The 69,766-nt window shown below is 48.6% G+C and overlaps 7 protein-coding genes across 7 annotated transcripts in view; 1 reads left to right on the forward strand and 6 right to left on the reverse strand.

Annotated features, from left to right (window-relative positions):
• Positions 1–4,430: 4,430 nt before the first annotated feature.
• LOC120680784 (UDP-glycosyltransferase 79-like) lies at positions 4,431–7,025 on the reverse strand. Its single transcript, XM_039962311.1, has 3 exons — positions 6,276–7,025; positions 5,739–6,123; positions 4,431–5,135 (listed from the first exon to the last, which is right to left on the reverse strand). Exons 1-3 carry the CDS (start codon positions 6,999–7,001, stop codon positions 4,798–4,800), a joined length of 1,449 nt encoding a protein of 482 aa, XP_039818245.1. The 5' UTR covers positions 7,002–7,025; the 3' UTR covers positions 4,431–4,797.
• A 14,435-nt stretch (positions 7,026–21,460) lies between these two features.
• LOC120680783 (UDP-glycosyltransferase 79-like) lies at positions 21,461–23,568 on the reverse strand. The gene is made up of 3 exons (XM_039962310.1): positions 22,808–23,568; positions 22,271–22,655; positions 21,461–22,107 (listed from the first exon to the last, which is right to left on the reverse strand). Exons 1-3 carry the CDS (start codon positions 23,534–23,536, stop codon positions 21,770–21,772), a joined length of 1,452 nt encoding a protein of 483 aa, XP_039818244.1. The 5' UTR covers positions 23,537–23,568; the 3' UTR covers positions 21,461–21,769.
• A 1,217-nt stretch (positions 23,569–24,785) lies between these two features.
• On the forward strand, positions 24,786–26,965 carry LOC120680785 (UDP-glucosyltransferase UGT13248-like). Its single transcript, XM_039962312.1, has 3 exons — positions 24,786–25,523; positions 25,738–26,122; positions 26,449–26,965. The coding sequence occupies exons 1-3, from the start codon at positions 24,819–24,821 to the stop codon at positions 26,793–26,795; spliced, it is 1,437 nt and encodes a 478-aa protein (XP_039818246.1). The 5' UTR covers positions 24,786–24,818; the 3' UTR covers positions 26,796–26,965.
• Positions 26,966–33,221: 6,256 nt separating this feature from the next.
• LOC120683839 (senescence-specific cysteine protease SAG39-like) lies at positions 33,222–34,347 on the reverse strand. Its single transcript, XM_039965934.1, has 2 exons — positions 33,915–34,347; positions 33,222–33,808 (listed from the first exon to the last, which is right to left on the reverse strand). Exons 1-2 carry the CDS (start codon positions 34,345–34,347, stop codon positions 33,222–33,224), a joined length of 1,020 nt encoding a protein of 339 aa, XP_039821868.1.
• Positions 34,348–36,001: 1,654 nt separating this feature from the next.
• LOC120680965 (senescence-specific cysteine protease SAG39-like) lies at positions 36,002–37,203 on the reverse strand. The gene is made up of 2 exons (XM_039962528.1): positions 36,750–37,203; positions 36,002–36,594 (listed from the first exon to the last, which is right to left on the reverse strand). Exons 1-2 carry the CDS (start codon positions 37,201–37,203, stop codon positions 36,002–36,004), a joined length of 1,047 nt encoding a protein of 348 aa, XP_039818462.1.
• Positions 37,204–66,880: 29,677 nt separating this feature from the next.
• LOC120680966 (glycine-rich RNA-binding protein 8-like) lies at positions 66,881–67,336 on the reverse strand. Its single transcript, XM_039962529.1, has one exon. The coding sequence runs from the start codon at positions 67,334–67,336 to the stop codon at positions 66,881–66,883; it is 456 nt and encodes a 151-aa protein (XP_039818463.1).
• Positions 67,337–67,360: 24 nt separating this feature from the next.
• Positions 67,361–69,766, reverse strand: part of LOC120680967 — a 2,434-nt gene continuing 28 nt past the window's right edge. Inside the window, exons 1-3 of the mRNA XM_039962530.1 lie at positions 68,664–69,766; positions 68,367–68,512; positions 67,361–67,586 (exon numbers count right to left, since the gene is read on the reverse strand). The exon at positions 68,664–69,766 is cut by the window's right edge and continues 28 nt beyond it. Of these exons, the coding sequence (XP_039818464.1) occupies positions 67,361–67,586; positions 68,367–68,512; positions 68,664–69,719 (1,428 nt within the window). The 5' untranslated portion in view covers positions 69,720–69,766. The remainder of the gene's footprint in view (positions 67,587–68,366; positions 68,513–68,663) is intronic.

The following is a 69,766-nucleotide window of genomic DNA, read 5'->3' on the forward strand; positions in this document are numbered from 1 at the left end:
CATTCCTAGGGTTTTCTTGATGGTGACTGTGTACACATAAAATAGTATCTAGGAAAATGAACTTCATCAAGAAAGTGGAGTACGATAGGGAGAGAACTTACTCCTCAGAAAAGAATTTCGGATATTCTTGACGTAATCGATCTTCACGCTCCCAAATGGCGTCATCTTCGGAGTGGTTGCTCCATTGTACTTTTACAAATTTCACCATGCTACGCTTCACTTTTCTTTCATCGCGATCAAGAATGGCTATTGGGTGTTCCTCGTAGGTAAGGCCCGGTTGAAGATCAAGTGACTCAAGGTCGACGGCGTCAGCTGGAACGCGATGACATTTCTTCAACTGAGAGACGTGAAAAACATTATGCACGGCGGAGAGTGAATGAGGGAGTTCCAACTGATAGGCCACTGCTCCAACTTTCTTGGTGATTCGAAAAGGTCTGACATAACGTGGCACTAACTTTCCTCTAACTTGAAAATGGCGAGTGCCCTTAAATGGGGAAACCTTGAGATAGACATAATCACCAATCTTGAGATGTAGTTCTCGGCGACGGCGATCCGCATAACTCTTTTGACGAGATTGAGCAATGCGAAGATTCTCACGGATAATTCTGACTTGATCCTCAGCATCTTTTACCAAATCTGGACCAAAGAAAGGTCTTTCTCCGGATTCGGACCAGTTGATCGGAGTTCTACACCGTCTCCCATAGAGAGCTTCGAATGGAGACATTTTGATACTTGCTTGATAACTATTGTTATAAGAGAATTCTGTGAACGGCAAGCAAGTAACCCATTTCTTCTCATATATAAGAGCATAGGCTCGCAGCTTGTCTTCTAAGACTTGATTGACTCTCTCGGCTTGACCGTCGGTTTGAGGATGATAAGCAGTACTGTAGGTGAGATCAGTTCCCATGGCTTCATGAAGATTTCTCCAAAAGTGAGCAACAAACTGGGGACCACGATCAGAGACAATTTTCTTAGGAACACCATGAAGACATACAATCCGAGTGAGATACAACTCCGCATATTGCTTAATTTGATAAGTGGTCTTAACTGGAAGGAAATGAGCCGACTTTGTCAAACGATCCACAATTACCCAGATAGAATCATATCCTTGAGAAGACCTGGGTAACCCAGTGATGAAATCCATTCCAATTTCTTCCCACTTCCATGATGGAATAGGTAAAGGCTGAAGGGTACCGGCAGGTTTGAGATGTTCAGCTTTAACTCTTTGACAAACATCGCACTCGGCGACATATCGAGCGATTTCTCGCTTCATACGAGTCCACCAAAACCTTTGCTTGAGATCTTGATACATTTTGGTACTGCCCGGATGAATGGAGAATTGAGAACTATGGGCTTCATCCAGGATAATTCGCCTGAGGCTATGATCCTTAGGCACCACAATACGCTTCCCAAAGAATAGAACTCCTTGATCATCCATAGAAAAACATCTAACTTTGCCCTCCTTCATTAACTCCCGAATTCGAGCCATACCCTTATTCTTCTTTTGGACTTCCTTAATTTGATCATAAAGATCAGATCTGACTGTAAGAGTAGCAAGATAGCCTTCTTTGACCATAGAAATTCTGAGTTTCCGAAGATTATCACAGAGAGTATGCACAGGAGGAGCTATGGTCAAGCAGTTGCATTGAGCCTTTCGGCTTAGTGCATCGGCGACGACATTCGCCTTACCGGGATGATAATGCACTTCAAGATCATAATCCTTGATCAATTCAAGCCATCGACGTTGCCTCATATTGAGATCAGATTGAGTGAAAATATACTTGAGGCTCTTGTGATCAGTATAGATGTTGCAATGATTGCCAAGCAGATAATGACGCCATATCTTTAGAGCATGGACAATAGCCGCAAGCTCTAAATCATGGGTAGGATAATTTTCTTCATGTCTCTTGAGTTGACGAGAAGTATAGGCCACCACTCGGCCTTCTTGCATAAGAACACAGCCAAGACCGATGCGAGAAGCATCGCAATAAACATCGAAACTCTTGGAAGTATCTGGCTGAGCAAGAACTGGAGCAGTAGTGAGGCGATCCTTAAGGGTTTGAAAGGCTTCTTCACAGGCTGGGGACCACTCAAACTTGACCCCATTCTTCAGTAACTCGGTCATAGGCTTCGCGAGGACCACGCCGCCGAATGCTAACCGGAGCTCCAGGTGCGAGAACGATGAAGCATCGGAGCTCAGTCGCCGTCGCTAGGCACCCCTCCCCGTTTCGGTACTCCGGCGCCTCCGCAAACGTCGGCAGTGCCCCGCCCGGCCCACGAGACCGTGACGGTCAAAGAAGACCGCCACAACACCGGGCCACACCACCTCACCGCCCATGGACGTCGGCGACACGGGTGCTCCTGTGCGTGCCCACAAGATCCACCGCACTACTGCTCCATGGATCCGTTCGAGCTCGAGCCAGCGGCGGTGTCGCAGAGGAGGCGTTCAAGGCGGGTGGCGAGTAGGCCACAGCTCAAGACTGGCGCACGCGGATGAGGCCGCAGCTCGGGGCCGGTGCCGAGCTGGGTTGAGCTCGGGGCCGGAGCCGGCGAGCTAGGCGGTGGCACTGCTGGTGCCGAGGGGAGGAGGAGGCCATGTGCGACAGGGAGCGATCTTCGTGCATGGGAGAAGTAGGGGAGCTCCAGCGAAGCCGCAGTGGGGCGCGGTGGGAGGAGCAGACCGCCGTGCACGGGAGAGGAGCTGCGGGGGAGTAGGGGCCTCCCTAGGCACCCGTGGGAGATGGGGCTCGAAGGGGAAATTTGAGTGCCTCTCTACTCTAGGGATCCGAGCAGGGACCTTGCTGAAGTGAGGTTTTTGGCTCTCGGTCCCTACTTCAAAAGTAGAGATCCAAGTAGGGAACCTGCTGGAGTTGCTCTTATAAGCACTTGCCATTGGCCTAAGGAGGGCTGAAATCATTTCACGCAAGGCTCCGGAGCTGGACCTTCTTGGTTTTACGTGTTTTACGGTGGTTCGGTTCGATGGGGTTAAAAACCGACCGCGACACGAATCACCGAACCAGCTAAAAGCCAAAACTGATACGAACACCGATAGTAGTACTAGAAAATGGGCCATCAGTACCAGTTGAAAACCGGATTTAGTCTCGGTTCTTCAATCGATACAGATCGATCTATAACATCTAGTAAATGATCCATTACTAAAATCTTTCTTTAGTAACGGTTGGAAATATCAGCTGGTACGAAAGGGCTGCCACGTTAAAGTACTGTCGTGCCATAGTCCAATACGAATGTTGCAGACATTAGTACCTGACTCCCTCGAGAACCAATGATACCCAGTTATGGATCGACCTGATACTAATAATAACTTAGTATTAGTGCCACGACCCAGTAACAATAACCCTCTCTTGGGGGCTGGCTGGTATATTTGCCCTGGATCAAAGACCGGTTCTCTAGTAGTGTGAACACCTAAAAACTATGATTTTGGTTCGGTTCGTTTTGGTTTGATTTCCAATTTTTGTTATAAAAATGCCCAGCCCATGTGAGGTCCATCGAGATAATCAAGGCTTACGTCCATCGAGATAACCAGGGTTGCAACGGTGGTCAGATGGATGATGCCTTCAAGTTCATCATCAAGAACAGTGGTCTTACCACTGAGTCTAGCTACCTTTACACTGCGCAAGATGGCAAATGCGCAACTATGCAAGGGCGGATCCAGCAGTGCTGCAACCATCAAGCTGCGAACGAGGAGGCTGCTCTTATGAAGACTGTAGCCAACTAGCCTGTGTCAGTGGCGGTAGATGGAGGAGACATGACGTTTGAGTTCTACTCTGGTGGTGTGATGACCGCGCAGCCCTGGCCTGGAGGCATTGCAGCTATTGGTTATAGATCGAAAGGTCAGTGACGACACCATGTATTGGTTGATCAAGAATGCATGGGTTCTTGAGAATGGAGAAGGACATCTCCGATAAGAGGGGAATGTGTGGCCTTGCCATTCAGCCGTCCTACTCTACATAATAGGCAGCTTGAAATGCCTCATCACTTTCATACTCATACACACAGTTTGAATAAGTGGAGGTTTGTTATCGTCATAGTTCTTTCAGATGTGTGTCGGTTGTGTCACATGAATATACTTGTACATTTTGTAGATGAATACCTTGTAAATGTCTTGGGTCTGAAAAAAAAAGATTTATAATTTGACAGTATATATAGTGGAGCTTCAAAATTGTAATATTTCTACACCTTGTGTCCCTTTCAATTTATGCATGGCACTGACAGAAGCTGGAAGCAGATTGCTTGTTGCAATTATGTTGACTCGTTGCAGCTGGATTGTCTAATATATTTTGATTGTAGAGCCTACAAGCAGTTGGATTCCAAGGGATGGATCCTGTGGTTTCCCCAGTGGAAGGAGCATGCATCCTGTTCATCTGACTTCTCAGAACAAAACATACATTTTTTATCAGTAACAAAACATATAAAGAAACGGCAGTTTCTTAATTAAAATTATTGTATGCTCCTAATTTTACAAGGTTAAATGGATAAGCTACATGTCATAAGATCTAGGAGCTCCTTGTCCTTGTAGAGCACAGAAGCATATTCACGTTTAAATACAATACAGGTGCTAGTAGTAATAGCACTTACAATGCCGAATGATTACTCATAACAAAATGGCATACAAACCATGTAACTGTCTTTACAATGGTTGCTGAGTGCTGACTGCTGACACAACAAAAATAACAAATATGTGTTTGTCTCCCACAACATTTTGGAAGACAATGCCACAACGATTTAAGACTGGCTATGCTCGCAAACATATTCTGTATCACTGGATGTTTTTATCGTTTAACATGATGAATACTTTGCAGCAAATTCGGCTATATTCTTGTCTGAGCTCCCTCCTTCCTGCATTGCCTTCTTGGCTTTCTGCATCCACTTAGCGGCATTCCTCCTAAACTCATCCTTCCTATCCCCATCCATCACTTCATTGATGCACCGTTCAACCTCATCCCTTTTCACCAAGCCTTTCTCGTCCTTGCACACTCGCAAGCCCATACCCCACATGCTCTCCATGTATTTTGATATGGTTGCCTGGTCTGCCCAATGGGGCATTGCGACCATTGGTATGCCATTAGCTATTGCCTCAAGTGTTGAGTTCCATCCGCAGTGTGTGAAGAAACATCCTTCACATTCAGAATAAGTGAATTAATCATTGGTAAAAAGATGAACATAACTAATTTTTAGTTGCTAGTTGTTAGAGTGTGTAGCGGAATCTCGTCTGGTCCGCAACACCCACAAGCCGGCGTCCTACCAAGCCTCAGATCCATCGGAGCCCAACCAACCAAGACCTCGGATCTAACTCAACCCAAAAGACTGACATGAAGGGTGAGGACTGACCCACCATCAATTTTCGATGTGGGACTAAATCTAACAATATCCCCCATCACACATCAGGCCCAACTCTTCCATCACATACAACCCATCTGATTTCCCGAAAGACATTATGCAGGCCCCGAGTCCAACCACACACAACTCATGCGACCTTCCGGAGACGTTCGCGCGCTCCCTCGTCACCATGTGACCCTGAAGATATTCTAGATTTTCCAACCTTCGGCTTTGATACCACTTGTTAGAGTACGCAGCGAAATCTGGCCCGGCCTGCTACACCCAGGAGTCGACGTAAATCTAACACTAGTCAATTCAGTACATTTTTAGTTGGTGGTCAGTTCAGTTCACTAATTGTTTTTTTTTTGCTTAATAAGAATGTTGAGGGTTTAATTTTGTACCTGCAGCCTTGTGTGCCAGGACCTCAAGTTGGGGGCACCACGAAACAATAAGGCCATGTTCCTTGCACTTTTCACGGAGTTGATCTGACAACTTGTGTTCTTCATTTGACCTCACAACCCAAAGAAACGGTTTGCCAGAATTGCAGAGTCCATTGCCAAGCTCCTCCAACTGTGTTTCGTCGTATTCAGATACAGTCCCATAGGATACAAGGACAACGGAGCAAGGAGCCTGCTTGTCAAGCCAAGCCATACACGAGACAGTGGTGGTGAATAGGTCGAAGCCGTATGTCTTGTTTGACGGAAGACGCTCATCATCCAGAAAGAATGATGGCAAGCATGGTCCGATCGCCTTTGCGCGCCATGTTCGCTCCATGTAATCTGCCTCCTGCTCATGAGTTAACAAAGAAAGCATGTCAATAATCTCGTGAATTGTGAAGTCCATTGCAAGGCAGAGCATGTGCAGTCAGTAGCCGATTTTTTTGTTTTTGTGTGTCTTGAGCAAAACAACAAACAGGTGGCCAGCAAGACCACGCTCACCTTTGGTTCGATGTCGCGGAACGAGTTGACGAGCACGTCGTCGGCGTCCTCCAGCTCCTCGAACTGCCGCAGCAAAGTCTGAGTGATCGCGGGGCACCAGTCCGGTTTCGCGGCGAACGGCGGCACGTCGTCGGGCCCAAGCTCGACGCCGAGCAGGCCCCGCCTGGACAGCTCGGCGCCATCCGTGACCGGCAGCGCGAGCCGCCCCGCCCACAGCTCGCCGTAGATGAGGTCCACGGAGCACGGCTGCGACAGGAACGCCGCAGCCGCGACGCCCGCCGCCTGCGCCACCCGCCGCGCCCACGGGAGGTGCGGGTCGTAGACCAGCACGCGGACGGGCCGGCCCTCGGCGGCCTCGGAGCGGAGCAGCTCCGCCAGCGTCTCCGAACCGACGGCCTCGAGGCGGCGGCAGTACTCGGCGAGGTCGGGGCACGCGGCCATGCCGCCGTCATTGAAGCCGTCGGAAATGGCGGCGACGCGGAAGGGGCTGGGCGGGGGCCGAGCCGTGGTGGAGAGGACGTAGCGGGTGGTGACCAGCGTGGGGCGGAGGCCGTGGTACGCGAGGCGGCGGCCGAGCTGGAGCATCGGGTTGGTGTGACCCTGTGCGCCCGGTACCGGCAGGAGCAGCACGTGCGCGCCGCGGCGGGTGTGGGTCTCCTCGTTGGAGGCGGCAGCGGAGGAGGAGGAGGAGGAAGGCGAGGTGGTGCTGGCGCTCGGGATCCCCATGGCGCATGGCCTCGGTTGGTTGTCTTCCTGTATGCGGCGGGGCGTTCGGGTCTTTGGGAGGCTAAATAGGGATGGCGGCTGGCCAGTGGAGTGGCGCGCAAGGTTCTTGTGCGTGGAGCCGTGGACTGATTGGGAAGCTCCTTTGCCTTGCGGGCTTCCTCCACTTCGTTGTTGCTTCCTCCGTCAAACTTGGGGGGCCTTGGTCAACAAGCAACACAACACATACCTGCAACGGTAGGCGCCGCCCCCTAGCCCTCGTTTGTTTTTTTAAGTTTAAGTCACATCGTATGTTTAAATACTAATTAGAGTACTAAATATAGATTTATTATAAAACTAATTTCATAAGTCGTGACTTAATTACGAGACAAATCTATTAAGCCTAATAAAGTCATAATCTGACCACTAATTGCTAAAGTAACCATTCGCTAGTCGTACATTAATTATACTTAATAGATTCATTGAGAGTCCTAATTGCAATTTATGCAATTAGTTTTATATTAAATTGACATCTGAATACTTGAATTGACACACTACTACAGAACAGGTCTTTGTTCCAGGCCATTTGTCCCGACAGCATTTGGGTCCGGGACAATAGATGGCTTTTGTCCCGGGTCCAACGGCTAGCCGGGCCAGCGGGGGGGGGGGGGGGGGCAGGGGCCTTTTGTCCCGGTTGGAGGCACCAACCGGGACAAAAGGGTGGCCTTTTATCCCGGTTGGTGTCTCCAACCGGGACAAAACTCCTTGGCCCCCTTATCCCCTTCCCTCTCCCCCCGCCTGAGCCATTCAGCTCACTTGTTCTTGCTGTTCTTAGCTCGGGAGAGAGGAGTTCTTGCTTATTTCTTCACCACATTTGTGAAGATCTTTGATTCCCCGTCCATCCATCGGCGCTAAAAGTTTGGGTTTGTTTTTCTCTTCTTCCTTGGCTTGTATAGCTTATTTCATGTTTTAGAAATAGAGAAAATATGTAGCTAGCTCATTTCTTGGACATTTAGATAGCATACGTAGGTGTGATTTTCTTTTAGATTTAGATGAGTATGTGGATAGTAGAAATTTTTAGAATGAGTGTAGACACTTTATTTGATGTACTTGTATATATGACTATATTGTGGATAGTTGATTTTTGTATTCATGAATGAATTAATGAAATGAGTATATTAGAATTTTTTGTATTATGAATGGATTATTTTGACACTCTAGTGATGTATTTATTCAGGCTCACATTGAAACCATCTAGAAGCTAAAAAAATCTTTATTTCGAAACAAGTATACGTTGTTAATTTCCATCCAACGGTGATGGCACTACCTTTCGGGGATACACGATGCGCTATAAGGACGTCGCGAATCGGTTGGTCACATCACCAGCACTTCCGATTGATAAGAAGACAGCATTTGACGCAGTCAGTATGGCCGTTGTTGTACTGAGAGCATATCAACGATCACGCTGCCTGTGCCAAGTGCTGTGCCTATTAATCATAAATGTTGGTGCTGCGACTGGCCGATTGGTGACATCCTTGTGCCGCACCGTGTCCCCCCGAAAGGCAGTGTCATCACCGCAGGGTTGAGATTACTGACATATACATTTTCAGAAATAACAAATATGATTTCAAAAAAGTTAAATATTTCGTTGACCCAATCACTTGAATGAAAATTAATTATTTTTGTTGCGTGTATCAAGTTTATATAGAGATAAGAAATTTTGTTCCATAATTTTTGGAATCATAATTTTATTAACTGAATTAACAAATAAAAGCCTATTTTAAAAGAAACAAAAATAAACATAAGATTTGGTGGGAATGAGGGAAAACGGGCGCCTTTTGTCCCGGGTGGTAGATCCACCCGGGACTAAAGGTGGGTCGCGGGCTGGGAATTTTTCCGGCCCGCCCAAAAACACCTTTTGTCCCGGGTCGTGGCTTCACCCGGGACAAAAGGGGGGGCCTATATATCCCTTCTTCCTCCGTCTTCCTCCAACACTTGGGCATTTCTGATCTGCGCTGCGCCGCCGTCGTCTCCCATCGCGCCTCCTGCTTCGCCGCCGTCCCCGAGCGCCACCCGAGCTCCGCCGCCACCACGCCCCGGCCGCCTTGGACGACGACCCCGCCAGGCCGCTCACCGGTGCGCCGCCGTCCCCGCCGCCGTGCCATCTTCGCTGCCCCGGCCTCCACTCCGCGCGCGCCCTCGTCTTCGCCGCCCCAGGCGGTCTCCACTGCACGCCGCCGCGCCGCCACCCTCTCCGCTGCGCGCCACCACGTCGCCAGCTCCCCGCCTCGTCGTCCAGGGCCGCTGTCCTAGGTTTCCCCGCCCTGTGTGAGTGTGGCCGCCGGCATTTTCTTTTTTCTTTTCAAATTTTATGTTTATGTAATTCTGTTTTATATTAACTAGAATTCAATTATACATATAGATATTTTTAGAATTATATTATGGATATAGTGTTTTCTTTATTTATAGAGATATAGTGAGAATTAGAGAGAATTTATAGAGAAATAGAGAAGGAAATAGAGAATTAGAGAGAATTTCTTTTATGATGTATTTATTATTTAATTATGTCATTCAAAGACTTTAATTATCATATATTTATTATTTAATTATGTCATTCAAAGACTTTAATTTATCATGTATTTATTATTTAATTATGTCATTCGAAGCCTTTAATTTATCATGTATTTATTATTTAATTATATCATTCGAAGCCTTTAATTTATCATGTATTTATTATTTAATTATGGCATTTATATTACTTCTCGAGCTCGCGAACTCGCGCTAACACACAATCGTTTCCGATAGTTTCCGATCGTCACCGATCCCGACCGAATCGTTTCCCATAGTTTCCGATTGTTACCGATACCGACCGAATTGTTTCCGATAGTTTCCGATCGTTACCGATACCGACCGAATCATTTCCGATAGTTTCCGATCGTTACCGATACCGACCGAATCGTTACCGATCTAAATATGTGGATTATTTAGAGAAGTTTTTTAAGGGTCTAATTTGTATTCATATTTTAGTTACGATGGACCCGCGACACACAGACGCGGAAGACGAACAGTTCCTGTTGAATATGATTGGCGAAGGTCGAGGAGATGTCCCTGAACAAGCTGATGATGGCAGCAATACCGACATATATTTGAATATGTCCGGGGATGGAATTGAGCCACCATCTATTCTAGATGACGCTGGTGCTGAACAAAGTGCTAATGTACATATCACAACTATACTTATTTGTAGTGACAATCATATTTTCATCTGAATCTATATGAATACTATGAATGTTTTTTATAGCCGTCTGGATCATCGTCGCAGCAGAAAAAGACGAAGTGAGGCCTAACAAAAAAACTAGAAGGGCGGTTCATTATAACGGAAGTTGGTCCAGATGGCGAACCGATCGCTCCAGAAGCTGCCGCCAAAAAATTCATAAGACAATCCGGATGTATTGTCAGGGACCACATCCCGATCAGCTTCAGGCTCTGGAAAGCTTCCAATCCAAGCGAGGAACGGGATGCGGTACCCGAAAGAGAAAAAGAATGGTGCTGGCGGGAGCTTAAGAAAAACTTCACGGTTCCAGCTGAATCCGAAGAGATATGCAAGCGCTGGACCCTGAGTAAGATGGCCGAACAACTGCAATCATTCAAGAAAATTTTGACGAAGAAATATATCAAGACCGGGACCACACCCGTATTTATCGGCGAGCTCGAAAAGCTCAGGGGTCACTGGGATGCATTTGTGGAATACAAGTCTTCAGAGCTTGGGCTTCAGAAGGTGCAGAAGGCCAAAGACAACACCTCGAAGAAAGTGTATCATCACACTCTAGGCCAAAGAGGCTACAATCTTGCAATACCCAAATGGGAGAAGATGGAGCAGGATCTGCTTGACAGAGGCATCCAACCTGCGACCATGAACTGACCTGAAAGGTCAAGGACCTGGTTTTATGGTCACAGGGGAAGCTTGGACCCATTGACTGGTGACTACATCTATGGGCCAAACATCCAGCGAGCAGCCCAGAGACTACAGGAGACCATACAAGCAGTGGCCGAGGGAACATTCCAGCCGGATAGAGAGAGGGACGAGCTGACTTACGCCCTTGGGAATCCAGAGCATCCGGGCCGCACAAGAGGCAAAGGCGTGGTTCCGTGGAAGTATGGGTTCAGGGATTACATTGAATCATATAGAAGCTGGCAAAGAAGAAAGAATGATGAGCGGGAGCACTTGCGAAGGCTAGAGGAACGGCTCATGTCACACGATCAAAGACTGGAGGAAGGGATTCAACGCCAAGTGGCCATAGCAATGAGCCAACAACAGCAAGCGCAAACGGTGCCTCCAGAGCCTAATGTCGCAGCCGATCATCTGTCTCAGCGGAAAAGCAGCTGCGCTTCCACAGACATCGCCGTCGTCGAGCCAACGGGGATCCAGGCCGCAGTTGAAGCGACGGCCCCGGAGCGATTTCCAGTGGATGAGATCACCCAGCGGACACCTTGTGACCTGCAGACTGCCATTAAGAACTTAATGTTCACTGTTGCGTACGGTACCGCCATGCCAACCCAACCAGGCGACGTGTACCACGGGTAGCAAATTCCGCCAGGATACACAAGAGTTGGCATGGAGCAGGTGTGCCAGGGTTGGGAGACGCTCGAGCTTGATATTCCTGGAGGCGATGGGGAGAGGACACTAGCAGAAGCCATTCATGGCTACATGCTATGGGATAAGCGCTACATTGTCCTAAAGTCGGATGATCAAACACCAAGACCGGCATCTTAGCATGCCTCTCCAAGGCCGGCATCTCTGCAAAACTCCCCTAGGGCAGCACTGTCTCGGCAAGGTTCATCGGCACATTCTCCATCACCATCATCTCATGCGCCGATGAACACTCAAGCGTCACCGTCGCCTCCATGGTCACCCCCTCTGCCGCCGGCAAAGAAGCAGAAACAGCCACCGGCAAAGAAGGTAGCTACACCGGCTAAGGAGCCTCCAAAGAAGAAGGAAAAGGAGAAGAAAACCAAGGAGGCTCCTATTAAACCCTGGGACATGAGCCTTGAAGAATGCGATCGGATAACTCAAGAAAGAGTTAAAGAGCACTTCAAGCCGAAGCCGAAGCCGGAGCCCGAGAAAGTGATAAATCCGATAGATTTGAAATTTTTTAAGGGAATGTGCGAAGCAAATAAGAGAAAATTCATTCCGAGAGATCCCCCTTCAGACTACGAACCCATAATAATCAAAACTACTGAGAAAAAGAAGAGACAATCAAAGTCGTCGTCGTCCGACATTCCACCGCTCGGAGCCCAAAAGAAACAATCAATAGAGCCTCTCGTAGTGGGACAGACGACGCAACAACAAGACTTTGTTACATTTTTGAAAGAATCAAACCTGACGGCGGCTCAGATTGAAGGGGGAGAAGATATTCCAAAGGCCAATGTGGTCGTCAAATGGACGTATGAGCTGGGCAAATCTCTTGTACCCCCCGAAGTAGTGTCCGTGCTTCCAACGCAAATGTATAAGCTGGGAGGAAATTTACCAACTATTCCATCAGGAGGACCTCGACATCTCTATGGTCGGCTTGTGGGTTCTGTAAGTATTTTACTCTCCTTACGTATTGTTTTGCATGATCTCAACATACTAATCCCTTGATTTATTTGGTATCATGTAGAATAGAGATACAAACTTGCAGGAGAAAGGGATACTCTCACCTCGGCTTCATCGACCCAATTACTTGTAATTGGAGGATCCTACGCGACACTTCCGATGAGCTATTTCAAAACTTGTTCAAGTACATAAGCGTTCATCACAACAAGCAAATGATATTGTTTCGTTACAACTTTGCGTGAGTGGTTCCTTCCGTCTAACTCTTTCTATTCTGTAATCGAATTGTTTAAACCTTAACTACCAAAAACTGCCTCCGTATAATCTTGCAGTGAACACAGGGTCCTAATTGTCATAATTCCCAAAAAGAGCCTACTCGTGGTTATGGACTCATTGAGGAGAAATCCAGAACAATACGAAAATCTTCTTAACATGATGAAAAAGTAATTCTACCACTACTCCATCGATGACCGATAATTTGAATCACTTTGTTACTTGACTATAATTGTTCTAATCATGCACATGATTTGAAAACAATTCGTTAAAAATCATTCAGGCAAATTTGACAAGGAATTGAAGATCTAGACAGATTTTGCGGTACGCACTTGGATGATTTGTTGCGCGATTCTTTAGTTTTATTATATATTCATATAAATACCTGATAATTTCTTCTCTCTTAAAGTGTATGAGGCAGAAACAAGGCACTAATTTATGCGCATACTATGTATGCGAGAATATCCATGGTCTAGTAGGTCCTCCAAGGGCCTGGACAGATTGGGAGGAGAAAGTAAGTAAAAAATTTGTTAATATTTGAACTCGTATTTTAATTAGTCGAAATTAATTATCCCCTTTTTCCATAGGTCGAGGAGATGCGCGATAAACTCATACCGGAGGAAAAGATTATGGCGATTCAAGAACAATTGTCCGGATTTATTGTTTAGCAAGTCCTCGATCCAAAAGGCGAATTCTATTATGATGGACTATCTAATATTGACAATCGCAGCAAATATGATAATATACGCGTATATATGTAATTAAGAACGAATATACCTATGTAAATATATATGTGTGTGTATGTATTAAATTTCTATTTATGAGTATGTATGTATTATATATAAGCACTCCAATAATATATGTGTGTGTATATATATATATATATTAGTGGAGATCATACACACTGAATTCCAATACATAAGTTTAATTGAAATGCAAAAGTATAATTGAAATAGAAAAAGAATTGAGAAAAGAAAAACAGGAAAAAAAAGGGACCTTTTGTCCCGGTTGGTAACACCAACCGGGACAAAAGGGTGCGCCAGCCACGTGGCGCTGGCAGCACCTTTTGTCCCGGTTGCCAGACCCGGGACAAAAGGACCCCCCTTTTGTCCCGGCCTGGCGTTCCCGGTTGGGAAACCTGGACAACAAGGGTTTCCTAACCGGGACAAATTAGCGTTTCTGTAGTAGTGACATCTGAACAGTCGATGTGACAGTAATTTAAAAAACTAAACGAGGCCTTAGCTTGTTTATTTTGGCGGTGTGAAGTTCTATGTGTTATTGTGTTTGGAACTTTGGAAGATGCATTTTTGCCGTTTGAATCTGAATTGGAAGCAGCCGATGGGTTAAGAGGAAATATTTGAGGTGATGTTCCCGACGAGCACTGTGGTATCCAGCGGCCATATAAAGTTTACGTCTTCTAACCTAGGCTGCTCAAATTAAAATATTATTCCAAAATTCTGAATGTTATTTTTTCTCCCTCAAATGTACCTGCGGATTCAATCTAGCATTCCACGATTTGTTTCTAATAAAATGGTTATAGAAAATGTGATCTAAAGATTTTGCAGTCTCAATTATTTACTTTTTTATTAGTCTTTTACTGTTTCATTGCCAAATTAAAATTAGAACTTGATGGTGTAATATCATCTATTCATCTTAAAAACTCGTTTTTTTTTTCAACTGTTCAGACCATTCATAAACTGATTAATGTTGTTACGCAATGCTACCATTGCACAACCTAGTAACATAGTTGTGGTGTTGTTGACGTTAAAATTTTGCAACAGTAATTTTGGAAACACGATAGAAGCCAAGGAGAAGTCCCAGGGAAAACTGGTGGCCCATTTGGGTCAAAGCTGTCAGAAGAAGACCTGACATAGAAGGGATAAGATAATTTTTAATGACATATAAGTGATGGATTATATTTTCGAATAATTGATGCACGCATGGTTAAGGTCCAGTTAAGGATGGCTTGGGCAGTAGTGCGAATAGGCTAGGAGATGATGTCTGCGGAGAATCTCGGAGGAGTCCAATTCCCTTGTAACGAGTTTAAGTACCGGACAGCTGACTGGTATCCATTGGTCGGTACAAAATTACACGCTACTTAGTGCTGGTCAAAATGTCTAATACCAAATTAAAGGGGTCATTTAGTACCGTACCGGGAGTCTTGCACACGCACTACTACAAAAATGCTTTGTAGCAACGTCTCAAATTTTTTTAGGGGCGGATCAAAATGTAACCCGTTGCTACAAATAGACCAGAGTTACTGTAGCTACCGACCCGCTCCTAAAAATATATTTTTAGGGACGAATCACCCCCTCGACCGCTCTTAAAAATAGGTCAATTTTCAGAGACGGACGGGGGCGTCACCCTCCCCTACAAATATTATTTGTAGGGGCGGGTGACGCCCTCACCCACTCCTAAAAAAGTTGAATTCAGAGAGCGGGCATTTTGGTGTTGGCTGCGACCTTATCTTTTTTAGTCTCCCACCCCCACCTTATCTTCTTGTGTCTCCCACCTTCAGCCTCTCACTTCTATCTCTCACCCTCTCACCCATCCCCTCTCTCTTGTCCCTTCAGGCCGGCAAGCAGGGGTGCGTGCTTGCGGCGGCGACCGGCGGCGTGGCGTGGGGACGCGACCCACGGCGGCGCGTGGCTACGGCGGCGTGGAGACAAGGCGCGAGGTGTGGCGTCGTGCCAGACGGCAGCGTGAGGTGGGGCCACGCGGAGCCGGCGCCGTGGGGCCAAGGCGCGAGTCGCGGCGAGGAGCCGGACTGCGGCGCAAGGCGGGGTCGGCGGCGCGAGGCGCAGCGCCATGGGAGCCTGCTGGGCAGAGGCCGTGTGGGAGGCCAAGTAGGAGCACGGCCTAGCTCAGATCTGCGGCGGCTGCGGGGGATTCAAGGCGGGCGGCGGCGAGATCCCAGGCGGCGGAGCGGGCCTCGCGCGGGTGCCGGCGGGCCGCGGCCCCCGGCGGGCGCGCGGGGCCTCCCCCTGCGGCCCCGCCAAGCGCGGCGGCCGTGGGGTAGATGGCGGCGGGGCGAACAGCATCACAGCCCGACGGCGCTCCTCCTGGCCACCGCACGATGCCGCCAAGGTGGTGAACGACGGAGCTCGCGAGCGGCAGGAGGCGGGGTTGGAGAGCGGGCAGAGCCAGCGGTCGTCGCTGTTTGGCGGAGAAGCCGAGCTGGATCCGGGCGCAGCGGCCGGTAGGTCGGCTTTTTTTTGTTTTTTGAATTCCATTTCTAGGGGCGGTCACCCGCCCCTATAGATCCATTTCTAGGGGCAGTCAAGATGCCCGTCCTTGCAAACAGCTATTTTTAGCTGCGAAAAACAGGGGCGGCACCGGGCGGAGCTAGGCGGCGGCGGCTTGTGGCAGCACGCGGTGGTGGCGCCGTTCCAGCCGCGGCGGAGCAGAACGGCCGCGGGGCTGGGCGGCGCGGCGATCAGGGAGGCCAAGCGGCCTTGGGGCGCGTGGCGGTGGCGTGCGGGCCCGCGCAGGGTGGCCCCGCGACGTGCGTGCGGTGGCGCTTCGGCGCCGGTGGTGCCGGATTCGAGCGGGGAAAAGGACGAGGAGGATGAGGGACTCGTGGGGAAGCTCACCACGTGGTCCAATCGGGCGGAGGAAGGTCGGAGAGGGGTCGTCGGTGTGAGGGGGGTGGAGCTCCGGCGAGGGCTGCGGGGGCCGGCGATGGCGGGCTCGATTCCGGCCAGGAAGCGGCTCAATCGAGCTCGTGGAGGGGCGGTGGAGCTTCGGGGCAAGGCAAGGGAGGTCGGGGTGTAGCGAATCGAGGCAAAACGGCGAGGGGGTGGCTGGCGCAAGGCCCGGTGACAGCTCTGCTTGAGCTCGGCTCGACCCGAGCGCGAGGAAGGAGAAGGGGAGGGGAAAATGGATGAGGCCTCACGAGCGGATAAGAATGGTGCAGCGCGGAGGGCGAGGTTCGCCGACGGCCGACGCGTGGAGTCGCCGACGGTGTGCGCGGTCGCCGGTATGGGTGCCGGGGCGACACAGTGGAAGCACAGGACGAAACAGTGGCGAGTTTGAATGATTTTAACTCGATTTTGACCGGATAAAACTCAAAATTCCATATTGAAACCTGAAATTTGGCCAAAATAAAAATTGTAGAGGAAGAAAAGATCTACAACTTTGGTTTTGGCCAAAACTTGATTTGAGACCCAGATTAGAGAAAAAAATGGGGTTGAACTCATCTAAACTAAAGTATACTATGCAAACTTGATTAGCGCTAATGACATTGCTTAGGCCCATAATTAGCAAATTAAGCCTAATCTTGATTCTGAGGTGTTACAGGTACGCTACACTCTTTTTACCTGAAACTCCACATATCAGCCTTAGAGTAGGAAGAAGATGGTCAAAATACGACCATGGTGAGGATCATACACCTTGAGCGACTTGAGAGTACCATTGGGGAATCTTAAACCACTTTTTGAAAACTTGAAAATTATTCCGAGATGGGAACCTGAACAGGAAGTAGGAAATATTCCGGTAAAGTTTGTTCAGTCTCTCAACCGCCCAAGATGAGGGATGAAATGCCAATAAGCCCCATCTCTAGAAACCAAGGTATGAGCCAACTTATTCAAAGTACATATGGGTTAGAGTAATATGTTGTGCATAAGGTTTCTGCAAGATATGAGCATTTATGCAACTCCTGATCCACCGAGCCTCAGCTCTAGCTTTGCTCAAGGACAAGCCAAAGTTTAAGCTTGGGGGGGTGTTGACGGCCATTATTTACCATTTTGACCATCAACTTCTCGGGAATAACTTGAGCCTTGCACCATGTTCCATACCTATTTTACCTATTTCTAACAAACTCCACAAGTTTTGGTGGTTTGAGAGGTTTTGCAGGATTATGCTCAGAATAAGCAAGAAACAACACTAAATAGAGCATCTATAAGGATGGTGAAACATGGATATAAGATGACACCATTATAAACATTATCAAATGCCAAATTTTACATTGACATGTTGAAGAGCTCGTCGAGATGATCAAATTGGACACTTGGTTCACCCAATTTGGAATACGGACGCAAAAGTTATGCAAATTACAAGTTCCGGACTTGGGTTGTGCAGAGGCTGCAGGCCGGCCGGCCTCACCTAGGCCGGCCCGGCACCTTTACCAAACACATCTTGCCTTGCCACAAGACCATTAGGGACCCTCCAATGGACCCCTATGCACTGGATATACAAGCAAATACAAAAGATATGACCGAAAGGCATATCACAGAAGATATTGAAGCCAAGCAACCTCCACCGCCATCTAGAGAAGATCAGGAGCGTCCACGAGAAGGTCGGTGCCAAACGGAGAGAATCCCAGGCTGGCCGGCCAAGGGGAGGATGGCTGGCTCCACTTTGCAGCGTCTCGAGCTCATCTTTGCGTGGAAGCTACGTCAACCGACACTCTTGCGTACAACCGACGCCTCGGCCAAATACCGACCTCTAGCTAGTATAAATAGAGAGCCACACCCTCACTCTCAACACACACCAAGGAGTTCTCTTCTCTCATTCTTAGTTTCTAGAGTAGGTTAGGTAGTTGGGAGTTAGAGTCGAGTCGAGCTTGTCTCGGGATTCCGTAGTCGTAATCGGAAGTCGGTATAAGCTCTTGTATCTTTCCTTTGACATTTATCAATATAGTTATCTTCTTTATCTTTTCGAGTCAATTTTACTTTCCGCATTTATTTATCTTCTCAATTTATCTTACTTGTGTGCGGAAGTAAGTTCCTCTAGCTTAGGCTTTGTATCTTTCTTGTTTATCGGGATCTTACCTTACGGGTTTTCTCGCCCGAACTAGGGAACTCAAGTTAGGTCCCTATGTTGAGGGGATTTCTCTTGCCTGCAACAAGAGAAATCCTAACACCGATAACGAACGTGGTGTCCGAGCTTAGTGTTAGCTAGAAAGTGTGTTCCACCCTACAGTACCGTTGTGGTAGGCGGCAGGTGGTGACAGCCCTGTTCGTCCCTTGTAGTCCACCACGTTCGGGTGTTTTCATAGTAGTAGTTGCAGGTTGTCGTTGGACTGTCTCATCCCTTTCTGTAGTCCTTTTTCTTCCAGCCGCCGAAGTAAGCTCTAGGTTCCCGATAACTAATTATAAGCAGGGTTTAGTTTAGAGAGGCTAGCTCGATAGTTTAGAAGTGTTTCAGGAGTCTTTCTCGCTCGTTGCCCTCCCAGCTACTTACCTCTCTAAGGATTAGAGTCTCCTGTGTCAGACGATCATTGTTGGCCATTATCTTATCTTATCTATCAGGCTTACCCCCACTAAATTAGTCGGTTGATATCTCTAGTAAAGTTTGTCATTCAATTCTTCGATACTCTTTATCCATAGTGCTTCCCTGAGGAAAATTATGATACCCTAGAATACTCCAAGGTGAAGTGCTACAATGGTGATTCTGTGCGCTTGCGGAATCTATATTCTATTGAGCCTAAGAAACACCAACACTTATCCTTCCCATACCAGTGTGTGTGTCCTTGGACGAGCCTGAACCCGTAGATAGTATACTCACATTCCCCAATGGATACGATACCCTGAAATACTCTTGGGTGAAAGCTACAGCGGTATCCGTGCACTTGCGGATTTTATTCGTGACGTTACAAGGTACCAACATATGGCCCGGTACTAATATGCAGACATTAGTACCAGTACTGACTCCCCGAGGACTAATGGTGAGGTCATGGTTCGACTTGGTACAAATAACTGAACATCAGTACCGGGTCGGGCGAAGTGCAATAGCCCTCTATTTAGATCGGCCGTTGCAGCCCTCTACAACAATGGGCGGTATATTTGCCTTGGATCAAAGGCTAGTTCTCTAGTAGTGCGAACACCAAAAAAAACCAAGATTTTAGTTCGGTTTTAGTTTTGTTCGATTTGATTTGTGGGTTTTCGGTGTAAAAGTGCCCACCCCTATTGACATCCATCGAGATGACCAGGGTTGCAATAGTGGTGAGATGGATGATATGCCTTCAACTTCAAATTCATCATGAAGAACAGTGGTCTTACAACTGAGTTTAGCTACCTTTACACTGCGCAAGATGGCAAATGCAAGGGCGGATCCAACATCACGGCAACCATCAAGCAGTATGACGACTTGCCAGTGAACAAGGAGGCGGCTCTTATGAAGGCTCTAGCCAACCAGCCTGTGTCAGTGGCGGTAGATGGAGGACACATGACATTTGAGTTCTACTCAGGTGGTGTGATGATCGGCTCTTGCGGCACAGGCCTGGACCGTGGCATTGTAGCTATTGGTTACACTACTCCAGCGCCCCCATCACCGCTGGTTAAAAATGGGTATCACCACTATTTTGGGGGTGTTGGATTTAAGTCGTGGTGATAGAGGGGCCATCCGTGCCAGTTCATAAACCGTTGGTTATGAGTGTGCCAACCATTCGTGATGAGTGCTCATCACTGCGAGTGCCAGTTTATAGCTAGAACCGTCGGTGATGGGAATATCAACACCACTGTTTAAGATACGAACCGACGGTGATGAGCATTCATCACTAACGGTTTGAATCGGCAGTGAAGACCTTTTTCCCATAAAAATATATTCATATAATAATATTGCACCATTTGTACAACATATATAATATGTAATTATATCAGCAGAATTCAATCATATGAGCTCATACATCGATATATCAAGATTAAAATAAAGAGTCTATACATCCAGATTAAAATAAAGAGTCCATACATAGAGATTAAAACAAAGAGTCCATACACCAAATATATTACAATGTTCGATAAGAACGATACGATCTATGCATTACACCTATAGATTATGCTTAGCTCCTGGCTTCACAACGGTCACTACGGCCAGCAACTTTGAAACCGGCGGTCCGGTTCATTTTGAATTGGCGGTGATAGCCCGTTTGCAATTACTAGTTCTCTAGTAGTGTTAATGTGTTATAGAAAGGATAGTGACAACACCAAGTATTGGCTGATGAAGAATTCTTGGGGTACAACCTGGGGTGAGAATGCATGGATTGTTGAGAATGGAAAAAGACATCTTGAAATTTTCAAAAACAAAAAGAGAAGGACATCTTGATCCGCTAAGAGGGGAATGTGTGACCTTTCCATTAAGCCGTTCCACTATATCGAATAGGCAGCTTCGAATGCCTACAAGGGATCCATGGCGCTGACAGAAGGAAGCGGGAGGCAGTTTGCTTGATGCAAATATGTTGACTTGTTGCTGCTGGATTGTCTAGTATATATATTGATTGTAAATCTAGCCTACAAGTTGTTGGATTCCAAGGGTTTGGCTACTAAGCTATTTCTTTGGAAAGCTCCTACTAAGATTAGAAATTCCCCGATAAAGCTGTTGGTGCTGGGTAAACTCATATTGGCTAAAGTGAAAAAGAAGAAAATGGTAGAGAAATTCGGCTTGGTGCTCACTAAACCTCCATAATATCTAACAAGTCGAGTCTTATGTCGGTCATATAGAATACCAACACATAGAAAAAGGGCTAAAGAAACCAGTCCATGATTTAACATAAGTAAAATGCTATACCTCCAATTCCCTGTATGCATATCCTGTGGTTTCCCCAGTGGAAGGAGCATCATGTTCATTTGCTCCAAACAAAACATACATATTTTTATCTTGAACAAAACATACATGGATATAAAGAAACGGATGTTTCATAATTAAAATTATTGTATGCTCCTAATGTTACACGGTTATTAAATAGATAAGGTACATGTAAGAAGATCTATGAGCTCCTTGTCCTTGTAGAGCACAGAGGCTCTTCACATTTAAATACGAGACACACAGGTGCTAGTGATAGCACTTAAAATGTGAATTGCTGAGTGCTGACACAACAAAATAACAATATGTGTTTAGTCTCCCACAACATTTTGGAAGACAATGCCACAAGGACTAAAGACTGGTTATGCTCCCAAAGACATTCCGTATCACTGGATGTTTTTATCATTTAACATGATGAATACTTCGCCGCAAATTCGGCTATATTCTTGCTTGAGCTCCCTCCTTTCTGCATTGCCTCCTTGGCCTTCTGCATCCACTTAGTGGCGTTCCTCCTAATCTCATCCTTCCTATCCCCATCCATCACTTCCTTGATACACCGTTCAACCTCATACCTTGTCACCAAGCCTTTCTCATCCTTGCGCACTCGCAAGCCCGTACCCCACATGCTCTCCATGTATTTTGATATGGTTGCCTGGTCTGCCCAATGTGGCATTGCGACCATTGGCATGCCATTAGCTATTGCCTCAAGTGTTGAGTTCCATCCGCAGTGTGTGAAGAAACATCCTTCACATTCATAATAGTTGAATTAATCGTTGGTAAAAACATGAACATAACTAAGTTTTAGTTGCTAATATGGTCAATTCAGTTCATTTTTAGTTGGTGGTCAGTTCAGTTCACTAATTGTTTTTTTTTGCTTAATAAGAATGTTGAGGGTTTAATTTTGTACCTGCAGCCTTGTGTGCCAGGACCTCAAGTTGGGGGCACCACGAAACAATAAGGCCATGTTCCTTGCACTTTTCACGGAGTTGATCTGACAACTTGTGTTCTTCATTTGACCTCACAACCCAAAGAAACGGTTTGCCAGAATTGCAGAGTCCATTGCCAAGCTCCTCCAACTGTGTTTCGTCGTATTCAGATACAGTCCCATAGGATACAAGGACAACGGAGCAAGGAGCCTGCTTGTCAAGCCAAGCCATACACGAGACAGTGGTGGTGAATAGGTCGAAGCCGTATGTCTTGTTTGACGGAAGACGCTCATCATCCAGAAAGAATGATGGCAAGCATGGTCCGATCGCCTTTGCGCGCCATGTTTGCTCCATGTAATCTGCCTCCTGCTCATGAGTTAACAAAGAAAGCATGTCAATAATCTCGTGAATTGTGAAGTCCATTGCAAGGCAGAGCATGTGCAGTCAGTAGCCGATTTTTTTGTTTTTGTGTGTCTTGAGCAAAACAACAAACAGGTGGCCAGCAATACCACGCTCACCTTTGGTTCGATGTCGCGGAACGAGTTGACGAGCACGTCGTCGGCGTCCTCCAGCCCCTCGAACTGCCGCAGCAACGTCTGAGTGATCGCGGGGCACCAGTCAGGTTTCGCGGCGAACGGCGGCACGTCGTCGGGCCCAAGCTCGACGCCGAGCAGGCCCCGCCTGGACAGCTCGGCGCCATCCGTGACCGGCAGCGCGAGCCGCCCCGCCCACAGCTCGCCGTAGATGAGGTCCACGGAGCACGGCTGCGACAGGAACGCCGCAGCCGCGACGCCCGCCGCCTGCGCCACCCGCCGCGCCCACGGGAGGTGCGGGTCGTAGACCAGCACGCGGACGGGCCGGCCCTCGGCGGCCTCGGAGCGGAGCAGCTCCGCCAGCGTCTCCGAACCGACGGCCTCGAGGCGGCGGCAGTACTCGGCGAGGTCGGGGCACGCGGCCATGCCGCCGTCATTGAAGCCGTCGGAAATGGCGGCGACGCGGAAGGGGCTGGGCGGGGGCCGAGCCGTGGTGGAGAGGACGTAGCGGGTGGTGACCAGCGTGGGGCGGAGGCCGTGGTACGCGAGGCGGCGGCCGAGCTGGAGCATCGGGTTGGTGTGGCCCTGTGCGCCCGGTACCGGCAGGAGCAGCACGTGCGCGCCGCGGCGGGTGTGGGTCTCCTCGTTGGAGGCGGCAGCGGAGGAGGAGGAGGAGGAGGAAGGCGAGGTGGTGCTGGCGCTCGGGCTCCCCATGGCGCATTGGTTCGGCTGGCTTCTTGCGTCGGTGAGGTATGTAGACGGCGGTGGGATCGGAGGCTAAATAGTGGTGGATGCCGGGCAGTGGCGTGGCGCGCAAGGTTCTTGTGCGTGGACTGATTGGATGCTCCTTTGACTTGTGGGCGTCCTCCACTTCGTTGTTGCTTCCTCCATCACTTGGGGCCTTGGTTGTTGCTTCCTCCATCACTTGGGGCCTTGGTCTACACGCAACACAACATACCAGCACGTTGGTAGGCGCCGCCTTCATAGCTTTAGCTTGTTGAGTAAATTCCCCACGTGCTATTGGAAATTATAGCCATTCTCTCTATACCAACATACCGTCGAAATATAGATGATCTATTCAATGTTATTATATATAATTTTTCATCCCTTATATGCTATTGGTGTTATATTTAGAAGTAACACCGTTAAAATTACTATTATATCTAGAAGTAACACCACTAAAAGTACTCACGTCTGTTCATCTTCGTTCTTCCATTATCCTTAATCACTGGCCACATCTCAACCCGCTAATGGTCTAAAAACCAAATCATTTTTTCAATAGCTGTCAACACACCCCACCCCATTCTATTTTTTTCATCCTTAAAAACTAATCCAATCCAGACCATATATAGATTTGCACCCATATCAAACCAAATCATTTCCTCAACCCGATTCCACACTAATTAAGAATCATTGTCTTCTGCCACCTCTGCCGTTGCATGCCTATTATAACTATGGCTGGGCATATTATCCGAAATCCATACCCAAAAAACTAAAGCCCAAAAAATCCAATCACTACTTCGAGTAGCAGTCATTTACCAATGTTGTATCAAAAGCAACGGGCCGCACATGATGCCTTGTACCGCTATAATTTCGTATCCAATTGGAATCTGCAAAAATACTTCACAATAGCTAGAATGTGAATCAAGTCTCTTAACTGCTATCTCCAACCCATCAGAAAACTTGCCTGGGAGAGAAGTTCAAATAAAGTTCGAGTTTGCTTTTCAATTTATATTTAGACACTTGACTATTGATGCGACCACAAAAGACACAGCTAGTATCTAGTTACCAAGATACACACGAGAACACAAAGCAGCTGCCAACAAATCCTTCACTTTTAGAAAAAAAATAGTTCTGGCCCCTTTGGCGCAGAGACCTCTACCAAAACATATATAATGGTTAATTTGAATTTTATCGTTAATAATTATGATCCGTTACCACTCCTGCTCGTGCTGAGTTATTCACCCAACCCGTTCCTCATCAACATTCCAAAACCATGGGCAGCAAGAGCGCCGGCGCCGCCTCGTCTTCATCCACCTCCGCCACCGTCCAGCACGAGGCCGGCGGCGCGCACGTCCTGCTGCTGCCGTACCCAGGGGCGCAGGGCCACACCAACCCTCTGCTCCAGTTCGGCCGCCGCCTCGCATACCTCGGGCTCCGCCCCACGCTCGTCTGTTCGCGGTACGTTCTCTCCACCACCCCGCCACCAGGGGAGCCCTTCAGGGTGGCCGCCATCTCCGACGGCTTCGACGACGGCGGGGCAGCCTCGTGCCCCGACCTCAGCGAGTACTGGCGCCAGCTGCAGGCCGTCGGCTCCGAGACGCTGGCGGAGCTGCTCCGGTCCGAGGCCTCCGAGGGGCGGCCCGTGCGCGTGCTGGTTTACGACCCGCACCTGGCGTGGGCGCGCCGGGTGGCGAAGGCGGCCGGCGTGGCGGCCGCAGCGTTCCTATCGCAGCCGTGCTCCGTGGACATCGTCTACGGCGAGGTGTGGGCGGGGCGGCTGGAGCTGCCCGTGACGGACGGGAGAGAGCTGTTCGCGCGCGGGCTGCTGGGAGTCGAGCTCGGGTCCGACGACGTGCCGCCGTTCGCCGCGAGGCCGGACTGTTTCCCGGTGTTCATTGAGGCGTCCGTCAGGCAATTCGAGGGGCTGGAGGAGGCCGACGACGTGCTCGTCAACTCATTCCACGCCATCGAACCCAAGGTGAGGCCCGCAACCTGTTTGTTGTATTGTTCATGTGAGTTTCGGGTGCTGTTTGCCCCTGCTCTGCTTTTCTGCAGATACAAACACCAAGATGCTTCCGCGATCACATTTATTTACTCAATAATCTATGATTACTCATCTATGAGGGGTGATTCTTTTAGTTCACTTCACTGTCATAAGATTGTTCTTATTATTTGCGTTGCTAATGGAGCAGGAGGAAGATTATATGGCACTGACATGGCGTGCAAAGACAATAGGCCCATCCTTGCCATCATTTTATCTTGACGATGACCGTTTGCCGTTCAACAAGACTTATGGTTTCAACCTCTTCAGCAGCAACGTGTCATGCCTGGCTTGGCTTGACAAGCAGCTTCCATGCTCTGTAGTCCTTGTATCGTATGGGACCGTATCTGACTACGACGAAGCACAGTTAGAAGAGCTTGGCAATGGGTTGTGCAATTCTGGAAAACCCTTCCTTTGGGTTGTGAGGGCAAATGAAGAACACAAGTTGTCTGATGAACTCCGTAATAAGTGCGAACAACATGGCCTTATTGTTTCTTGGTGCAACCAGTTAGATGTCCTAGCACATAAAGCCACAGGTACGGAAAATGATTGCTCCCATATGTACAAAGGAAAAGACAAACTAATTAGCAATTTAAAAAGTGGCCTGTTAGAAGTGTCTTCAAGAAGGAACTCGTGTTGCTTATGCACCGGGTTGAAAACAAACATAAAATTCTGTTAGAAGAATGGATAGCCCTCTTTGGATAGTTGCTCAGATCTTTTTTATTTTGTTCGTTGTTTCTTAAGTTTCATGTAGTAAAAATTTGTCACCTTTTTTAATTTACAAATATAATCAGCCGGGGATCCTAATCCCCTCATGTTTCATAAAAAAGTAAAAATATGGTGATGTCCTATTTACATGCAGGCTGTTTCTTCACCCACTGCGGATGGAACTCGACATTGGAAGCAATTGTTAATGGTGTGCCAATGGTGGCAATACCACACTGGGCAGACCAGCCAACCATATCAAAATACATGGAGAGTGTGTGGGGCTTGGGCGTCCGGGTGCGCAAGGATGAGAAAGGCTTAGTGACGAGAGACGAGGTGGAAAGGTGCATTAAGGAGGTTATGGATGGGGATAGGAAGGATAAGTACAGGACGAATGCCACCATGTGGATGCAAAAGGCCAAGGAAGCTATGCAAAAAGGAGGGAACTCAGACAAGAATATTGCTGAATTTGCCTCAAAGTATTCATCAAGCCATTGTCAATGATATATAACGACACCGCATTATAGTTCATAATTTTGTGGATATGTACATTTATGTTAATAATAATTGTCTATTAGGATTGTAAGTGCTACTTGCCTACATTAATTTGTTTCTCAGCTCTCATCGATCTTCCAGACCTTAAATATGTATATTTTAGACAACCTTTGAATTTGGAAGTTCCATAGCTTGCTCTGGATTATTTATTTTTTTGGAAAAGGAGCTTGCTCTGGAAATGCCACGGGCTTATTCGCTTTCAACACAGTAAGAGAAAAAAAAGATGCATTTATTAAAAGTCAGTAGCAACTAAACGGGTACCCAAAAACAAAGCGTGAAGACGTGAAGTAGGTCTGGGTTGACCGGGCAATGTGCTTCCATTTTGTTCGAACAACACAAGCTCGTGTTGCATCCATATTAGGCCAATTTCAATGGGAGTTTCATGAAGAGTTTCATAATATTAAATAGCTGACATGACAAGAAAAGAGAAGGCTGGAGTTTCATGACATGTGAGGAGAGTTTTATCACCATAAAACTCATCTGATACAGTTATCTAGTTTTCAATCTTGGTAATCGTACCCATAAAACTCCTACTGGGACTGGCCTTATTTGCTGGAAGATGGGAATAATCCTTGTCTCGCTGTCTTGTCACGTGTCAGAAGCTCCGCGCTGGGGAAAAAAAGACTCCGGGCTGGTTGGATCGATTGCTTGGAAGAAAACTAGTGCGCGAGTTTGGGAACGTGAGACGTACGCTTTGGTTACAGCTGAAAACGACCACTGTTTGTGTGCAGAGTTCTCATCTATGCAAAAAGATTAATTTCCCTTGTGGATCGTAGGGAGAATTATACTGCGAATTTTTAAAGATGGTACTAAAGGACTTCGTTGGGGGTTTCCACCAGATGTTCCGTACCAAATGGGGCATCACCAAGTTTAATTTGAATGCAATCTAATTAATATACTTCTTTTGATCATACTTCTTTTTACATAGATCCAACAAGCTAAGTTTTACATAGATCCAACAAGCTAAGTGTACTAATATTTACAGTGAACTTTGGATTATACTTCTTTTGCAATCAGGCATGAAAATCAAGTAATTTCTTTTAAGTTTAACCAAGGACAACAATGCCCATAACTAAATATAGTAGTCGTATTGGCAGTTCTAGGCTTCTAGCACAGTTATTTCCTCTCGCTTCCCGTCTCTTCCAGAGCTACAGGAGGGAGAGGTGAAAGCAAGGCGGAAGCGGTGCCGGGGCCGATTCCGCTGCCTCCTCTTCTTCTCCGGCGTCCTCGCCGGCGCCGGAGAAGAAGGGGAGCGGCAAGTTGGTCGGCGGCTGTGAATACTAGCTAGGTCTGTAGATCTAGGGTAGTCTAGGTTTTCCCCACGGCGATATGCTCGTCTGGGGACTTTTGTTTCCCGTCGGCGGCGGTTCTCCGGCGTTCGGCGTGGAAGGATCTCCTCTGTAGCGGCTTGGATGCTGCTTGGAGGTCGTTCTACCAGTGCGGCGGCGCCAGCGAGCGACGTCGTGGAGGGGAGGAGGACGGTTCTGGAGCCAGATCTGGCCCCGGAGCGAGCGCCTTCGTCTTCCATGGCGGCTTCCCCGTCTTCGTTGGCTCCGTCTGCATGAGGTTAGTTGTGATCTTCCTCTTTGCGGTGGGGAATGATCTCTTGTGCTCCCTTGTGGGCTCTTTGTTCCAGGTTGGTATCTTTGGTGCCGACGGCAAATTTGCTGCTGGGCTTCTGCTCCTCCGTGGAGCGAGCGCCAGCTTCGTCTTCGGCTGCCCATGGGGTCTGCTGGAGGTGCCGATGCTGCTGTTGTTCTCCTTCAAGGTGCCGGATCTGGGCTCTGGTTCTCACAGGAGGTGGAGAGAAGGGGTGCGATGGGGAAGCTTGATGGCCGATGCTCTCTTCCGGAGGATTTCTTGCGGTTTACCTCTGGGTGTCGGCTTCTTCATCTGGTTTTGTGGCGTGGATGTCGGTGGTGCGGTCTGGAGCGCAGGGATGGAGCTTGACGAGAAGATCAGGCGGCCTGACCTGAGGAAGAAGATGAAGGGCTTTTTTCTATATTTAAATCTTGTAAGGGCCCTTTTGCAAAAGGGATGCACTTGTACTCGGATATGTTTCCTTCAATGAGATGTTTCCCTTATCGCAAAAAAAAAAACAATGCCCATAACTATCATGTTACTGATATGATGACACGTGGCCGTATATTGTCCAATGTTGAATTATATTTATTTACCACATGTTCCAAAGGAAGACTATGCCATCATTTTGAAATGAACATATATTTCCTGAACAGAGCAGGGCAGAAAAGAGTTGATCTGCACCAGCTGGTAATAAAGCCTGCATAATTGTGCCTTTAGACTGACAAAAACTTGCTGCAAACTTTGCAACACTCTTAGAGCAAGTATTATGGTGGGCTATAAGCAGACAGAATGTTGAGACAAAGGAGAGAAAATAGGGGGAGAGAGAGGAGAAGTGGGCTCTCTCTCGCTCTCTCTCGGTTGTACATGGTTCTTCGCCCTTTGATATAAAGGGAAGAGAACAGAGAGGACGAGGAGAGAGCTCTAGATGATCAAACGCACGACTGATCACACCATCGGAGCATATGAGCGCACTCTCGCCGCTGGGAAAGGGGCAGGCGGAACTCCGGGCAGTTATCACCGGCAACTGCCCTAACCAGACGAGAGCCATGAACACAGTTTCTTCCCACCGACCCTAGAGACTTGGGGCGCTCATTTCTCTCTCGACCGATTGTAACCTCTTACTACAAACCAGTCCATGATATGAGAGCAACACGAACTGGACGTAGGGTATTACACCTCCGGGCGGCCCAAACTAGTATAAATCCTTGTGTCTTCCTGCATTACCATCCGCCACTAAATGCACATCCACGAGAATCACTAGCCAGTGCTAAAAAACACCGACATAAGTTGTTTAATATCCCAAAATTTAATTTTTTAAGTTTTAATTTTAAAATCTATAGATTTACAGCAATATTTTGCGGCTCTAAACAATTTTAATTTAGAAACTTTTCAACTACAAAGTTATAGGTCGCGTCGAGGGCTACACTTTTGATATAAAGTTTGTCTTCATTGATTTGTTCGGCTGGCTTGTCAGCCAAATAGCCAGCAATGTTTTAGTCTCTCACCAAATCAGCACCAGCCACCACCCATCTGCTAGCCAGCAATACTTTTCTCTCATAACAAATCAGCACCAGCCACCAGCCAGAGCCAGCCAAACAGAGTGTAGAGTTTTTAGATCTAATTGTTCTGATCTAGATGAGATTCAAAATAAGTGTAGGGACCGGGATGACACAATTGAACAAGTTTGAGGACCTAAACGGGTAATTTCTAAGTTGCAGTTGTATATGGCACAAATGAGGAGCATACTTGCAGTTGCATCTTTTCATAGCATCATGTGCATTCTTGTTATAAGCATGTGCATCGAGCCAGGTCGGTGAGAAAGTCATATAACTATTCCGGAGTGCTCTTAAGCCAGGTCGGAGAGAAAGTTATATGACTATTCTGGAGTGCTCTTGTGGATTATGTCGCCGGTTACTAGCCGCGACCATACCGGTACAACATCGTACGTTGCCCGAGGAGGGGTACGATGCAGCTTCATACCTTGTTGGGTATGGAGGCAGTGGACATGGCATATGCATTGCATTACATGCATCGTGGTTTATCTTTGTCATGGATGTGTATTTGAGGTTGTTCTCAATTTTATTCTGAAGTTCATAAGTGGTTTTGTTTATTTATATATTTAATGTAAGGATGACATTCTTTAATATTCAGATTTATCTTTCCTATCATATCTCTATGTTTAAATTATTGTTTAATGAACTTGTAGTTTAAATAACTTGTTAAAGCAGTCTGCTTGCTGAGATTTATTCTCACACCCCTTTATCGTTCCAGGTAATTTAGTGGGTGCTTGGCTTGAAGGGACGAGATTAGCAACACGACACCACATCTTTGTTAATGATGTTTTATAATAATAATGACAAATTTTGTCTGCTGTAATGAGTTTTTTTAGTAGACCTTGTGTAGTTTTTTTTACTTGGCTTCATAAGTATGAGTGTGGATGTAATTTGCTATTTATCTTTTTGTTTAATTGAATTTCCTCTTTAAATGCTACAGTTTGGTTCATCTTTACATATCATTTATGTGGTTGCTTCCGTGCTTTACTCTGTTTGTGGGGTTAGGTTATTGAGTTTTTCACACTCCAGCTTGTGGAAGGGTGTTGAGTGCCATCTTAGGCTTTGTGGCGCCTGGGGTGTTACAAGTAGGCCCCGCCCGTCAGCTCCGCCTTCCCCGCCACGCCAGGCTTGGACTCGAGCCCGAGTCCGGCCATGCCCCGCGCCATGCGTGTTCGGCCCCGACACACACGCCAAGGCCCCTTTCTGGCCCTTATAAAAGGCGTCGCGACCCTCCTTGACCCTTTTCCGAAGTTGCAGCCGCCGCTGCCACCTTGCTCGAGCTCGGAGCCGCCACCGCTATCCCACCGCTCCGCCGCCGTTCCTCGACGACTTCGCCGCCCCGTGGTTCGCGACGTGGTGAGGATGCTCACTGGCCTCTTTTCCCCTCTTTACTCTCTTTGTCTCGTGCGGGTTTCCTCGCTGGAGCAAGCTCCCTCCACCCGCGCCGCTTCTCGCTGTCGCGCATCTTGCTCCGTCCCCTACCTCGTCGAGCCGTTGCTCTAATTGAGTTCGCGGCCTCACACTCTTGCTTCCCAACCCAAACCCTAGCCGAATCCATGCTCGCACGGCCATTTTGGCCAACGCCGGCGAGTCCGCCGCCGCCGCAGCTCATCGCTGGTGACGGCGTCGCCGCCGCATAGCCCCTTCTCCTCTAAGCCGCCAGACCCAGATCTATTTCAACCTGAGTCAACCGAACCAGATACCGGTCAACCCCGGTGTTTTTGCAAAAGAGACCCACAATTTCCTTTAAATCAACCCGCCACCCATAGCAATTCAAAATTATTTACAAAATAGCCCTTTTATCATCTTTTTAACCCCTGCGCTTTCATAAAACATGCGATTTCCAGTAGTGGTTCTTCTCCCTATGATATAAAGGGAAGAGGATAGAGAGGACGAGGAGAGAACTCTGGATGATCAAACACACGACTGATCACACCACCAGAGCACACGAGCACACTCTCACCGCTGGGAAAGAGGCAGGTGGAACTCCGAGCAGTTCTCACCAGCAACTGCCCTAACCAGACGAGAGTCACGAACACGCTTTCTTCCTACCGATCCTATAGACATGGGGCACTCGTTCCTCTCTCGACTGATTGTAACCTCCTACTACAAACTAGTTCAAGATACGCGAGCAGCACGAACTGGACGTAGGGTATTACGCCTCTGGGCGGCCCAAACCAGTATAAATCATTGTGTCTTCCTACATTACCATCCGCCACTAAACGCACATCCACGAGAATCACTAGCCGGTACTAAAAAACATCGACAGAAGTCGTTTAATATCCCAAAATTTAATTTTTAAGTTTTAAGGTCAAAATCTATAGATTTAAAGAAATATTTTGCGGCCCTAAACAGTTTTAATTTAGAAACTTTTCAACTACAAAGTTATAGATCGCATCGAGGGCTACAATTTTGATATAAAGTTTATCTTCATTGCTCTGTTCGGCTGGCTTGTCAGCCAAATAGTCAATAATGTTTTTCTCTCTCACCAAATCAGCACCAGCCACCAGCCATCTGCTAGCCAGCAGTATTTTTCTCTCATAACAAATTAGCACCAGCCACCAGCCACAGCCAGCTGAACAGAGTGTAGAGTTTTTAGATCTTATTGTTCTGATCTAGATGAGATTCAAAATAAGTTTAGGGACCGAGATAACACAACTGAACAAGTTTAAGGATCTAAACGGGTAATTTCTAAATTTAGGGACCGAGATAACAAAGCCGAACAAGTTTGAGACCATAAACGGTCGATTTGCAAGTTTAGAGACCATGATGATACAATCGAACAAGTTTAGGGACCGGTGATGGACTTTACTCAAATGAAACTTAAAACCTGTACATCAATTGTTCAAACCCATCCAATGCAAAATTTAAGTCCCTCGATGTAATTAAAATAAGAAACTAAATCCCTAGAAGAAGAGAAAAAATCTCGAGATACCACTATAACTAAATAGTTGATGGTTCAATTGATTAAAAAATGATGTAGATACTTAGCTCGCAATATTATGTGATTATTAAGTTAGGTTATGTAGCTATCTGTATGAGCATGAAATACTTCAACAAGATCAAACAATGCAGTATTCAAATATATATCGTTATATTTATAAAATTCAAAAGCATAGTAAAAATTACAATTATATCTGTAGGGCAAGATACATAAAGAACAAACAGGAGTATGAGTACACAAGGCACGTAGTTATTCAATATGCATAGATATTTGGGGCAGTAATCACTTCATTTTCTACTCAGTGGGGTAGGAGGGCTTCATGGCAAGGCCACACATGCCCCGTTTGTCAGAAATGTCCTTCTCCATTCTCAGGAATCCCTTCTCTCCCCATGTGGTACCCCATGAGTTCTTCAAAAGCCAATACTTTGTGCCATCACTCTCCACGCCATACCCAATTGCAGCGATCCCATGGTCAAGTTCAGTGCCGCAGGAGCCAGTCATCACACCACCAGAATAAAACATAAACGTTCTGTCACCTGCATCGACGGCAACGGACACGGGTTGATTGGCCACTGCCTTCATGAGTGCAGCCTCGTTGTTGGCTGGCACATCCTCGTAACCTTTGATGGTTGCAGCGCTCTTGGATCCACCCTTGCACTTGCCATCCACTGCCTTGTATGGATAGCTGGACTCTGTTGTGAGCCCTCTGTTCTTGATGACAAATTCAAAGGCACTGTCCATCCAGCCGCCTTCGCAGCCCTCGTCCATGCTGTGGATGTCACAATCTACCAGTTCTTGCTCGGCGAGTGAGATGAGGTTGCCGGTGCTCAGCTTGACAATGCCCTCCATGGCGGCTACAGCCGAGAATGCCCAGCAGCAACCTACAGTTAATCGTGCCATTGTACATGTCATCATCACTAGCTAACTCAAAAATTCATATCACAAAAATAAGAATTTACCATGATCAATCATAAATGATGTACATACCACATTGGCCTTGGTTCTTGATCGGTGTGACGGCTCCCTTGGTCCTCCAGTCCACGGCTGTTGGAAGCTCATTGACACTAATGTTCTCATACTTGAATCCAGTTGGAACCCTTGTCGAAATTGGTTTCAAACCTTTGTTCACTTTGGTCGCTTTGAACTCATCGATGGTGAGGTCAGCAAACTGGTTGACAGCAAGCCAGAACTTGGTGTTCCCAGCATTGAACGACTCAATGAACGCAACATTATCCTTGAACACCTCAAACCGCTGCGCCTTCTCAGCTGAGTCCTTGTAGACACGGCCATACTCTGCCATCCACCTCTCGTGTCTCTCCACCATGGCTGCATCGCTCAGCTCACGAGCCGCTAGGACAGAACTACACAAGAAGGTGCAGACAAGGATGGCAATGAGGAAAGCCGTCTTGGAGATGGCCATGATCAGTTCTGCTGAGTTTGCTAATGGTTCCTGTTGCTTTTCTACTCTAGCTTGCTATGGATTGTGGAATGGAGGAGGGTGGCATGTCTTTATATAGCCATCCTAAAGGCGCAACGCGTACTTCGGTGAAGTTATGGCGCTTCTAAAATACTGCTACTACAATGACTGCAGCGTGCAGGTCAAGTTAATTATGTGTTATATATATATATATATATATATATATATATATATATATATATATATATATATATATATTCTTGTTCTTGCTGGACAAACGTATGGTATCTGTTGAGAGTGACCCATAATCTCAGGTAAATGATCATAGAATGCAGTGTGACACGTCTATAAAATGAAATTGATAGTTTGGATATTAATATATATAAATTCTGTCATTGATGACCAAAAGCAAGCTGAAAGGAAAAGCAAAGGTCTGTATGAACAAAAACTGTTAATTGCAAGCACCGGATATATAGGAAGAGACAAATAAATATAGGTAGAAGACTATTCGCACCACCTACCATGGATAATCGTATTGTAATTGTTACTCTATTTAAGGAGGAAACTAGTCAGAACTATAATTCTTATATTAAAATGCTAGCAAATTTTTCAAATTTTAATGAAAAAAATGAATAAGGTCCCTTACATATATGCCAATGAATACCAAAAATGAATACCACTGAATATATATTCCACTCCCACTTGAGTCTGAATACTAGCTATTACCTTGTCATTTTTTTTGAAATAGGAAACTTTATTGATTTCAGAAATGTTACATCAAGAACATTATACTTGTCTGTGTTTGCATGTTACTAGCTGCTATCTTTTACTTATTTGTGATGTTCGTCATGATGTGCCCGTTCCGACTGTAGATCCAGGTCTTTCTCACCGTACCCTGTATGCTTGGTTGCATGTTTATTTATGTATATGTACCGATTTGTGATGTGTAAGCACGCATTCGAAGATATTAAAATAATATCATCGGTCGATTTCTTCACAACATGTGATTCGATGACTCATTTTGATCTGCAAATAATGATCCTTTTTGTTGTAGTGAATTAAACACACTATCATGCCCAGGTGTTTAGAGGCGCCGCAGGTGATGTTCATCTAGTCTTATACATGATCAGACAAGAAGGCATATGCTAGATCGACACTGGTGTGCGTAGTTTAGGTTGTTTGTTTGTCATGTAAATAACACCCTTTTGGTTGCTGCAGGCGTGTAATATAGCGCTTGTGTGATTGGCTGGGTGGCGAGTTAGCTCGTGTTGTATTACAAACTCTTATTTCTTCTTAATATAAAGATGCGCAGCTCTACTGCATATTCGACACAAAAAAAACACAATATAATTCTTCATATTAAGATTATTTCGTAGGACATGCTAGAATTACTTTCTGATGAGTATTTAGTTCATATAAAAAGACGAGGTGATGATCTGCACAGTGCAGGGTGGAGCTTCATCTCACATGTACAGTCAATCTTTACAGTATCTTTACAGCCTTAATTATTATATGAACTTCATCTCACACAATCGTACAAACCTTGTTACAGATGGAAATAAACATATCCAGGTGATGGTTTTAAAAAGACGTGAACTCTGACGACAATTTCTACTAGCTAGCTAGCTATAGTGTTCGGTGCTTCAGACAGACACAGCTATGCTGTCGGGTAGGAAGGCTGCATGGCGAGGCCGCACAAGCCCTCCTCATCTGCAATGTCCCTCTCCATTCGGATGTAGCCGCCTTCACCCCACGACGTGCCCCACGAGTTCTTCATGATCCAGTACTTGGTGCCGTCACTCGCCACGCCGTACCCGACGGCGGCGATCCCGTGGTCGAGCTCCGTGCCACACGTGCCGGAGAGGACGCCGCCCTTGTAGAACCGGAAGTGGGAGTCCCCTCCGTCGACGGCGACCGACACCGGCTGGTTGGCCACCGCCTTGCGCAGGGATGCCTCGTCGTTGGCCGGCACGTCCTCGTACCCCTTGATGGACGCGGCGTCGTTGGACGCCTTGCTGGAGTCGCAGGTGCCGTCGGAGGCGGTGTACGGGTAGTTGCTCTCGGTGGTGAGGCCGCCGTTGTCGATGATGAACTGGAAGGCGTCATCCATCTCGCCGCCGTTGCAGCCCATGTCCATGCCGTTGACGTCGCAGTCCACGAGCTCCTGCTCCGACAGGGAGATCAGCTTCCCCGTGCTCAGCTTCACGATGCCCTCCATGGACGCCACCGTCGAGAACGCCCAGCAGCACCCTGAACCACATTACAATTTACAATTTAATTATATATATATATATATATATATATATATATATATATATGTAATCTGTTACCAAATCCTCAAAGCGATCAAATATATATACACCATCTAGTTCATTCATAATTGATTGGTCATTTGAGTTAATTACCGCATTCGCCTTGGTCCTTGATGGGCGTGACGGCGCCCTTGGCCCTCCAGTCGACGGAATCCGGGATGTCATCGAGGCTGACGTTGGCGTACCTGAACCCTGTCGTCGTCCTCCGGCCCTTGCCGCTGGCCGGCTTGTAACCGGTCCGGGTGGCCCTGAACTCGTCGTCGGTGAGGTCGGCGAACTGGTTGGCCTCCAGCCAGAACTTATGGTTCCTGGCGTTGACGGACTCGATGAGGGCGACGTTGGCCTTGAACACCTCGAGCCGCCGCGCCTTCTCGGCGGCGTCTCTGTAGACGCGGCCGTACTTGGCCATCCACTGCTCGTGCTTGGCCACTATGGCCTGGTGATCAGCGAGGTCGCGCGCCGCCATGGTACCGAGCGCGCAGGCGCAGGCGCAGGCGAGGGCAGCGGCGGCGAAGAGGAAAGCCGCCGACGAGCGACGAGTAGTCATGGCGCGCGTCGAGTATGCTAAGGATCGTGCTTTGTTGAGTGAGATGATACTACGCAGTGTTGGGAATGACATGATGTATTTATAGGTAACCGAGTTGTGAACCTTGCTAAAGATTCCTAGCAAAGCTAACATTGGTCATTGCTATGCGTGCCGTAGCAGGAGCCAGCATCTCGAATGAAGAAATGTAGGACCGAGAAATGCGACCAGAAGGGGAGTGAATGGGAGCCTTCGAAAATAATCGCGATCAAAAACTTCGGCTCACAATTCTAGAGTGCACCCCAACCCCAGAGTTCTAGGCGATGTGCAGAGTAGCTACAAGGGAGCTACACTAACACAAAACAAGCCTAGGATCCAAAGCGATCAAGCGCGGAAGCAATTGCACGAAAGCAGTGCAAGAACCAAGCAAGGTATATATCACCGGTTGATCCGACGCACACGTTTGAACGACGTCGGTTAAACCGGTGATACAGAGCCTGCAGCAAACAACCAGTGAGCACCGGTTGAACCGACGCTGGGTTTTGAACCTCGTCGGTTAAACCGGTGATCGAACGTCGGTTAAACCGACAAAATCGCAAACTCACGTCGGTGCAGTTGTCCAGAGGATCAACAAAATGCACCAAACCAAGCAATGAACCCCGGTTAAACCGATGCTCAAAAACCTCGAGCGTCGGTGTAGTTGTCCAGAGAGACAACAAAACCGAAGTAAATGAACGCCGGTTGATCCGACGTAGGCAAAACCCTATACGTCGGTCAACCGCCCAAAACTGCAAACCAAATTAGTAACGCCGGTTAAACCGACGTCGGGGAGATCAAAGCACCGGTGCAATCACACAAATTCCCAAAAACCCTAACCCGTGACAAAAGCACTCACCGGCTGATCCGACGCTCAGGAACGCCAGCGTCGGTTCAACCGGCGTTAAGGAAAAATCCTGCCCGAGCGCAGAACCTCTGTTTTCCTCTCGGCACGACCAAAAACTCGAAGATTGATCGATCAAAACAGGTCGAAAGTTCTCCAAAATTTGCAGGCACACTCACAAAGACCTTGTGAGCCTACTCACGAAAAGAATCGACGATCTACTCCATGGTTTGAGAGGAATCGACGAAGAACCGAGGAAGAACGGGGTTTTCAGGAATTTTCCAAAACTGAGTTCTTGAAGGCTCACGATCTAGATGAGTTTTAGCACAAGACTATGATGATTCTAGTCGCCAAGAAGAGCCTCAAGAACTACGGCAACAAGTGGTAGACACACCAACACGAAGAAATCAAGAACAAGGATAATTCATGCACACAGAGCTCAGTAGGACATGGAACGAACCTTGATTTCAAAGCCCCGAGGGCACAAGGAGGGATGGGCCTCCTTTCCCACGAATTCTCCTTACAAGTTCTTCAAGAATCCATGCCTAAACCCTAGAGAAGGTGAGGGAGGAGGAAGAACACGGGAGGGAGGAGAAGAGGGCGCCTGGCTCTTTTTCCTTTCTCTTCTAATTGCCAGGGCCCCGGGTCCAGGGAGGAGGCCCTGCCTTTTTGTGTCCAGGCAGCCACCACCCACTCCATCTCTCCCATCCTTTCTTCCACTCCAAGTCTCCCTTTAAAAGACTAAACTACCCCTAAGTGCTAGACTAAACTAGAAGGCCCTTAGGGGCAAAACCGGAAAAGATACATCGGAGACATCCGACGGCCGCGACGACTCGGAGAACCTTGCTTCATCTCGACGCAATCCCCTTGATGTCGCCACGCGTCCTTCTGGAATCTTCCGGGGGCAGTTTTTGGAAAACTGCCGAAACCGAGTTCGGTTGCGGTTTTGGAGGGAACCGCGAACCCTTCCCGCGCGATGTTTCCGGGCACACCCGCCAAGCCCGATGACGCCACGTGTCCGACCTCCCGCCGAAACCTCTTCGACTTGGCCGACGTCGACGCATCCCGCCGTTGGTTTTTCCCGAGGTACCAACAAACTCCACACCGTCCCGCCTTGGCGCCAGGAGTGGATCGCCACGCGGCCCAGCAGTGGCCCACGCATCTGGGCTGTCCTTCTCCACCGCACGGTCGTCCGGTTGGGCCTCCAACGCCACTGCAAGGTCTCCCGCCTCCGCATGGTCGTCGAGCTCCCGCCACTGCAACGCCGCCGCATGGTACATCGGCACGCACCACGCGCTTGTCCAAACCGACTCGCTGCCACCGCGCCATCCGTATACCTGCACACCACAGACCAAGAAATCGACGCAATCTCCACGAAGTCGCGACTACACCACTGTCAGTCCACTCCACGTGTTGGCAATCACTCATCACACTAAGGAGCAGGCCTCCACTGCCTCTCAATCTCCCCCTTGATGAGTGCATTGTCAACACCACACCCCACACGGGTACTGGTGATAGAAAAAGATAACAAAAAGGAAATAGAAAACAAAGTGAGCTAACTCAAGTGATCAAAAACGCATGAAAGCCATAAAAGATCACTTGGAGATAACAAAGCCAAAAGAGTCAGCCCCTAAGACAAGGGCAACGGCTCGACGCACTGACTCCAAAACATGCTTGACCCCTCAAGAAAGAGGCAAGGCTCAACACAGCCAAGCATGTGCAAAGCTGGTCCCTCCAGAAAGAGGCAAAGCTCAACACAACCAGTAAAGAGCATGAGAAAGCTCAAAAACTTCCCCTGAAATGCAGCTCCCCCTCACTATGCAACTCTCCCCCGATGTGTGCACACTCAAAGTCTGAATCTCTCCCTGAGACCAAACAACCAATCTCTCCCCCTTAGGACAAGGATCACGAAATTCTCCCCCTAACCCCTAAGGTGAGACACAAAACAACATTCTCTCCCCCTTGTTGACAAGGCACACGTCAAGGAAACTCCCCCTGCCTAGATGCTCCCCCTGGAAATATGCCATGAAGTGCAAGCATGCGTGCCTAAAAGCTTCTAGGTACAGAACAAGAGCATTTGCAAGGATCGAAACATCATAGCATATGAGGGTGCATATACAAAGACAATGCATGGAGAAGCTCATAAGAATATATCTATACAGATCATGAGCAAGCATTTGTCATTTGTAAACGAAAAGCATCACCATAAAGGACCTAACATACTAGAAGCCAAGCAAGCATGCTAGAGCTAGCAAGAACATACAGGTGAGCTATCCAAACCATATCACAGCGACTGCCACTCAAGCAGCCTTGATACCAATTGAAAACTTTCAAATTTCGGTGCCAGGGGTTGAAAACTTGCAAGCGCTTAACTTAGCGAATGTGCCAAGCCTAGGTCAAGGACCATCAGAAGCTTAAGACACCACTCTCAGTCATCCACAGCCTTGTCCAAGTTCTCCAGAGGAGCAGTCTCGATCCAAGGACAGTGGTGCAAGCAATCCCACCTGGATCTTTTCACTCAAAGCAACCCAAGATAAACCCAATTTGTTGGACTTTTTGAAATTAGATACCAATTAAACTATTCCAACAGAAAAGAGGGCATCTTGTTGCATGTGAGAGCAAAGGACCTAGCCACTAAGCATGATCAAGATAGCATAAGCATACAAACCTACACATGCTAGTAGCAGACCCTGAAGGTGACCATGTTTTATGATTTCCAAAGAATAAAATAGCTAAGCTCAGAGCCAATATACAACATATTCAAAGGAGCTAGCTATTCATGGTCAAAGCATATATACAACTCATAGCATAGCACAAGGCACAAGCAAATGCAGATATCATACATGAGAAGCTTAGTGCAAGTGTAATGCATATGAGCAAATGCAATGCAAGATGGTATGTACACAAAATGCAAGAAAAAGCAAAAAGAAGGAAAAACAAAACCTAAACTACAAAAACAACTACCCAACTCAAAATGGGTAGCACACGCCAAGCTCTCCCCGCAAGCGAGCATAGGTGGCTTGTTCTAGGGGCTTGGTCAAGATGTCGGCTACTTGATTATCAGTGGACACATGGGTCAGCTCAACATCACCCTTCTCATAATGATCTCTCAGGAAGTGGAACCTCACGTCTATATGCTTGGAGCGAGAGTGTAGGACGGGGTTCTTGGCTAAGCTAATGGCTGAGGTGCTGTCAATGAAAATGGGAACTCTGCCATAGGTTAGGCCATAATCACTGAGAGTGTGTCTCATCCAAAGGATCTGGGAGCAGCAACTAGCCGCAGCAATGTATTCGGCTTCTGTGGTGGAAAGGGCTACACTAGTTTGCTTGCGGGCAGACCAAGACACAAGAGAAGTTCCAAGAAACTGACAGGTGCCTGAAGTCGACTTGCGATCAATCCGACACCCACCATGATCAGCATCAGAAAAGCCAACCAACGCAAGAGAAGAGGAAGCAGAGTACCATAAGCCAAACTCAGGAGTGTATCGAAGGTACCTGAAAATCCTCTTCACAGCGTTCCTGTGAGAAGTGCGCGGAGAAGCCTGGAACCTCGCGCAGAGACAGACCGCGAACTAGATGTCGGGTCTGGTGGCCGTCAAGTACAGGAGCGAGCCGATCATGCTCATGTACTCCTTCTGGTCCACAGCAACACCTTCAGTGTCCTCATCCAGCGCCGTAGAAGTGCCCATAGGAGTCGGCATGGGACTGAGGTCTCCGAAGTCGAACTTCTTGAGCATGTCCTTAGTGTACTTGGCCTGGTGGACGAAGGTGCCATCCCGGGTTTGCTTGATGTGCAACCCGAGGAAAAACTGAAGCTCACCCATCATCGACATCTCAAACTCTCTGCTCATGTCATCAGAAAAACTAGAAACAAGAGAGTGAGAGGAGCCACCAAAGATAATATCATCCACGTAAATCTGAACCAACAGAAAATCAGCGCCACGCCTGAGGAGAAACAACGTCTTATCTACCGATCCCATGACAAACCCCTGTTTAAGCAAAAAGGCTCTCAATCTCGCATACCAGGCTCTAGGGGCTTGCTTCAGACCATACAAAGCCTTCTGAAGCCTGAAGACTCGGTTTGGAAACTTGGGACTCTCAAAGCCAGGAGGCTGCTTCACATAGACCTCCTCCTCTATAAACCCGTTCAAAAAGGCACTCTTAACATCCATCTGATACAGCTTGAACCCCTTCGAAGCTGCAAAGGCTAAAAAGATCCTGATGGCCTCTAAACGAGCTACAGGTGCAAAGGTCTCCTCATAATCTATCCCCTCCTGCTGGCTGTAACCCTGAGCTACTAACCTAGCCTTGTTCCTCACAACCATCCCATCCTCACCCTGTTTGTTCTTGAAAACCCATTTGGTACCTATAGGGTGGCAATCTGGTGGAGGCTCTACTAGGACCCAGACTTGGTTTCGCTCAAAGTTTTCTAACTCCTCATGCATGGCATTGACCCAGTTAGAATCAGATAAAGCATGTCCAATATCTTTTGGCTCAAAGAAGGCAACAAACGCTGAATGAGCAAAGCCAGCGATACTTGTTACCTTGGACCTCGTGGTTCGTTCGTTGAGGTCACCTAACATTTGTTGAGGTGGATGACGACGCTGAATGTGTCGTGGTGCTTCTCTTGACGAAGTCGCCTCGCCGCCGCCCTCAACATGGGTCCCGGAGGAAGAACCTTGAGCTGGATGTGGATCGGCCGTAGTCGAAGCTGTGGGGAGCGGGCCGCCATCGTCGTCTGAACTCGAATCTCCAGGGAGTGGGCCTGCAGCCGGCGCAGGGACACCACCATCACCCTCAAAGGCCTCAGGCTCATCCTCATCCTCGAAGATGTCCTGGCCAAACTCATCATCACCTGCACACTCCAAAGAAGCAGACAAAGAAGGAGTGGACTCGTCGAAGGTTACATTACAAGTTTCGACGATCCGGTTAGTCTCAAGAATAAGAACACGATAGCCTCTGGATTGAAGAGCATAGCCAAGAAGAATGCCATCATAGCTCCTAGACTCGAACTTATCAAGATTTCCCTCCTTCAGAACAAAGCATCTGCAACCAAAAGCACGCAGGTGGGACACTCTGGGCTGTCGACCAAACCGCAACTCATACGAAGTCTTTTTCATGAATGAGCGAAGGAAGATGCGGTTGGCAACATAGCATGCGGTGTTGATCGCTTCGGCCCAAAAACGCCTAGGAGTCCTATGCTCATCGAGCATCGTCCTGGCCATTTCCACTAAGGTCCGATTTTTGCGTTCAACCACGCCATTCTGTGGAGGAACATAAGGAGAGGAGTATTGGTGATCAAGACCAAAGTCACGACAGAAGTCATCAAAACGAGCGTTCTTAAATTCAGTTCCATTATCACTGCGGATAGCCCTCATGGCATGTGGAAGCTCGTTCTGTAACCTCAAAGCAAGATCACGAAAGTGCTGAAAAGTCTCATCCTTAGTCTCCAAGAAGAAAACCCAAGAGTACCGAGAAAAATCGTCAACGATCACAAGAATGTACCACTTCCCACCGACAGAGCGCACACGAGCTGGACCAATGGTGTCCATGTGAAGAAGCTCGCCTGGGTGCGATGTCATCACCTGATTCACAGGTGGGTGTGGAAGGGAAACCATCTTCCCGTGACGACACGGGTGACAAACAAGGTCCTTGTCCAACTTGAGCTTGGGCAATCCTCGGATCAAATCAAGTGAGCTGAGCCTAACTAGTAGGTCAAAACTCAAGTGACCAAGCCTCCTATGCCACTTCCAGAGCTCAGAAGACTGACCAGTCACCAGACAGTGAGAGGTGCTAGAAGAAGATCCAGAAAAGTTAATGCGAAACACACGGCCAAAAGGAACAATGCCGCACACAAACTCTCCTCTGGAATCAAGAACACGCGAGCAACCTCTCTTAAAACTCACTTCAAACCCATCATCAAGAAGTTGTGAAACAGAGAGCAGATTAAAACCCAGCTTATCAACAAGAGCAACTTCTCTCAAGGTGAAGTCATCTGAAATCCGAATAGCGCCAACTCCACGTACCTTTCCTCTGCTGTTATCCCCGAAGGTGATGTACTCTTTGTCCTTCATCGGGGTGAGGCTGGAGAACCATCTGTGACTTCCGGTCATGTGGCGCGAACAACCGGAGTCCATGAGCCATATGTCCTCCAGGCCTCGAGTGTCCTGCTCAGTAAGAAGAGAAAGAGAGGGCAAATGGCCCGACACTGGGGTTAGCACAGAAAGAAGCAAACCAGTGTCGTGCCATCTGCTCGAAAGCAGGGTAAGTATCCTCAAACGAAAAATGTGGCTGGCGACCACCACGCTGAGGAAAACATGGTGCGCCTCCGCCACCAAAGCTTCGGCCTCGCTGACCACCACCGAAGGCATGGTGTGGAACAGGGCCGGCGAAACCACCAACAGGAGCGCGGTAACCACCACCGCCTCCGCCTCCTCCACCTACACGACGTGGCCTGGCATCCCGCCTCTGCCCACGTCGAGCTGGAGTGTGTCCACCTGTAGGCTGGTGGAACACTTCCGGAGCGCGCCTCTCAGACTTCCTGCGCTCAAACCTCAACCTCCGGAAGCAAAATTCTGCCAAGTGACCCTCCCTTTCGCACCACTCACACAGGTAAGGCTCTCTCTTGTGTGTAGGCTGTGGTGTAGAAGCTGGGGCTCTCTGAGGAACTCTGGGGGGCTGAGTCCTCACCTTGGGCTTAGGAATTGGCTTACCACTAGGAGGGAGTGTATCCAGTCGGTTCTTGAGATGGTTAGGCTTGGGAACCCACACTGGATTCTTAGGTGGAGCTTTAGGTGGCTCAGTGAGGATTCCGTCCTTAACTGGTGCTGGCTTAGGAACTGGTGAAGCTGTGGAAGAGAGTACATTCACACTCGGCTCAAGTATCTCACCAATCTTACCATAGGGTTGGACAAAGTCAGTAGGAGTAAAAGCAAAACCAACCCCAACACCATCAGGACGCTTAAACTGCTGAACCATCATGCCCAACTGAGGCTCGCGGGCGGACACCCAACTGAGAATCTCCCGAAGGTGGGAGTTCTCCTCCTCCATCCGGGTCTTGTCCTTCCGTGCCTCCTCAAGCTCAGAGATCAGGCTTGGGCACACAGTACAATCAGCAGAGCAAGAGCTAGGAACTGCGGATTTCTCCAACTTCCTCAAAGCAACATTCTTCTCCTTAAGCTCTTCTCTAAGTGCTGGGCACTCCTTGCAAGCACCCAAGAGGGTAGGCCGGGACTTGAGCTCATCCATGGCCTTCTTGCCCTCCTCGAGCTTGAGCAAGTTCTCATCATACTTGCTCCTGAGCTCGGACAGGTCAGACATCAAACCGATGCACTGACTGCACTCATCCTCCTCAACACACTCCTCCACAATAGGTGCAGACTGAGCAATTTCTAGAGCTAGCTTAGCTTCCTTCAGCTCCTGTCTCAAAGCTCTAAACTGCCTCTTTGCATCCTTAATGTTCAGGTCTTGATTATCTAGAGCAGTGTAAAGATCCTCCAACTCCTCAGGAGTGGGGTGCTCAGGACGTACCTCAGAGCTTGACTCTAGCTGAGGTGCAAGCTCTGCAGTAGTGGAAGGAGTTCCATCGGCGTCGGAGTCGATGGCCATGGTGCAGAGACCGGCCGCCTTCCCAGCATGGAGGCAAAGGCCAGTGAAGCCCTCTGTGGCCTTCTTCTTGGAGCTCCGCTTCTTTTCGCCGCGGTGGTGTGAGTCGGAGTCACTGGAGCTGGATGAGGATGAAGACGTCGAACTCTGGCTGGTGGAGGAGTGATCCTCGCTCTGGGCAACGAACGCCTGCTTGTCCTTGTACTTGCCGACGTTCTTCTTCTTCCGCTCGTGGTGCCGCTTGGAGCGTCTGCCATTCTTCTTGTGGGAGTGCCCACTCTTGTGCTTGTGGCGGTGCTCGCGGTACTCCTCGTGCCTGGAGCGGCCGTCATCATCCCTGGAACTCTTCTTCTTGGGGCACTCGGCGGCGAAGTGGCCGGTCTTGCCGCAGTTGAAGCAGGTCTTCGCTCGTGCTTGTCTGTTGTTGAAGGCACGCTGGAACTTGTGGATGATCAATGCAAGCTCCTCGTTTCCCAGCTCCTCCAGCTGCTCATCTGTCACAGACACAAGTGAAGACAAGCAAAAACCTCCAAGAGAGGAGTCAGGGTTAGCTCCAGAGTTGCCTACCAGGGCCATAGACTTGGAGGCGGAGGCATCAGCATGATTGCCTTCCATCTTAGCTCGAGAGAGCTTCTCCACCTCCGAAGCCTTGAGCTTACTGAACAGCTCATCCACAGTGAGGGTCTCATAGCTAGCAGACTCTATGATAGTCTGGACCTTCACCTCCCAGACCTTGCGATCAAGAGCATAGAGAAGCTTCATAGCCTTCTCATGATCGGAGTAGGCCTGGGTGCCCTGTGGCTGGTTCGCACGCACCTTGTTCACAATCGACTGAAAACGACTGAACATGGTGTCGATGCTCTCACCCGGCAACTGAGAAAAGTTCTCGTACTCCCACCGGTGAGTCTCATACAGCCTCGACTTGACATGGTTGGTTCCTTCATGGAAATTGGCCAACCGTGTCCAGATCTCCCGGGCTGTGAGAAGGTCGCTGACACGATCGAACTCAGGACGAGAGAGACAGGCTATGAGAGCGTTGTATGCCTTGCTATTGACCTCATGTCTCCTAACCTGAAGCTCGGTCGTGCAGACCGCAAGGTTCACATAATCAGGGTCCACGCAAATCTCCCAGACCTCGGAACCTAGACTCAAAAGATAGGCACGCATGCGCACCTTCCAATAGTCGTAATCGGATCCATCGAAGATCGGGGGTTTGCCCGGTGAACCCATGGTCGCACAACGGTTTCGAACCGTAGAAGGCTATAGAGAAACCGTCCCGGCTCTGATACCAATTGTAGGACCGAGAAATGCGACCAGAGGGGGGGGTGAATGGGAGCCTTCGAAAATAATCGCGATCAAAAACTTCGGCTCACAATTCTAGAGTGCACCCCAACCCCAGAGTTCTAGGCGATGTGCAGAGTAGCTACAAGGGAGCTACACTAACACAAAACAAGCCTAGGATCCAAAGCGATCAAGCGCGGAAGCAATTGCATGAAAGCAGTGCAAGAACCAAGCAAGGTATATATCACCGGTTGATCCGACGCACACGTTTGAACGACGTCGGTTAAACCGGTGATACAGAGCCTGCAGCAAACAACCAGTGAGCACCGGTTGAACCGACGCTGGGTTTTGAACCTCGTCGGTTAAACCGGTGATCGAACGTCGGTTAAACTGACAAAATCGCAAACTCACGTCGGTGCAGTTGTCCAGAGGATCAACAAAATGCACCAAACCAAGCAATGAACCCCGGTTAAACCGATGCTCAAAAACCTCGAGCGTCGGTGTAGTTGTCCAGAGAGACAACAAAACCGAAGTAAATGAACGCCGGTTGATCCGACGTAGGCAAAACCCTATACGTCGGTCAACCGCCCAAAACTGCAAACCAAATTAGTAACGCCGGTTAAACCGACGTCGGGGAGATCAAAGCACCGGTGCAATCACACAAAATCCCAAAAACCCTAACCCGTGACAAAAGCACTCACCGGTTGATCCGACGCTCAGGAACGCCAGCGTCGGTTCAACCGGCGTTAAGGAAAAATCCTGCCCGAGCGCAGAACCTCTGTTTTCCTCTCGGCACGACCAAAAACTCGAAGATTGATCGATCAAAACAGGTCGAAAGTTCTCCAAAATTTGCAGGCACACTCACAAAGACCTTGTGAGCCTACTCACGAAAAGAATCGACGATCTACTCCATGGTTTGAGAGGAATCGACGAAGAACCGAGGAAGAACGGGGTTTTCAGGAATTTTCCAAAACTGAGTTCTTGAAGGCTCACGATCTAGATGAGTTTTAGCACAAGACTACGATGATTCTAGTCGCCAAGAAGAGCCTCAAGAACTACGGCAACAAGTGGTAGACACACCAACACGAAGAAATCAAGAACAAGGATAATTCATGCACACAGAGCTCAGTAGGACATGGAACGAACCTTGATTTCAAAGCCCCGAGGGCACAAGGAGGGATGGGCCTCCTTTCCCACGAATTCTCCTTACAAGTTCTTCAAGAATCCATGCCTAAACCCTAGAGAAGGTGAGGGAGGAGGAAGAACACGGGAGGGAGGAGAAGAGGGCGCCTGGCTCTTTTTCCTTTCTCTTATAATTGCCAGGGCCCCGGGTCCAGGGAGGAGGCCCTGCCTTTTTGTGTCCAGGCAGCCACCACCCACTCCATCTCTCCCATCCTTTCTTCCACTCCAAGTCTCCCTTTAAAAGACTAAACTACACCTAAGTGCTAGACTAAACTAGAAGGCCCTTAGGGGCAAAACCGGAAAAGATACATCGGAGACATCCGACGGCCGCGACGACTCGGAGAACCTTGCTTCATCTCGACGCAATCCCCTTGATGTCGCCACGCGTCCTTCTGGAATCTTCCGGGGGCAGTTTTTGGAAAACTGCCGAAACCGAGTTCGGTTGCGGTTTTGGAGGGAACCGCGAACCCTTCCCGCGCGATGTTTCCGGGCACACCCGCCAAGCCCGATGACGCCACGTGTCCGACCTCCCGCCGAAACCTCTTCGACTTGGCCGACGTCGACGCATCCCGCCGTTGGTTTTTCCCGAGGTACCAACAAACTCCACGCCGTCCCGCCTTGGCGCCAGGAGTGGATCGCCACGCGGCCCAGCAGTGGCCCAAGCATCTGGGCTGTCCTTCTCCACCGCACGGTCGTCCGGTTGGGCCTCCAACGCCACCGCAAGGTCTCCCGCCTCCGCATGGTCGTCGAGCTCCCGCCACTGCAACGCCGCCGCATGGTACATCGGCACGCACCACGCTCTTGTCCAAACCGACTCGCTGCCACCGCGCCATCCGTATACCTGCACACCACAGACCAAGAAATCGACGCAATCTCCACGAAGTCGCGACTACACCACTGTCAGTCCACTCCACGTGTTGGCAATCACTCATCACACTAAGGAGCAGGCCTCCACTGCCTCTCAATCTCCCCCTTGATGAGTGCATTGTCAACACCACACCCCACACGGGTACTGGTGATAGAAAAAGATAACAAAAAGGAAATAGAAAACAAAGTGAGCTAACTCAAGTGATCAAAAACGCATGAAAGCCATAAAAGATCACTTGGAGATAACAAAGCCAAAAGAGTCAGCCCCTAAGACAAGGGCAACGGCTCGACGCACTGACTCCAAAACATGCTTGACCCCTCAAGAAAGAGGCAAGGCTCAACACAGCCAAGCATGTGCAAAGCTGGTCCCTCCAGAAAGAGGCAAAGCTCAACGCAACCAGTAAAGAGCATGAGAAAGCTCAAAAACTTCCCCTGAAATGCAGCTCCCCCTCACTATGCAACTCTCCCCCGATGTGTGCACACTCAAAGTCTGAATCTCTCCCTGAGACCAAACAACCAATCTCTCCCCCTTAGGACAAGGATCACGAAATTCTCCCCCTAACCCCTAAGGTGAGACACAAAACAACATTCTCTCCCCCTTGTTGACAAGGCACACGTCAAGGAAACTCCCCCTGCCTAGATGCTCCCCCTGGAAATATGCCATGAAGTGCAAGCATGCGTGCCTAAAAGCTTCCAGGTACAGAACAAGAGCATTTGCAAGGGTCGAAACATCATAGCATATGAGGGTGCATATACAAAGACAATGCATGGAGAAGCTCATAAGAATATATCTATACAGATCATGAGCAAGCATTTGTCATTTGTAAACGAAAAGCATCACCATAAAGGACCTAACATACTAGAAGCCAAGCAAGCATGCTAGAGCTAGCAAGAACATACAGGTGAGCTATCCAAACCATATCACAGCGACTGCCACTCAAGCAGCCTTGATACCAATTGAAAACTTTCAAATTTCGGTGCCAGGGGTTGAAAACTTGCAAGCGCTTAACTTAGCGAATGTGCCAAGCCTAGGTCAAGGACCATCAGAAGCTTAAGACACCACTCTCAGTCATCCACAGCCTTGTCCAAGTTCTCCAGAGGAGCAGTCTCGATCCAAGGACAGTGGTGCAAGCAATCCCACCTGGATCTTTTCACTCAAAGCAACCCAAGATAAACCCAATTTGTTGGACTTTTTGAAATTAGATACCAATTAAACTATTCCAACAGAAAAGAGGGCATCTTGTTGCATGTGAGAGCAAAGGACCTAGCCACTAAGCATGATCAAGATAGCATAAGCATACAAACCTACACATGCTAGTAGCAGACCCTGAAGGTGACCATGTTTTATGATTTTCAAAGAATAAAATAGCTAAGCTCAGAGCCAATATACAACATATTCAAAGGAGCTAGCTATTCATGGTCAAAGCATATATACAACTCATAGCATAGCACAAGGCACAAGCAAATGCAGATATCATACATGAGAAGCTTAGTGCAAGTGTAATGCATATGAGCAAATGCAATGCAAGATGGTATGTACACAAAATGCAAGAAAAAGCAAAAAGAAGGAAAAACAAAACCTAAACTACAAAAACAACTACCCAACTCAAAATGGGTAGCACACGCCAAGCTCTCCCCGCAAGCGAGCATAGGTGGCTTGTTCTAGGGGCTTGGTCAAGATGTCGGCTACTTGATTATCAGTGGACACATGGGTCAGCTCAACATCACCCTTCTCATAATGATCTCTCAGGAAGTGGAACCTCACGTCTATATGCTTGGAGCGAGAGTGTAGGACGGGGTTCTTGGCTAAGCTAATGGCTGAGGTGCTGTCAATGAAAATGGGAACTCTGCCATAGGTTAGGCCATAATCACTGAGAGTGTGTCTCATCCAAAGGATCTGGGAGCAGCAACTAGCCGCAGCAATGTATTCGGCTTCTGTGGTGGAAAGGGCTACACTAGTTTGCTTGCGGGCAGACCAAGACACAAGAGAAGTTCCAAGAAACTGACAGGTGCCTGAAGTCGACTTGCGATCAATCCGACACCCACCATGATCAGCATCAGAAAAGCCAACCAACGCAAGAGAAGAGGAAGCAGAGTACCATAAGCCAAACTCAGGAGTGTATCGAAGGTACCTGAAAATCCTCTTCACAGCGTTCCTGTGAGAAGTGCGCGGAGAAGCCTGGAACCTCGCGCAGAGACAGACCGCGAACTGGATGTCGGGTCTGGTGGCCGTCAAGTACAGGAGCGAGCCGATCATGCTCCTGTACTCCTTCTGGTCCACAGCAACACCTTCAGTGTCCTCATCCAGCGCCGTAGAAGTGCCCATAGGAGTCGGCATGGGACTGAGGTCTCCGAAGTCGAACTTCTTGAGCATGTCCTTAGTGTACTTGGCCTGGTGGACGAAGGTGCCATCCCGGGTTTGCTTGATGTGCAACCCGAGGAAAAACTGAAGCTCACCCATCATCGACATCTCAAACTCTCTGCTCATGTCATCAGAAAAACTAGAAACAAGAGAGTGAGAGGAGCCACCAAAGATAATATCATCCACGTAAATCTGAACCAACAGAAAATCAGCGCCACGCCTGAGGAGAAACAACGTCTTATCTACCGATCCCATGACAAACCCCTGTTTAAGCAAAAAGGCTCTCAATCTCGCATACCAGGCTCTAGGGGCTTGCTTCAGACCATACAAAGCCTTCTGAAGCCTGAAGACTCGGTTTGGAAACTTGGGACTCTCAAAGCCAGGAGGCTGCTTCACATAGACCTCCTCCTCTATAAACCCGTTCAAAAAGGCACTCTTAACATCCATCTGATACAGCTTGAACCCCTTCGAAGCTGCAAAGGCTAAAAAGATCCTGATGGCCTCTAAACGAGCTACAGGTGCAAAGGTCTCCTCATAATCTATCCCCTCCTGCTGGCTGTAACCCTGAGCTACTAACCTAGCCTTGTTCCTCACAACCATCCCATCCTCACCCTGTTTGTTCTTGAAAACCCATTTGGTACCTATAGGGTGGCAATCTGGTGGAGGCTCTACTAGGACCCAGACTTGGTTTCGCTCAAAGTTTTCTAACTCCTCATGCATGGCATTGACCCAGTTAGAATCAGATAAAGCATGTCCAATATCTTTTGGCTCAAAGAAGGCAACAAACGCTGAATGAGCAAAGCCAGCGATACTTGTTACCTTGGACCTCGTGGTTCGTTCGTTGAGGTCACCTAACATTTGTTGAGGTGGATGACGACGCTGAATGTGTCGTGGTGCTTCTCTTGACGAAGTCGCCTCGCCGCCGCCCTCAACATGGGTCCCGGAGGAAGAACCTTGAGCTGGATGTGGATCGGCCGTAGTCGAAGCTGTGGGGAGCGGGCCGCCATCGTCGTCTGAACTCGAATCTCCAGGGAGTGGGCCTGCAGCCGGCGCAGGGACACCACCATCACCCTCAAAGGCCTCAGGCTCATCCTCATCCTCGAAGATGTCCTGGCCAAACTCATCATCACCTGCACACTCCAAAGAAGCAGACAAAGAAGGAGTGGACTCGTCGAAGGTTACATTACAAGTTTCGACGATCCGGTTAGTCTCAAGAATAAGAACACGATAGCCTCTGGATTGAAGAGCATAGCCAAGAAGAATGCCATCATAGCTCCTAGACTCGAACTTATCAAGATTTCCCTCCTTCAGAACAAAGCATCTGCAACCAAAAGCACGCAGGTGGGACACTCTGGGCTGTCGACCAAACCGCAACTCATACGAAGTCTTTTTCATGAATGAGCGAAGGAAGATGCGGTTGGCAACATAGCATGCGGTGTTGATCGCTTCGGCCCAAAAACGCCTAGGAGTCCTATGCTCATCGAGCATCGTCCTGGCCATTTCCACTAAGGTCCGATTTTTGCGTTCAACCACGCCATTCTGTGGAGGAACATAAGGAGAGGAGTATTGGTGATCAAGACCAAAGTCACGACAGAAGTCATCAAAACGAGCGTTCTTAAATTCAGTTCCATTATCACTGCGGATAGCCCTCATGGCATGTGGAAGCTCGTTCTGTAACCTCAAAGCAAGATCACGAAAATGCTGAAAAGTCTCATCCTTAGTCTCCAAGAAGAAAACCCAAGAGTCCCCGGTTAAACCGATGCTCAAAAACCTCGAGCGTCGGTGTAGTTGTCCAGAGAGACAACAAAACCGAAGTAAATGAACGCCGGTTGATCCGACGTAGGCAAAACCCTATACGTCGGTCAACCGCCCAAAACTGCAAACCAAATTAGTAACGCCGGTTAAACCGACGTCGGGGAGATCAAAGCACCGGTGCAATCACACAAAATCCCAAAAACCCTAACCCGTGACAAAAGCACTCACCGGTTGATCCGACGCTCAGGAACGCCAGCGTCGGTTCAACCGGCGTTAAGGAAAAATCCTGCCCGAGCGCAGAACCTCTGTTTTCCTCTCGGCACGACCAAAAACTCGAAGATTGATCGATCAAAACAGGTCGAAAGTTCTCCAAAATTTGCAGGCACACTCACAAAGACCTTGTGAGCCTACTCACGAAAAGAATCGACGATCTACTCCATGGTTTGAGAGGAATCGACGAAGAACCGAGGAAGAACGGGGTTTTCAGGAATTTTCCAAAACTGAGTTCTTGAAGGCTCACGATCTAGATGAGTTTTAGCACAAGACTACGATGATTCTAGTCGCCAAGAAGAGCCTCAAGAACTACGGCAACAAGTGGTAGACACACCAACACGAAGAAATCAAGAACAAGGATAATTCATGCACACAGAGCTCAGTAGGACATGGAACGAACCTTGATTTCAAAGCCCCGAGGGCACAAGGAGGGATGGGCCTCCTTTCCCACGAATTCTCCTTACAAGTTCTTCAAGAATCCATGCCTAAACCCTAGAGAAGGTGAGGGAGGAGGAAGAACACGGGAGGGAGGAGAAGAGGGCGCCTGGCTCTTTTTCCTTTCTCTTATAATTGCCAGGGCCCCGGGTCCAGGGAGGAGGCCCTGCCTTTTTGTGTCCAGGCAGCCACCACCCACTCCATCTCTCCCATCCTTTCTTCCACTCCAAGTCTCCCTTTAAAAGACTAAACTACACCTAAGTGCTAGACTAAACTAGAAGGCCCTTAGGGGCAAAACCGGAAAAGATACATCGGAGACATCCGACGGCCGCGACGACTCGGAGAACCTTGCTTCATCTCGACGCAATCCCCTTGATGTCGCCACGCGTCCTTCTGGAATCTTCCGGGGGCAGTTTTTGGAAAACTGCCGAAACCGAGTTCGGTTGCGGTTTTGGAGGGAACCGCGAACCCTTCCCGCGCGATGTTTCCGGGCACACCCGCCAAGCCCGATGACGCCACGTGTCCGACCTCCCGCCGAAACCTCTTCGACTTGGCCGACGTCGACGCATCCCGCCGTTGGTTTTTCCCGAGGTACCAACAAACTCCACGCCGTCCCGCCTTGGCGCCAGGAGTGGATCGCCACGCGGCCCAGCAGTGGCCCAAGCATCTGGGCTGTCCTTCTCCACCGCACGGTCGTCCGGTTGGGCCTCCAACGCCACCGCAAGGTCTCCCGCCTCCGCATGGTCGTCGAGCTCCCGCCACTGCAACGCCGCCGCATGGTACATCGGCACGCACCACGCTCTTGTCCAAACCGACTCACTGCCACCGCGCCATCCGTATACCTGCACACCACAGACCAAGAAATCGACGCAATCTCCACGAAGTCGCGACTACACCACTGTCAGTCCACTCCACGTGTTGGCAATCACTCATCACACTAAGGAGCAGGCCTCCACTGCCTCTCAATCTCCCCCTTGATGAGTGCATTGTCAACACCACACCCCACACGGGTACTGGTGATAGAAAAAGATAACAAAAAGGAAATAGAAAACAAAGTGAGCTAACTCAAGTGATCAAAAACGCATGAAAGCCATAAAAGATCACTTGGAGATAACAAAGCCAAAAGAGTCAGCCCCTAAGACAAGGGCAACGGCTCGACGCACTGACTCCAAAACATGCTTGACCCCTCAAGAAAGAGGCAAGGCTCAACACAGCCAAGCATGTGCAAAGCTGGTCCCTCCAGAAAGAGGCAAAGCTCAACGCAACCAGTAAAGAGCATGAGAAAGCTCAAAAACTTCCCCTGAAATGCAGCTCCCCCTCACTATGCAACTCTCCCCCGATGTGTGCACACTCAAAGTCTGAATCTCTCCCTGAGACCAAACAACCAATCTCTCCCCCTTAGGACAAGGATCACGAAATTCTCCCCCTAACCCCTAAGGTGAGACACAAAACAACATTCTCTCCCCCTTGTTGACAAGGCACACGTCAAGGAAACTCCCCCTGCCTAGATGCTCCCCCTGGAAATATGCCATGAAGTGCAAGCATGCGTGCCTAAAAGCTTCCAGGTACAGAACAAGAGCATTTGCAAGGGTCGAAACATCATAGCATATGAGGGTGCATATACAAAGACAATGCATGGAGAAGCTCATAAGAATATATCTATACAGATCATGAGCAAGCATTTGTCATTTGTAAACGAAAAGCATCACCATAAAGGACCTAACATACTAGAAGCCAAGCAAGCATGCTAGAGCTAGCAAGAACATACAGGTGAGCTATCCAAACCATATCATAGCGACTGCCACTCAAGCAGCCTTGATACCAATTGAAAACTTTCAAATTTCGGTGCCAGGGGTTGAAAACTTGCAAGCGCTTAACTTAGCGAATGTGCCAAGCCTAGGTCAAGGACCATCAGAAGCTTAAGACACCACTCTCAGTCATCCACAGCCTTGTCCAAGTTCTCCAGAGGAGCAGTCTCGATCCAAGGACAGTGGTGCAAGCAATCCCACCTGGATCTTTTCACTCAAAGCAACCCAAGATAAACCCAATTTGTTGGACTTTTTGAAATTAGATACCAATTAAACTATTCCAACAGAAAAGAGGGCATCTTGTTGCATGTGAGAGCAAAGGACCTAGCCACTAAGCATGATCAAGATAGCATAAGCATACAAACCTACACATGCTAGTAGCAGACCCTGAAGGTGACCATGTTTTATGATTTTCAAAGAATAAAATAGCTAAGCTCATAGCCAATATACAACATATTCAAAGGAGCTAGCTATTCATGGTCAAAGCATATATACAACTCATAGCATAGCACAAGGCACAAGCAAATGCAGATATCATACATGAGAAGCTTAGTGCAAGTGTAATGCATATGAGCAAATGCAATGCAAGATGGTATGTACACAAAATGCAAGAAAAAGCAAAAAGAAGGAAAAACAAAACCTAAACTACAAAAACAACTACCCAACTCAAAATGGGTAGCACACGCCAAGCTCTCCCCGCAAGCGAGCATAGGTGGCTTGTTCTAGGGGCTTGGTCAAGATGTCGGCTACTTGATTATCAGTGGACACATGGGTCAGCTCAACATCACCCTTCTCATAATGATCTCTCAGGAAGTGGAACCTCACGTCTATATGCTTGGAGCGAGAGTGTAGGACGGGGTTCTTGGCTAAGCTAATGGCTGAGGTGCTGTCAATGAAAATGGGAACTCTGCCATAGGTTAGGCCATAATCACTGAGAGTGTGTCTCATCCAAAGGATCTGGGAGCAGCAACTAGCCGCAGCAATGTATTCGGCTTCTGTGGTGGAAAGGGCTACACTAGTTTGCTTGCGGGCAGACCAAGACACAAGAGAAGTTCCAAGAAACTGACAGGTGCCTGAAGTCGACTTGCGATCAATCCGACACCCACCATGATCAGCATCAGAAAAGCCAACCAACGCAAGAGAAGAGGAAGCAGAGTACCATAAGCCAAACTCAGGAGTGTATCGAAGGTACCTGAAAATCCTCTTCACAGCGTTCCTGTGAGAAGTGCGCGGAGAAGCCTGGAACCTCGCGCAGAGACAGACCGCGAACTGGATGTCGGGTCTGGTGGCCGTCAAGTACAGGAGCGAGCCGATCATGCTCCTGTACTCCTTCTGGTCCACAGCAACACCTTCAGTGTCCTCATCCAGCGCCGTAGAAGTGCCCATAGGAGTCGGCATGGGACTGAGGTCTCCGAAGTCGAACTTCTTGAGCATGTCCTTAGTGTACTTGGCCTGGTGGACGAAGGTGCCATCCCGGGTTTGCTTGATGTGCAACCCGAGGAAAAACTGAAGCTCACCCATCATCGACATCTCAAACTCTCTGCTCATGTCATCAGAAAAACTAGAAACAAGAGAGTGAGAGGAGCCACCAAAGATAATATCATCCACGTAAATCTGAACCAACAGAAAATCAGCGCCACGCCTGAGGAGAAACAACGTCTTATCTACCGATCCCATGACAAACCCCTGTTTAAGCAAAAAGGCTCTCAATCTCGCATACCAGGCTCTAGGGGCTTGCTTCAGACCATACAAAGCCTTCTGAAGCCTGAAGACTCGGTTTGGAAACTTGGGACTCTCAAAGCCAGGAGGCTGCTTCACATAGACCTCCTCCTCTATAAACCCGTTCAAAAAGGCACTCTTAACATCCATCTGATACAGCTTGAACCCCTTCGAAGCTGCAAAGGCTAAAAAGATCCTGATGGCCTCTAAACGAGCTACAGGTGCAAAGGTCTCCTCATAATCTATCCCCTCCTGCTGGCTGTAACCCTGAGCTACTAACCTAGCCTTGTTCCTCACAACCATCCCATCCTCACCCTGTTTGTTCTTGAAAACCCATTTGGTACCTATAGGGTGGCAATCTGGTGGAGGCTCTACTAGGACCCAGACTTGGTTTCGCTCAAAGTTTTCTAACTCCTCATGCATGGCATTGACCCAGTTAGAATCAGATAAAGCATGTCCAATATCTTTTGGCTCAAAGAAGGCAACAAACGCTGAATGAGCAAAGCCAGCGATACTTGTTACCTTGGACCTCGTGGTTCGTTCGTTGAGGTCACCTAACATTTGTTGAGGTGGATGACGACGCTGAATGTGTCGTGGTGCTTCTCTTGACGAAGTCGCCTCGCCGCCGCCCTCAACATGGGTCCCGGAGGAAGAACCTTGAGCTGGATGTGGATCGGCCGTAGTCGAAGCTGTGGGGAGCGGGCCGCCATCGTCGTCTGAACTCGAATCTCCAGGGAGTGGGCCTGCAGCCGGCGCAGGGACACCACCATCACCCTCAAAGGCCTCAGGCTCATCCTCATCCTCGAAGATGTCCTGGCCAAACTCATCATCACCTGCACACTCCAAAGAAGCAGACAAAGAAGGAGTGGACTCGTCGAAGGTTACATTACAAGTTTCGACGATCCGGTTAGTCTCAAGAATAAGAACACGATAGCCTCTGGATTGAAGAGCATAGCCAAGAAGAATGCCATCATAGCTCCTAGACTCGAACTTATCAAGATTTCCCTCCTTCAGAACAAAGCATCTGCAACCAAAAGCACGCAGGTGGGACACTCTGGGCTGTCGACCAAACCGCAACTCATACGAAGTCTTTTTCATGAATGAGCGAAGGAAGATGCGGTTGGCAACATAGCATGCGGTGTTGATCGCTTCGGCCCAAAAACGCCTAGGAGTCCTATGCTCATCGAGCATCGTCCTGGCCATTTCCACTAAGGTCCGATTTTTGCGTTCAACCACGCCATTCTGTGGAGGAACATAAGGAGAGGAGTATTGGTGATCAAGACCAAAGTCACGACAGAAGTCATCAAAACGAGCGTTCTTAAATTCAGTTCCATTATCACTGCGGATAGCCCTCATGGCATGTGGAAGCTCGTTCTGTAACCTCAAAGCAAGATCACGAAAATGCTGAAAAGTCTCATCCTTAGTCTCCAAGAAGAAAACCCAAGAGTCCCCGGTTAAACCGATGCTCAAAAACCTCGAGCGTCGGTGTAGTTGTCCAGAGAGACAACAAAACCGAAGTAAATGAACGCCGGTTGATCCGACGTAGGCAAAACCCTATACGTCGGTCAACCGCCCAAAACTGCAAACCAAATTAGTAACGCCGGTTAAACCGACGTCGGGGAGATCAAAGCACCGGTGCAATCACACAAAATCCCAAAAACCCTAACCCGTGACAAAAGCACTCACCGGTTGATCCGACGCTCAGGAACGCCAGCGTCGGTTCAACCGGCGTTAAGGAAAAATCCTGCCCGAGCGCAGAACCTCTGTTTTCCTCTCGGCACGACCAAAAACTCGAAGATTGATCGATCAAAACAGGTCGAAAGTTCTCCAAAATTTGCAGGCACACTCACAAAGACCTTGTGAGCCTACTCACGAAAAGAATCGACGATCTACTCCATGGTTTGAGAGGAATCGACGAAGAACCGAGGAAGAACGGGGTTTTCAGGAATTTTCCAAAACTGAGTTCTTGAAGGCTCACGATCTAGATGAGTTTTAGCACAAGACTACGATGATTCTAGTCGCCAAGAAGAGCCTCAAGAACTACGGCAACAAGTGGTAGACACACCAACACGAAGAAATCAAGAACAAGGATAATTCATGCACACAGAGCTCAGTAGGACATGGAACGAACCTTGATTTCAAAGCCCCGAGGGCACAAGGAGGGATGGGCCTCCTTTCCCACGAATTCTCCTTACAAGTTCTTCAAGAATCCATGCCTAAACCCTAGAGAAGGTGAGGGAGGAGGAAGAACACGGGAGGGAGGAGAAGAGGGCGCCTGGCTCTTTTTCCTTTCTCTTCTAATTGCCAGGGCCCCGGGTCCAGGGAGGAGGCCCTGCCTTTTTGTGTCCAGGCAGCCACCACCCACTCCATCTCTCCCATCCTTTCTTCCACTCCAAGTCTCCCTTTAAAAGACTAAACTACCCCTAAGTGCTAGACTAAACTAGAAGGCCCTTAGGGGCAAAACCGGAAAAGATACATCGGAGACATCCGACGGCCGCGACGACTCGGAGAACCTTGCTTCATCTCGACGCAATCCCCTTGATGTCGCCACGCGTCCTTCTGGAATCTTCCGGGGGCAGTTTTTGGAAAACTGCCGAAACCGAGTTCGGTTGCGGTTTTGGAGGGAACCGCGAACCCTTCCCGCGCGATGTTTCCGGGCACACCCGCCAAGCCCGATGACGCCACGTGTCCGACCTCCCGCCGAAACCTCTTCGACTTGGCCGACGTCGACGCATCCCGCCGTTGGTTTTTCCCGAGGTACCAACAAACTCCACGCCGTCCCGCCTTGGCGCCAGGAGTGGATCGCCACGCGGCCCAGCAGTGGCCCAAGCATCTGGGCTGTCCTTCTCCACCGCACGGTCGTCCGGTTGGGCCTCCAACGCCACCGCAAGGTCTCCCGCCTCCGCATGGTCGTCGAGCTCCCGCCACTGCAACGCCGCCGCATGGTACATCGGCACGCACCACGCTCTTGTCCAAACCGACTCGCTGCCACCGCGCCATCCGTATACCTGCACACCACAGACCAAGAAATCGACGCAATCTCCACGAAGTCGCGACTACACCACTGTCAGTCCACTCCACGTGTTGGCAATCACTCATCACACTAAGGAGCAGGCCTCCACTGCCTCTCAAGAAAGCTTGGTAAACTAGGACATGCGGGATTAGCTTCCAGGGCGAGCTGAAAGTGACATTGTTTACTATAGTTTAATTAACTGATGAGGATCCGAGTCTGTCTATACTAAACAAACATTAATATGTGATTAGACGTTAGGGCTGCGCTGAGAGCAACTGGCCATATAAATGCTGCATTAGTAATTTGTTTATCGAAGAATATGAAAACTTCTATGCTCACAGTGGCGGCATCTAAAATATGCAATTTACATGAAGTCCAGTGAAGATAACTCTATCAAACAAATACCTTAACATCTGACGGGTAAAATTTGACAAACAGATATAGACACTTGACACTTGCAAAATAGGCTAAGACCGCCACATGACACTTGCACCACTGTGGTAATGGGCAGCACAGTACACCTGAGAGTCCAAGACCTTGCAAAGAGCCGTATTTATTCAAAGCAGCAATAAGTTCGCTAGCATAGAATCGAGCATGATGAGACAGTAGTCGGTTATTCCATCCGTTCCAAATTATATGTCGTTTGACTTTTTTGACATAAAGTTCAACCACTCGTTTTATTTGAAAAAATTATGCAAATATAGTAAAATTTAAGTCATTCTCGAAGAACTTGTATTGATTGATAAAGCAAACCACAACAAAAGAAGTGATATTGTGCACAAATTTTTGAATAAGACGAATGATCAAATTTGAAGTCAAAAAAGTCAAACGACCTATAATTTGGAACAGAGGGAGTAGTTCCTTAAGAGTTGTTTGGATCCAGGGGCTAAACTTTAGATCATGTCACATCAAAAAGAATTTTAGTATTTAGAAGTATTAAATGAAATCTAATTACATAAATAATTGCATAATCCTAGGACTAAAATGCGAGACAAATCTAATGAGATGGATTAATCCATAATTAGTAAATGGTTATTGTGGCATTACCATAGCAAATCATGGATTAATTAACCTCATTAGATTCATCTTACAAATTAGCACTCATCTGTCAAAAAAGTTTCTTTTGACAGATTTTATTTGATACTTATAAATGGTAAGATTTCTTTTGATGTGAAAGGAGCTAAAAAAGCTGCTGGAAACAAATAACCTCTAAGAATATGCCTCCAGTTTTCACCAGACAGCGTGGCAGGTAGTATTATTGGCTCTAGCGCTTCAAGCTGACATGCATGAAGGACATGAAAAGCATGCGCAACAGATTTTGCAACAGAAACAGGTAAACATGCAACTCCTAGATAATTGGTGCAAACCATCACCAGTCCATGTTACTTCTTTCAAAACATGCAGACAACCAGATTTAGGTGATAAGGCTTGCATTGGTATATGCAACTCACAATTAGTCCAAGATGCCAATCTCAGTATGCAATTTAAGCTGTAGAACAGTAGACATATGTACATTAACAGTTCACCCATTTCATATAGCTGTAATGATAACTGGCTTGCTAAATGTGTGCATGATCGTCCAGGAAGCACAATCTGCAAGTAACAAATAGTCTACTTGGTGAAGAGAATTTCAGACTTGTCTCCAATGATTCACCAGACGCAAAGATAGATATTTTACAAAAATAAACATCAAGATCACGGGTAGCCAAATTAAAGCAGTAACATAAGATGCTGATACAATAGTCCATAGGCAACTACCTGGCAAAGAACAATACTCATATGCAAGAAATCTAGTACTATTAACTTCAGCAATTAAACCAAAAGCTTGCAATAGGACCAACATAAGATTAATATGCCTGCTGATAATCTAGAACATTGCCTTGTATGTAGATATCTTCGAATTCAGCGGTAATAGAGAGGATCACTAACAGAAAAATCAAATCCTTTCTGCAATCTCCAGAGTGCACCCCCATCAGGTTCTGAGCTCTCATAGACCAACACACGGCAGGATTGAGTAGGGCCATTTTCAGGAATCAGAGTCTTCAATTTGGACATCACCTCACTAATGGATGTGAAACTTCCGTTGGACACCACAATTACTGCGTTCTTCAGAACCTGGGCACTCTGGAAGAAGAACTTGAGGAAGGCAACCTCGCTTCGCTCCATTCGGAATTCACGGAAGGTCATCATCTTGATGCAGGACTGGATGCTTTCAATGGGACCAGCTTCCTGCCAGAACTTAAGGTTGACCTTGCCATCGACTACTTCAGTTTTCTGTGACTGCAAATTACACATATCAGTGACTATCTCAACTGGTGATTGATGGTGCAGTGACAGCAGCAGTATGATTAACATGTCAACACAATATGTATTAGTACCACAAAATGCAGTGTCTCAACTGATGGAACCCAGGCCAAGGATCAGGCACCAATCTCAGTTATTTCAGAGATCAACGAAGAACACTCATGAACTCTGAACTCACTATGTACTCGAGAGAACAGAGGAACACAGAAAGCGCTTTTTGGGTGCAGTCTCTAACCGAGCTGCTTTTCTCATTATATATCTCAACAAAGCTTACAACCGAAGGAAGCAAAAGAATCCAGAACGAGTGAAACACGGACGACATGCGCCACTCAGCTCCCATGCCGTCAGAACCCATGCTGTCTCTGTTCTTGAACAGAGCACACTGCTCACACAAAAGCAGAGGAGACTTTTCTCTAACTAGCACACACAAGTCAAAGCTAGATTACAAGTTAACTACTCCCCGATCATGTGCCAACAGTCGTGCCATCCCACGACCGCACATTACGGATCAAAACGCACGCACCTACGCACTCTTCTGCCCTGAAGACTCGGGCCTGGTGCTTATCCGAATAAAACTGAAGATGCTATTCTCTGAAAACGCCTTTCCAAACAAAACGGTTTCCCGCCTCTTGCTTCTGCACTTTCTGAACATTCAGACAAACATCGGCTTGAACATTCAGAGGCCGCCAACATCAAGATTAATCCAACATACTCCTCCTTAATCTTGGTGTGGCTCAAAATCACGTACACCCATCAAGTGTCGCATGGTTGCTAGCTTCACCACCGGCAACGCTTTAGTTAGAGCATCTGCTCGCTGATCTTCAGACTTGACGAACTCAACTACTATCTCACCCTTCTCCACACATTCTCTGATAAAGTGGTACTTAGTGTCAATGTGTTTGCTCCTCCCATGGAACACCGGGTTCTTCATCAAAGCAATGGCTGATTTGTTATCCACAAACACAGTGATTGGCTTGGGTTCTCTGCAGGTAACCTCTGCAATCAAATTTCTTAGCCATTTGGCCTGACAAGCTGCAGCTGCTGCTGCCATGAACTCTGCCTCACAGGAAGACAGAGCAACTGTCTTTTGCTTCTGAGAACACCATGTAATCAAACTGCCATTGAGAAAGAAGGCCATCCCCCCAGTGCTCCTCCTGTCATTCACATCTCCTGCCAAGTCACTATCTGAAAATCCAAAGATTTCTTCTTCCTTCTGCTGTTTTGGGTAGAACAAACCATAGTGTGTTGTTCCCTTCACATAACGCAGAATATGCTTGACAACTTTCAGGTGTGCTGTGGTAGGTTTCTCCATGAACCTACTTGCAACTCCCACTGAGAATGACAGGTCTGGTCTTGTATGCAGTAAGTATCTCAGGCAACCAATTACCCTTCTGTACTCAGTGTCATCCACTGTTTCACCTTCAGCATCCTTGTGGAGTTGCATCCTTGGCTCCATTGGAGTCTTAACTGAGTTACAGTCACTCATGCCAAACTGAGTAAGTATCTTACTTGCATAACCTGTTTGCTTAAGACTGATCCCAGTACTCTGCTGTTCTACCTCAATGCCAAGGTAGTAAGTGAGTAATCCTAGATCACTCATCTCAAACTCATGCATCATCTGGTGCTTAAAAGCTCCAATCTGCTCTGTGTTGGCACCTGTGACAATTAGATCATCAACATAAACACCCACAATGATTCCATTACTGCTGTCTCCCCTCATGTAGACTGCTGGCTCTTGTGAGCATTTCTGAAAATTTAGAGACTTCAAACTTTTGTCAAGTCTTGTATTCCATGCCCTTGGTGCTTGTCTAAGCCCATACAAAGCTTTACTAAGCTTGTACACTTTGTCTTCCATGCCTTTTACCCTGAATCCCTCAGGTTGTGAAACATACACCTCCTCTTTCAAGTCACCATGCAGAAAAGCTGACTTAACATCCAAATGGTGAATCTGCCAACCTCGATTTGCAGCCAAAGCTAACAATAATCTCACTGTGTCTAATCTAGCCACAGGTGCAAAGACCTCATCAAAGTCCACTCCATGTTTTTGCACATAACCCTTTGCTACAAGTCGAGCTATATGCTTTAGCACTTCACCATTTGAGTCTCTTTTCAGCTTATACACCCACTTTAATCCAATAGGTCTGTGGCCAGCTGGGAGTGTAGTGAGTGTCCATGTTTGATTCTTTTCAATGGACTGAATTTCCTTCTCCATTGCATCCTGCCAAGCCTTCTGCCCAGCTGCCTCTGCATAACTGAATGGTTCATCAGTTTCAGCAAAGAAGGCATCCTCATCATCACCATCAAAGTTCAATTCAACTGTTGGTGCTTCCCTGAGAATATCTGAAAGCCTCCTGTACCTTGCTGGAGCTTCATCTGTGCTGGACTGACTGGAAGGTGATGCACCTTGTGCTGACTGCACTCCACTTGGCTGATTGCTTATTGGGTCCAAGTGTGTTGCTGAGCCACTCAATGCAGGTGATAAACCAGCACCTGTTGGTACTGGCGTGACTGAAATTGCACCTTCAGGTGACCCCTCAGCAGCTGCTTCAATGATCACTGGTGCTTCTTCTTCCACTGTTGCCCTCTGGCCATGCCCAACTGCACCTCCAGTAGTGCCATCTCCACTGCCTCCAGGTGACTCAGCATAGAACCAATCCTCAACCATGAACTCATCAGGTTCAGGCTCACCTCCTCCAGCATTCCATTGCCACTGTAATTTTTCTTCAAACACCACATCACGGCTTACAACCAGTCTTGCTCTCTGTGGATCAAATAAACGATGTGCTTTGCTCCCTTCCTCCACTCCTAGGTACACCATAGGCTGACTTCTTGCATCCAACTTCTTCAGATGAGAGCCCACTGTCCTCACATGTGCAGTGCACCCAAAGACTCTCAAATGTGCCAAATGAGGCTTCCTCCCCTTCCAAGCTTCAAACGGGGTCTGATCGCCCATTGCTTTTGTTGGCAATCGGTTCAACAAATAGACAGTATGCCTCACTGCCTCTCCCCAGAACTCGGCTGGCACATTCATTGACTTGAGTAGAGACCGAGCCATTTCCATGACAGTGCGGTTTCTTCGCTCAACAACACCGTTCTGCTATGGTGTATACGGTGTTGTACATTGCCTTGTGATCCCAGCTGCAATACACACCTCAGCGAACTCTGATGACAGGAATTCACCACCTCGATCTGTGCGAAGCACCTTGATCCGGTGATCACACTCATTTTCTGCTAATGCTTTGAATCTGACAAAAGCCGAGCAGGCCTGATCCTTTGTCTTGAGTGTGTAGATCCACATCCACCTGGTACAATCATCAACAATTAACAGAAAGTACTTGTTGCCTGCAATTGTCGAAGGAGTGATCGGCCCACACAAATCTGCATGTAGCAGCTGAAGTGGCTCATCAGCTCGGTAGTCTGTTACTGCAGGAAAAGGCATCCTTGCCTGCTTTGCCACTAAACAACCGTGGCACACTTTGTTAGGATGAGAAATGAGTGGTACCCCAGCAGCCATTTTCTTCTCTGCCAACTTCTTTACTGACTGAAAATTAACATGCCCCAACCGTGCATGCCAGAGCCAAGCCGGGTCTTCCATTTCAGCCAGCAAGCAAACAGGTGATCCCAATCTCAGTTGTATTCGGTAGAGACGATTCTCAGAGCGCTGAACCCTCATAATGAGTTGCCATGGTTCCTTCTGAAACACCTCCAACTTCTCCTCATCCATCACAACCTTGTGACCACACTCGGTCAACTGCCCAAGGCTGAGTAGATTACTACAAAGACTGGGTATGAAATACACCTGATGAAGTAGCCACTGCCCACCATTCTTACAGGCAAAAAGAATTGAGCCCTTTCCTTTGATGTGCACTCTGGAGCCATCACCAAATCGCACACTGCCTGTGATGCTCTCATCAAGCTCGAGAAAATTCCCTTTGTCTCCGGTCATATGGTTACTTGCACCATTGTCAAGATACCATACGCCTGCATCATACACATCTTGCTTCACCTGATGCAGTTCAGGACTGAACTTTTCTTCATTTAGGAACACTGCTTCCTGCCTGTCATGGTGCTCCTCCTCCAGCACTGCAAGCATCAGTGCTGGCTCTGCACCTTTAGTTTCTGCCATGCAAGCTTCGGCTTTCTTCTTCGGCTCTTTTACACTGATTGGCGTAATGGCCGTATTCTTTGCAATTGAAACACTTTATGTGGCTTTTGTCTCATGGTTTACCTCCTGTGTTCCTGCCACCCTGATGCTCACCACGACCACCCCGGCCGTGCCCTCTTCCACGGTAGCCGCGTCCACGACCGCGTCCACCTCCATCAGAACCGCTTTGCTTGCCGGAGCTCTCGCCGCCCTCCTTCTTGTGCTGACCATCCGCGAGGAGAAGATGCCCATCGCCTGCAGCACCGCCTCCACCGCCAGCCGACACACCACGAGTGCGCTCGTCGTAGGCCTTCAACCGGCCCACCGCCTCCTCAAACTGCATAGTTTTGAGGTCACAAAACTGCTCCATCCCGGCGATGCAGTGGATGAATCGCACGGGGACAGAGTCAAGCAGCTTCTTCACCAAAGCCGCATTCTCCAAGGTGCCGCCGAGATTGCTGTAACGCACCGCCATCCCGGCGATGCGCCCGGCGAGCTGATCCAGCGACTCACCGTCCTTCATGCGCATGGCGTCGAACTCGCCCTTCAAGGTCTATAACCGTGCCTCCTTCACTCGATCGGCGCCGACGAACCTCGTCTTGAGGCTCTCCCACACCTCTTGCGCCGTCTTCTTCCCGGCAACCTCCATGAGAAGATCCTCCGGGAGTGCCTGAAGCAGACACGACCTCGCCTTCTTGTTTTTCTTCACGTCGATCGCCAACCCCGCCTCCGGTTCAATCGCCTCCCACACATCCTCCGCATCGAGCATGGCCTGCATCCTGATCGACCACGCCGTGTAGTTCGACCAGTTGAGCTGCGGGTACTAGAACGGCACACCACCGCCTCCTCCGCCGCCGCCGCTGCTTCCGCCTGTGCTGCTTCCACCGGCGCCTCCTGCCGTGATGACCGTCATGGGATGGAACTGAGGATACTTTGGCATAAACCTGAGGCTCTGGTACCAAATGATGGAACCCAGGCCAAGGATCAGGCACCAATCTCAGTTATTTCAGAGATCAACGAAGAACACTCATGAACTCTGAACTCACTCTGTACTCGAGAGAACAGAGGAACACAGAAAGCGCTTTTTGGGTGCAGTCTCTAACCGAGCTGCTTTTCTCATTATATATCTCAACAAAGCTTACAACCGAAGGAAGCAAAAGAATCCAGAACGAGTGAAACAGGGACGACATGCGCCACTCAGCTCCCATGCCGTCAGAACCCATGCTGTCTCTGTTCTTGAACAGAGCACACTGCTCACACAAAAGCAGAGGAGACTTTTCTCTAACTAGCACACACAAGTCAAAGCTAGATTACAAGTTAACTACTCCCCGATCATGTGCCAACAGTCGTGCCATCCCACGACCGCACATTACGGATCAAAACGCACGCACCTACGCACTCTTCTGCCCTGAAGACTCGGGCCTGGTGCTTATCCGAATAAAACTGAAGATGCTATTCTCTGAAAACGCCTTTCCAAACAAAACGGCTTCCCGCCTCTTGCTTCTGCACTTTCTGAACATTCAGACAAACATCGGCTTGAATATTCAGAGGCCGCCAACATCAAGATTAATCCAACATCAACATTAGGAAAGCATCTGAGGAAGGTGGGCAACATCTTGACATCATTGCGGACTCCAAAACGCACACTTAATCCTAGGATCTTGATGCCCGGGACCATTGTGCTTGGGCTTGCCTTTATCCCGGCCTGGAAAGCACAAGCAGCAGAGGAAACATGAGGCATTGGCATCAGTGGTTGATTTACAAATGCAACTGAAGTCGAATTATAACGAATACAATGGTCAGACATGCAAAGCAAAAGAGGAAATTGCAACACAACAAGTGGGAATTGTATGTACATTGATGACGGTGTTGCGGATCTCCAGCATGTGAATTCCAGGATTCAAGTATCCAAGTACACGCAGCTTGGGTGCTTTGCCGATCCTGAGCCTAGCACAGGAGCCGTCGAGCACCATGGTTTCCCACAGGAAGAGCCGCTCGAGGCTCGGGGTGTCCACCACGGCGAAGCTGTCGATTGCGGACAAGCAGATCTGCACGCACCGGAGGTGCTGGCCGACGAGGCGGAGGCGCGTCACGTTCTTTCTGGCTCCCACTATGCCCAGGTTCTCCAGGACGGGGCTCCCGGCGAGGAGGTACTCCATGTCGCGGCTCTCCACCTCCATGGAGCAGAGGACGAGCTCGCGGAGGTGCGGGAACACCGCGGCAGCGCCACGGTTTGGGTGTGGCAGCGCGGAGGTGCCCGGGAGTTTCCAGAGGCCGAGGTAAAGGCGGGTGAGCGTGGCGACGTCGAGAAGCGCGGCGGGGAGAGGCACGTCGAGCGGCCACGGGCGGTTGACGAGGACGAGCTCCTCCACGCCTTTGGCGGCGAACGTCTGGACCCAGCGCGCGAGCTCCCGCTGGCGGTCGGCGTCGGCGTAGTAGCCGCAGACGAGGTGGACGGCGCGGAAGGGTCCGGGGTGCGCGGCGACGGCGCGGGAGACGGTGGCGGCGAGCGCCGGCGTGTCGGCGCGCGCGGGCTGGCGGAAGCCCTCGAGGACGCCCGAGAGAAGGTGCGCGTCGGCGAGGGCGAGCGGCGTGCAGCGCGAGACGGGGCGCCAGCGGCGGGAGAGCACGGAGGTGCGCGCGGCGTCCTTGGCGGGGAGGCGGGAGACGATGTTGCGGAGGAGCCCGAAGGGGAGGGCACTGATGCGGTCTTCGGCGTCGCCGGAGGAGGCGGGGAGCGCGGAGAGGGCGGCGCCGGCGTAGACGAGCGTGTCGGGGAGGCACATGTAGAGGAACTTGAGGAGGTCCTGCGTGGTCTGCTCCAGCACGTGAGGGTCCATGCCGCGGCGGCGAGCGTCGGCTGCAGCGGCGGCGTCGAGGTAGACGAACGGCGTGGGGTTCTGGTGGGCCATGGCCGCCGCCGCCGTTGGAGACGGCGAGGGTTTTGTGCGTGGGTGTA

This window comes from Panicum virgatum, chromosome 7N (assembly GCF_016808335.1).
Source record: "Panicum virgatum strain AP13 chromosome 7N, P.virgatum_v5, whole genome shotgun sequence".
NCBI classification, from domain to species: domain Eukaryota; kingdom Viridiplantae; phylum Streptophyta; class Magnoliopsida; order Poales; family Poaceae; genus Panicum; species Panicum virgatum.

Bases quoted from the DNA above. Each gene is read 5' to 3' on its own strand.
- LOC120680784 (XM_039962311.1), bottom strand. From the start codon at position 7,001: ATGGGGATCCCGAGCGCCAGCACCACCTCGCCTTCCTCCTCCTCCTCC. The intron at 6,124-6,275 runs GTGAGCGTGGTC...ACTCATGAGCAG, and splicing joins TCCGCGACATCGAACCAAAG to GAGGCAGATTACATGGAGCG. The intron at 5,136-5,738 runs GTACAAAATTAA...CTGAATGTGAAG, and splicing joins CCTGGCACACAAGGCTGCAG to GATGTTTCTTCACACACTGC.
- LOC120680783 (XM_039962310.1), bottom strand. From the start codon at position 23,536: ATGGGGAGCCCGAGCGCCAGCACCACCTCGCCTTCCTCCTCCTCCTCC. The intron at 22,656-22,807 runs GTGAGCGTGGTA...ACTCATGAGCAG, and splicing joins TCCGCGACATCGAACCAAAG to GAGGCAGATTACATGGAGCA. The intron at 22,108-22,270 runs GTACAAAATTAA...ATGAATGTGAAG, and splicing joins CCTGGCACACAAGGCTGCAG to GATGTTTCTTCACACACTGC.
- LOC120680785 (XM_039962312.1), top strand. From the start codon at position 24,819: ATGGGCAGCAAGAGCGCCGGCGCCGCCTCGTCTTCATCCACCTCCGCC. The intron at 25,524-25,737 runs GTGAGGCCCGCA...CTAATGGAGCAG, and splicing joins TCCACGCCATCGAACCCAAG to GAGGAAGATTATATGGCACT. The intron at 26,123-26,448 runs GTACGGAAAATG...ATTTACATGCAG, and splicing joins CCTAGCACATAAAGCCACAG to GCTGTTTCTTCACCCACTGC.
- LOC120683839 (XM_039965934.1), bottom strand. From the start codon at position 34,347: ATGGCCATCTCCAAGACGGCTTTCCTCATTGCCATCCTTGTCTGCACC. The intron at 33,809-33,914 runs GTATGTACATCA...GATTAACTGTAG, and splicing joins CAAGAACCAAGGCCAATGTG to GTTGCTGCTGGGCATTCTCG.
- LOC120680965 (XM_039962528.1), bottom strand. From the start codon at position 37,203: ATGACTACTCGTCGCTCGTCGGCGGCTTTCCTCTTCGCCGCCGCTGCC. The intron at 36,595-36,749 runs GTAATTAACTCA...AATGTGGTTCAG, and splicing joins CAAGGACCAAGGCGAATGCG to GGTGCTGCTGGGCGTTCTCG.
- LOC120680966 (XM_039962529.1), bottom strand. From the start codon at position 67,336: ATGCGCATGAAGGACGGTGAGTCGCTGGATCAGCTCGCCGGGCGCATC.